General features: G+C 41.1%; 1 protein-coding gene across 3 annotated transcripts; it reads right to left on the bottom strand.

Annotated features, from left to right (window-relative positions):
• Positions 1-3,307: 3,307 nt before the first annotated feature.
• nrip1b (nuclear receptor interacting protein 1b) lies at positions 3,308-46,999 on the bottom strand. 3 transcript variants are annotated; one of them, XM_087808295.1, is made up of 4 exons: positions 46,753-46,999; positions 39,617-39,699; positions 16,645-16,721; positions 3,308-9,324 (listed from the first exon to the last, which is right to left on the bottom strand). In XM_087808295.1, exon 4 carries the CDS (start codon positions 8,879-8,881, stop codon positions 5,276-5,278), a length of 3,606 nt encoding a protein of 1,201 aa, XP_087664421.1. In that variant the 5' UTR covers positions 8,882-9,324; positions 16,645-16,721; positions 39,617-39,699; positions 46,753-46,999; the 3' UTR covers positions 3,308-5,275. The 3 variants fall into 3 exon arrangements, with proteins under 3 accessions (XP_087664421.1, XP_087664419.1, XP_087664420.1); XM_087808293.1 differs by lacking the exon at positions 39,617-39,699; XM_087808294.1 differs by lacking the exon at positions 46,753-46,999 and having other exon boundaries at positions 39,617-39,805.
• Between the last annotated feature and the right edge of the window lie 16,886 nt (positions 47,000-63,885).

The raw sequence follows: 63,885 nt of genomic DNA, 5'->3' as shown, positions 1-63,885 counted from the left end.
TTTCCAGGAAGTCTGATTTTTTTTTTTTTGTAGGATCAATATATCTTCATAATCACATGTGAGTTTGTCCTCCTTCTTTAAACACTGTAATGCAATAAAAAGGGAAATAAATGTAAGTGAGTAACAGTTATTTGTAAAGTGTCTTTCTAGACCAGGGTCACGAAGCACTTGAACAATCAAAAGCAATACACAGTTAAAATACATACAAATTTACTTTTTATTTTTATTGTCATTATTGGTGGAAAGTTGAACCAATTTGGAATTTATTCAGGTTCATATGTGCAACGTTAAAGATGAAAAAATAACATCTTAAACACATATAAGAATACAGTTTATATTGATAATCCCAATTACTTGTCTTATCTTCAACATTAGAATCTTTATAAGTTACCATATCAACATGAGCATTGATCTATAAGAACAATTTTAACTTTTCATTTGCAGCATTGCATTAAAAGAACAAACAGATTTTGTCGTTACATGTTTCAGTTTTGATTTATTTAAATAATAGTATTTTAATCATTATTTAATCTACAAATTCCTGTGTTTACATGTACATACGCTCCTAGGAATACAGTTTTTAGGCATAACACGGGTGCTGAGGTGTAATAAAATTGGCCCAGGATTCTGTTGAACTTTCTTCTGTGAGTTCAGTCACTTCGATGATACAGCAAACGTCTTTTGTTGAACACATGCAGCAGTTTCAAGACTGTTATCTCTCCTTCTATCGCTATTAGTCATTACCAAACATAGCTGCGAAGCTCTGTCACCCTGAAAAGCGTGTTGTGCAACTGTTTCTGAGTCACGTCTGCCGAGCCGATCTCGCGTCTCGGCCTCCGAGCGGGAGGTCAAGAAATCAAAGAGCGGCTCAAACAGACAAACATGCGATTGTCGACTTCTACACCTTGACCTCCGCTTAAACTTGTGACTCCCTCCTTCATGTTTGGCGCTGTTTCAGCAACTGGAGGAAGCCGGGAGGTTAGTGGCGGTTCAGGCTTGATAAGAATCTTGAAATGGAGAAGTTCACGGAGGGGAAAGGTTAGGAGGAGTTTACAGAGAACGCTCTCAGTCATGGGGAGGATTAAATAGAAAAGGGGAAGTCGGGGGCTGAGGAACCGCGTCTCTCTCGTGGACAAAAAGACGCCTGTTCCCTTCGCCGGGTCTCGTATTCAGACACGAGCGCCAACTCGTCTTCACCTTTAAGCGCTCGCACGCACCCTCGCGAGACGCATGTTTCGAAACCAAACATGGATGAAGAACGCGAACAGGTCTTCCATTTTGTGATGCAGGTCCGGATCCATCCGGCGCACATCTGGTGACCTCCACACGTCCTCCCTCCCTCGACTGTCTTTCCTGCCTTTGTTAAGATTCTGCACCACGCTGAGCAGCAGCACAACTTTTTGGGCAAATACAGGACATCCTCTCACCCTTCTTTAATAAAGACGGCACTCTCTGATAACACCAAGTGCTGCTTGACTCCGATGTCCTTTCAGATAATAATAATAATCTTTACTTTGGAATATCTGAGGGTCACAGCGTCCACAAAGGATCTCACGATACGATCTGTCAACGTGACTGAAAAATATATGGCGTCAGACTTCCTTTGAATATTTGGAGGACACGGAGAGTGACTTCTAGAATCTTCTCCGAGCACAATGGAGCGTCCGCTGCTTTTAGGATGATCAAAACGTTTGCAAGAGGAAGTTGTTGCCAAGTTTATATGACAAGAGATGTTTTAATAGTATTTACAAACTTTTATCTCCGAAGTTTCTGTCCCAGATATGGTCGTCGTTACGGCTAATAGAGGCTCTGATTCATTTTTTTACTTCTCAGACACTTACTGTTCACGTGAGGCTTCGTTGTTGACCTGGAACGTCAGGAGGTGATTCATGATCCTTTCTTCCAGGTGGAGAAAGACCCAGAGCTACCGCTGCGTGGCTAAACTATTACGAGTGTGAGGTTTAACAATTTGTCCACATAACGGTCCAGTTCACACCGACAGGCCAAACCTGATTTTGAGGTCAAGAGTTCCGAGGATTGTTCGGCGTGTGAAGGAAGCTGCTTATAAGAGACAAGTTCCTTCGCTGGATAAATGTCCAGGTGAGGCAGGGTCAACAAGAAGCAGCGGTCAGGCTACAGACACCCGTCTACATGATGGTCACTCAGGTGTGTGACTTTACAGTTTATTCTTTTAAATTCACTTTCATTGTCAGCTACATTATGGATTCAAAGCAAAGCATGTTGCTTGATTTTTATCCAACATTGAAGGCAAGTTTAGTTTAACCCCAGTGTTATCTCTGGGTCAAGGTGACCTAGGTGTTTTTGGGTCACCTTGACCCAGATAACACTGGGGTTAAGACAACATGCCCTTAACCTACATAAACATCCAATTTCATATAAAATTATAAAAACCAAATCAATAAATCCAGTTAAGGTTCCAAAGGTTGTTTGATCAATATATATATATATATATATATATATATACATACATATGTATATATATATATATATATATATATATACACATATATATATAGTTAGATTTAAAGTTATTGTAATAGAAAACACAAGTTAATTTATTAACTCATGTATAGTAATCTCATAAACTCATACATATATATTAACACATCACACAAATATTTTATTTAAAGCACATGTACAGTCAAGTCTTCATCCTCTGAAAGCCTTTTTTTGTTTTAATGAGCACTCCTGTAGCTGTTTTAATTTTAAAAAAATTATACAAGCCTAATAGTCTGAGGTTACGCAATGTCTGGGGGGAAAAGGGACATGCATGTATATACATACTGTATATATATATATATATATATATATATATAAACCAAAATACAATGAAAAGATGACATTTATTACATACAAAAACAAGCATTTATTGTGAAAGTTAAATTATGCATTATTTAAAATGTATTTCCAGTGCTTAAAATATTTGTTTAAGGTCTGAGGTCTGATAAGTTTTACATTTGTATATGTGTTTGTATATACACGACACAAATAAATACAAAAAAATAAAAAATAAAAAAGTGGCCGGATTCAGCCTGTAAAGTTTTTGTATTGCAAGCATTTTCACGATGTTTAATTGATTCAATATCAAAGTGCACACCTAAAAAACACATTTATATCATTATGACTAGCAAATTGTTTTTTTGTGTTTTTTTTAAACAGGAGCGAATTTGATGTGTAAAAAGTTATTTGAGTCGATGTCAGAGTAAAACTTGCGTTTAACATATGAAGTGTCTTTTTTTGTTGTTGTTGTTGCGTACAAAGAGGCTGACGTGGACAACATGGGTCATGCATTTTAGTACTTTATTTTCAGATACCAGTGCAAATGAACACCAAAAAATAAAACATAAAAAAAATGAAATTATGTTTCAGGTCCTCACATGAAAAAAAGAAACATCTTCTTTTAATAGTTGCTGCTACAAATGTATTTCTTAGATGCACAATGCAGAGCTATGATTGTACGTCGATCCCCTCACTAAACCCCCCCCTCTAGCTCTCACACAGAGCTTTGTTAACCAGTAACAGAAAAAGAAAATCACAAAAATATTCAATGCACGTTTACTTTTCCACATTTGTCATGACCAACTTGCTCAACAGTCCGTGGTTAGTTAAGGGACCGCTCGTATTCCGGACCTTCTCTCTGAGATAAAAAGACCTATTTTAAGACTTGACATTTTGCCCCATCACCAGTAGGGATACACAGGTAGTTCCCATGCGTCTGCATGCAACAGGCAGCAGTGAGGAGAGTCAGACATTATTACACAACACAGCGCAGGATAGATTATCATTTACCACATAGAGACACATGCAAAGAACAAACCAACCGAAAAAAAGATGAGCATAACATCCTTTGCCTTTGTATGTACACATGTAAGCATATAATTCATATTTACATCAGGGCCATAAAAACTAGGGTCATATCTTTTTCTTCAACATTACAAAATAGTCATCTTTCATACTGAAAGTACTATTTACACAAATATATTCAACCGTTGTGAAAATGTATTCAGAACTGGAGATGTATTCAAAATATCACAAGACCGAGTTGATGATTCAGTTTGTAAAACCAACTGAAAAACAAGAGAAAATTAGGAGATAGATGTTGGACACACCCACGAAACTGTCTTGGCAATTACTCTGAGGGGGGATGGGGAGGGTGGGCGGGGGGCAGGTACAAACACAGCTGCTTGACTAACAACGACGTCCCTGTGGTCTTCGTTATCATGCGTTTCTTTTGACATTTATGAGTAGAGATTGCCACAAAAGTAAAATGTCAGTAAACCACAATAGCTCAGAAAGGATGGAAAATAAATCACAAACTCTCAATCAATCTCAATATATAACAATACTGACATTTTTTACTACATGCCGTTAAATTATTCTTGAAAAAGGACACTGAGGACTCGCCTTCAGTAGTGCAAACTCTGGGTGCTCGTTTATAAGAAACCAAGAGGGAAAGTCATGTGCTTCACACCTAAAATGTGTGTAAGGGAAAGCGGTGTGGGTTGAAGCTGGGTGGTGAGATTGTTTTTTTTTGTCTCTTAACTGTTGCTCTAGAAACCTGCTTACACACAGTTGCTGAGCGGTGAGCACCGCACACGCTCCGTTGACCCATCTGCTTCAAATTGCACAATCTGCAAATGCGTTACCCTGAAGTTGCACTGTTGAAAAATTGGTGGAGGATCTTTATTTAAATTCACTCCGTTTTTTGTGATCATTCAGACTCTGACTTCACGAGTAATATATTACAAAAACTCTCATGCCGTGGACCGACGATCCCCTCCGAGGCTAATATTGACAGCGCTCGATCTATCCCACGATGCCCCGACGGATACACGAATAAACGTGCACTGAACCCAGCGCTAACATTTTTTGGAGTTATCAATAATAGATGCAGCTCGAAATGTTCCTCGTAAATGTTTGATGGCAGGCGACTTCAGCAGGGAATAGTGATATGCTGTAATTCAATACAACAAATATGTGTTCAACAAAACAGAAACTGCAGATTACAAACTTTAAAAAAACAGGTGCATGACTCCACTGATGAAAAAGGTGTTTTTTTTCAGTTTCTTCAGAAGAAAGAATCAGCAAACCAGCTATTTAACATTGAGAAAGCATTTCAATTTGAGCCTCGTTTGTCTTCATTTTGCATTCTTTGTCTCTTTAAACAAATTTGGCAAGTCATTAGAAAAACAAACAAAGTGTCAGTTAGTCAAGATCTTCTTCGTTGTCCCCGTTAAGTTCGTAGGTACATCGTCTACTCCAATGACTGGCTCAGCCCCTGGTTCTCGTGGCTGTGCTTGTCGTTGTGGCTCGGCGTTTGTGGGATCGAGCGCAGGTTCTGTTCGTAGGCATGCATGTCACTGATTGGTTCTTCTTTAACTCTGACCACAGAATGAGTTCCTTCTTTTTGATCCTTAACCTCCTTCCTTAACTGAAGGCTTCCTTTCTGCAACATGTAGTAAAGGATGGGGTTGGAACGAGAAAGTCGTGGAGAGTCTGGGTTTGAGTCACACCCGTCCTCTTCTTCGTTTTCCTGGCCACTCCATCTTACGGGGCTCTCAGGCTCTTGCTTGACCAGAGTAGGGGTGTCTCTTTTTTGCGTGACTGGCCACGGTGCTGGATGGTGGCCCCAGGGGCTCCGGATTGGGCTGTCACTTGTAGGCGGGGTGGGCAGTGGTCTGAGATTACTTGTAAGCCCTGAGTTAATAGGACCAGAGGGGTGCCAGCTGGGCAAGTGGAGAAGGCTGTGATTATGTGCTGGCGGACTGTAAATACTGCCATTTGCTTTACCATTCGCCTGCTGAGGAGAAGGACTGGATGCCCCATGGGGAGACTGGGACATTTCCTTTAAGCAGTTGTCGGATAGGAGCAACTGTTTCAGTACATTGAAGCCCCTACTTTCTCTGGCAAGGGCTTTACTCTGGGAACTCCTTGACAGAGTTTCCTCCTCCTTCAGACACCTTTGCTGATCAAGTTCATGTCTTGCAGGGGGTGAGAAAATGTTTGAGTCACCACTCTCAGGTGCTCCCCCAGACTTAGTAAGAGACTCAGTCCAATCTGAGTAAAGGCGTCTCTTTTTAGGGCTGGGACTTGGATATTCAGTCTGTTCTTCTTTCACTCTTCTGGGCTGTGACTCAACCTGTAGGGCAGCACTGGTGTAATAGGTAGCAGTCTGTTGCTTTAGCAGCTGACTAAGGAGGCCATATTTTGCAATGACCTCTGCAGGCCGTGGTTCTGTTTTGAACTCTTGCTGAGCATCTGACCGTGGGCTATTTTTCCCAAGGCTATTAGGTCTTTTCCTGTTACCGAAATCCTCAGCAAAGACGGGTGTTGGACCCACTTCATCTACTTCCTCCATTTTGGGCTTTAGATCAAAAGATGGACCATTTACTCTATCACAGTTGGTTGCACTCAGACTTCTTTCATTTCTCTCAAAGGACCCAACTGCCATCTCTACACTCCTTCTTCCTTCATCACTTTTTCTTTCCTTGCATCTACCCACAGATGACGTTGAACCTGTACCTAAGAGAAGCTGCAGTACAGTGCGCCTTTCTAAAAGATTTTCTATCTGTGGGGAAGGAGGAAAAACTTCCTTTCTGTTGAAAGGTGTTCCACTACCTGATGGTCCTTCAGAGAGGGGAGTGCCAGTGGTCCTGTTTATGGGAGCATTAAGCCTTTCTAAGAGAGCAAGGGGTCTGTCAGTTTCAGTCTCCTGGCTCAGCCCTTTGGTAGATTGTATGGGTGGGGAGGGGGATGCAATGCCACACTGAGCCAGGTTCTGTAACAGTTTACTTGCACTGAAAGCTGGCTCTGTTGCTTTTTCAGCAGAAAAGCTTTTAGACTTGCACAAATCTAGTGGACTTGACTGGACATGAGGAGAGGAATATGGGTAAGGTGATAGGGCCCCACCAACATCGCGACTTTGCGTGTAAAGAGACTGAGCAGGGGGTACTGACCTATCAACAGGGCTTTTTATTCTAGATTCTTCCCAGGGCCCAAGTCCCTTTGCCTGGCCTTGTGATTCTAAGCCAGAATTCAAATCAAGGGGAAAATCTTTCTTATCTGCATTTCTGTTAATTATATCATTATTTCTACGTTCAAGAAGAAGTTGCATCAAGGTCACCTTAGAGTGAGATTTCAAATCTGGATTTATTTCAAGTTCTTTGTCTGATTCAATTGATCCAGAAGGATCGGGTTTCCACTTTTTTAAGAAGCTTTCTGTAAGCTTGTCTAGGGAAGCAGTCGCTGTAGTGACAGAACAGGGGCCAGTAGATACTGGTGAGAATGATGTAGCAGGGTATGGCGCAGTTGCATGAGGAGACTGAATACCCACAGCGGAGGTTGTGTACATTGCTGTGGAAGAAGAGAGATTTGGGGATGAATAGGAGGAAGGGGAGAATGACGATGAAGGCGTTGTAGTGTTTGGCCTTGTGTTTTGGGTAATAGCTCGATTTCTCATGGAGAGATCAATTGGAGAACAGCAGGAATAAGAGCTATCAACATCACTGCTGTCCTTGGTTAGACTTTTCTCTTGCGTTGAACATTCACTATCTGATGCAACAGAAGAGGCACCACTTTGAAGTGGAATACCACAGTTGTCTTCCAGGTGTCCATTTTTTGTTAGCTGCTTTTGGTTGTGGTTGTTGAGTAGGAGCAATAGCAAGCTGCTGCATGTCTGAGGGGGCCGGGTGGGACGCGTGTCAAAGCCTCTCTTTTCTTTCAAGGGCTGGTTTTGAATGTGGTTGGCTGTATGTGGTGGCATTGGCGGGGTATTTCGGTTGTGACTTTGTGGGAGAGAAGGACTGCGAGGACTAGACTGTGTCGCCTGGGGGAGTGTTGTTATTATTGTGGTTGGGTTATTCATTATATTTTGAGTTGTTAAAGCGCTGTGTGCATCTGTATCCACAGGTAGGGTGCCTCCTGCACTAGAGGGCTTATTCTCTGGGCCAAGTTGCTGGTTTGCCATGGCAGCCAATCTTTCACTGGCAGATCTGCCAGACAGTTGAGCTTTGAGAGCGTGTTCTCTGGAATATTGCTGAAGATGAGCTTCACTTGACAATAGAAGAGCAAGCTGACTGCAGGCAACACTTGGTTTTGGGGAAGGTGCTGGACTTGACCGGATTTTAACCATATTCGCCACCGCCTTTAAACGCTCCGCACAGGAAACTGACTCAGAAGCTGAAGGTGCAGGAGGTGTAGCACTGTGTGCAGATCGAGGAGACTCTGGTGTTCTATCCTGATTTTGTCCTCTACGACTGTAAGGTGTATTGCTGTGATTTTGAAGTTTGCTTTTTCTCATTAGGCCTTTTAAACGACTTGAGGCTGTTCCATACACAGGAAGTGGCTCCTTGTCCACAGATGGTGCCTTTGGTGGAGATGGACACTCATTTGGGGGCTTAACTGTGTTCTGGGACAAAGCCACGCTTTGAAGCCTTGAGCTGAACGACTGCAGCAGAGAAGCCAAAAGAGTGCTCTCACCACCTGGTGGAGAGCCTTCTAGGGAGCCATTTTGTAGTCCTCGTACTTGACCGTTCATCTCTGATGGCGGGGTACCAATCCGCTGATTTCCTTGGTTGTTCCAAGCCTCAGAGCGCAGTAGACGGGCTTTTTTCAGGTGCTGCGAAGCCCCATGAGTCGGCCCATTGGTTCCAGCCTTTGGTGCAGCCGGGCCATGACTGGGCAGTTGGAAAGACCTGCCCACCTTCTCAGCCTGCTCTTGATTGCTATGAGCAGCTTCAGACCTCCTACTTGCCGCGGCCCCAGGCCCGGCTACCACTGGATGCATCAGTAAACCTTCCAGATAAGTTAAAACAGCTGAATCCTTGTGTGTCTCAGGGCCAGGCTCCTCCCCATGAGTCATGTTCAATACTAGGATCTCCTCGTATGGTACAACACTGCTACAGAGAAACAGATATCCACTAGGTCATCTGGCTGACAGTGGCATGTACTTCTTAAATACCAAAGTAAAGGGAGCCAGACGCACAGTGTGAGGTTTGTAGTGTGATGGACACACTTCTTTCTCGGATATGGGCACAGTCAGCAGTGTGGTGAATCACCAACTATGTTTGGAGGCATTCTGGGACAGGTGAGCCTCCCAGGCATCATTGTATGCCTTTAAACAGAAGAAGATCCCAGAGGGCCCAGCTTGAGGCTTATGTGCGCAGCAAGTGAGGAGTCAGCGGGATTTCACCACAAAGATGTTTACACATTCCGTGGCACTGGATGTTTGGGATGTCTGTCCTAAGGCCTGGCTATGTTTCCGTCAGTGGCGCCTTTCAGCTTTGCAGATCTCACATCGGGGACCTATAGAGGAGAGCGTGAGACAAGGGGATGGGGGAAGAGAAAGGAGAGAAAAACAGTGTGAGAAGCAGGGATTTGCACGGCACAATATTACATTCATCTCTTCACCTTGTCTGCCATCTCTGTTACTTAGCAACATTTCAGATTGACTGCACACAGCTCCTTCTCCACTCTGCACTCTCCCCTTAGCCACCGAACAGACGACAAATGTAGATTAGGTCTGATTGGATCCAAATTGAAAATTCAAGCCTAGTACCTTGAAAACATTCAGGTCTTGAGCTATAAGCCCTTCACAGCATTGTCTTTCAGAAGTGAAGGGCCTTGTGAGAGCTGTGAATAATTTCTTATACGGCTTGTCATTTCAGTGGATTATCCCCCCCAACCCACTACCTCCTTCTCTTTATGCACTTAAGCAGCATCTCACACGATGTGAACCTCAGTGCACACAAGCAGGAACCTCCTGACCACTTACTTTAATGCAGACAAGAAACCAGCTATGCTTAGATTATGAACGGCATGACAAAAGATATACTGAATATACTAAAAGATGAAACGTTATAGTGGTACACATGAACGGCAGAGAATTTTATGAACACTAAAACGACAAACCTGAATGTACCAACACACATTTAAACATAAGATATGATGGAGTATTTTAACATATATCAGTTAGAATAAAAATGCTAATTTTTCCATTATGGTAATAAAAATTGATAAATTAAATTCAAATTTATGTTTTTTATGTTGATAATGTAACGTTCCTTGACACCAATTTATACGTCTGTACATTTAGAAAAAGCTGATCCTTTCATCCAACACTCTCATAGGAACGTCACAAAAAAGTGAGTATTGTGCCAGTTGCCATGACAGCGGAGTCAGCGGTGATGCCCTGAGAGACCTTTGCTCTGAACCCTGTCAGCGTGGTTTCCGTGGATACAAGACAACTCAGACAGTCCTGGCTGAAGCACATAAAGGTTAATTAATACAGAGATTCCTCTTCACCCCAACTGTTGTCCATGTCCTTGCTCGGTGCTGTCCTCACCTCTGCTGGCTGTCGAGTGGACCAACACAGGGGGTCACACAACAGGACAGCAGCTTTTAGTGATGATGAAAGGCCCTGGCAATCTATGTGGCCCGCAGTCTAAATACTTAACCAAGTCTTACAGAGAGCCAAAAAAAAACAAAGGCTGGTAGCCTTTTATGAGGCCATAATCCATTTTCGTGGCATTAGGCGTCCTTGACATTGAGGTCAACAGGCCTGACCTTTAAACCGCACCTTGAAAATGAGCCGGGATTAGAAGATGGATTAAGGTTGACCAGTCTGTGAAAACAATATGTTCAGTGACTTTAAAAACGTGTTCTGGCCAAAGGTCCGGTGGTTGACCTGAATGTTAGTCATATGACAATGACGGCTAAAAATGGCCCTTCATCATCAATTTCAGATCAAGGACACGTATAAACAGTTGACCCAGATCCGAAAACAACAAAGGCCGACTTGGTCACACACGGCCATCTGACGTCTGCCGTCATGCTAATCTTAGATGCTGTGGATTAGGGCTACTTTCCCGCCAGTGATCTTAAACTCTTTTGAAAAGGACGTCCTTGAACAGCATGTTTGATCTGCACGGTAAACACGTACACATATTTACCTTAACAACACTAATAATCCGCCCGGGAATCAGTTAGAAAACACTTGACCTTTGGCGGCTTTTGGAATTAGAGATGACCTTGGGATGTATTTGCCGACGGAGGCATCATAACAGGGAAATGCATTTATGAACTCGGGTCCTTTGGTGCTTTTGTTTGACACCAAAAGACGGAGACTGTGACAAAAAGCCAAACAGCAAGGTTAAAAGAAATATGTCCTCTTCCCTGACACGGCTCTGAGCTAATAAATGACCTCAAGATTGGAAGAGCTGTCCTCTATGCTGATCGCCTAAAGGGTACAGGGCGGCTCTGTTGCTCCTTCCAATGCTGTGATGTGTGCATTACTATTACATTATCTTCCCTGGTGTATACATTGGAAATGACCTTACACATCTGTTAACATGTCATCTCATTGGTAGCGGCACCCAAAAAGCCTGACCTTCACCCCTCTCCCTCTCCCTCCCCCACCATGGAACACAGGAGCACCAATGAGCTGCTTTAAGGTTTCTGTGGTGATTATCCATTATCCTTGACAATGTCAGCCAATGACAGAGCCAGCAACACTGAGTTTTACCCCTTAAGTCAGACGTGGACTGAGGGAGAGGCAGAGTGACAGGAAGAGATGGGAACTACACCAGGGTTTGAGGCTTGTTTGTCTCACTTCTCTCGGATCCAAAACCACAACAACTAAAAAGGGGTCATCTCATATTTCATTTTATACACACACACACACATAATTTCATGCAAAAACAGCCAAGTCTGATTTCTCACATTATTTATGTTTTGTTTTTTTACTAAAACTGATATGATGGAGAAGATTACATTGAAACAAATGGAGAATAAATTAAAAATGATTTAATATTTATGACATTTCTTTTGACAATGACGTAGAAAAGCATACTTTAAAAACACCTGTGAGTGTTGGATATCTCAATACTATTAAAAAAAAAAAAGAAAAGGGTTTAAATCTTGTGTCCCCTCAGGGTCAAGGTGACCCTGTGGACGAAAACAACTGTGTTTGAGGTGTCCCGTGTGTTCCCTCTAAGTCAAGGTGACCCGGTGACTGTGAAATGCACAATGACCCGCCTGGTGTTCAGAGATACATATGAAGTAGTTTGGTGCTCCTGTACTTTATGTGGACGGCAAATAAACTGGGGTGTAGGCAGAAAATAGTGACGGGAGGGTTTTGAAAGTTAAATCCCCATTAAGCCATTATGTTACTGTCCAGAGCAGATGTCTTGCTTTAGACAACAATTATTTATCACATCATGACCTTGACTGCCAAATACAAAACATACATAAAGTTAAGAGAGGAAGACTTTATCCCAAACAAAACCTTTATAAATGACCTGAAGTGATGTCAAAGGTAATCCATTCCAGCCCCTGAAAATGTATGAGACCAAACAAAAGAACTAAAAAAGGGTAAGAGTCAGTTAAAGTCACGGTCATTCATGTCGCCCAGGCTTTTCCACTTGATGCAACAGCTGGTGTCCATGCAAAGCTCTGAGCGTTAATAAAAAGTGACAATGCTGCCCAAGCGGTGTGTATTACTAATGTCTGACACCAGCCTGGCAGATGTGTTCTCCCGGCATTTAAGGGGAGTCAAGGTTAAAAGAATTTAAAAAGGAGAGGCGATGCCTAAACACTATTATATCATGTAATCTGCAGCCCATCCCGGAGGCACAAACTCAACAGGGTAGCTCACTTACACATGCGGCCTGACCGCTATTTGTAGATTTAATACGGCCTGACATTATTAAACAAGACATAACATAAGCAACCTGAACAAACGCAGTTGCACCGACCTCCCCGCAAGTGGCCGAAAGTTGCCTAAAAAGCCCACATTCACCTTCAGAATGGTTAAAATGCGTACGAGCAGCAGGAGAGACGGAATAAGAAAAGGTTTCACAGATAAGTCGATCAGGACGAAAGCAGAGCTGAAATGCAATACACAGATATGCAAACGCCCACACAATGAGAACTAGGGCACTGTGACCCACTTCTTAGGATGCATTGACCAAACAAGTCATGCTCAGCACACACGCCCGCATGTGTGGACACAGAAACCGGTGGATGTAGCCCACATAAAGGAAATGTGAGACACGAAAAGTCAGCCTTCTTGTGTTTGGTAGCGCAATCCATCCATTGGGAAAAAACATCCTACTCACCGCACTTAGCAGCGAAGGAACAGCATGTGATGACGGAGTCTTCAGAATCAGATCAAATGGGAGCTGATTTTTTGAATTTCTTGGCCTGGAATAAGTTACGTGGGAGTGGATTTTAACTTTATCTGCGCTTGTCAGCACTAAGAGTTCTCTGGGTTATCAGAGGGTATAGATGTAGTTCATGCACTTGAATTAGGCTTCTTAAGAGACAAGAGAGAGACTGCATTATATTTACTCTTCACATAGATTCCAAAAAGCAGCCAGATTGTGTTATAATTTTAATATGTTCTGCACACCAGGTGTGTTTATTGGTCTTTATTCATTATCATGTAAAATAAACTGAGAAAATCTGCTCAGGATTGTTGTCCATCTACCAAATAGATAGCAGAAACAGAACGCAAGGTCCACATTCAACCAATAATATTATAAAATGTGGCCGGTATAAAGTTTCATGGTATAATTTAACAATGTATAGGATTAATCCCACAGTGTACTACAACCCTTTAGAAAAAAAAAATACAGACTAAACAACAACTAAGCAGGGATGGATATCGCCGTTACCAGTGCCAAACCAGCACTTTTCTAACGGTACCTGAAGCGGTGCAACAAGGTACTTTTTTTATTGATATTGTTTTTTATTTTTATTTATTTATACGATTTTAACGCAAATTTATAGAATGGAGTCTAGATTTCAACATACCACTCCTCATTACATGTAAGATCTGGTCCCATAGTCATCGTCATGCTCATTCATTTTCTACTGCTTTATCCCTTACCTGGGAGACTGGAGCTTATCCCAGTATCATAGGGCAAGAGGCAGGGGCCACCTAGACAGGACGCCAGTCGCAGGGCCATCCTCATGCTACCATGTTTGATAGTAAATCAGTGTAAATGTGACTAATCAGTAATTCTAACATATAGCAGGTAGAAGACCATCAGATGTTTACATGTAACTGTTGACTGGTACATTTTTAAATATCTAATAGTAAGTCGACAGAGTTAGCATTTTAGCTCGCGGACAAGCAAACCCTAGCGGATGATGAGGTTGTAGTCTTAACTAATGTAGCTAGATCGGCTCTTCTTTTACCTAACAGGCACAAGTCCGTATGGATGCGCTTACAAAAATATTTGTGTCCATAGTAAATATTTGTGTGCCATTTAGGAGACCCACCCAAGGGCCATTTCCTGAGTGGCCGTGAATTAGAGCATCAATTAAACACACACACATTCCTTCTTAATGAGCCGTGGCTGCCATTAATCTATACCTGATTCATTTCTAATGGGCTCGGAGGTAATCTTCTGCTGCCATCGCCTGCCCAAAACGTGCCTCATTTCCATCCCGCAACAACACATACTGTCAATTTGTAAACACAGAAATAGGAACAGCTGATTGCCCCGCGGCCAACATGCCAGCAGCACGACTCCGTTCTAAGCAGCCTGCAGTGGCCATGTCCAAGGGAAATGGGCCACTTTGCGTTTGAGATCAAATGTCCTACTGTCAGGCAGCTCTGGAAGCTGGATGAAACCAGCTAAAAACCTTGGCCTTAATGAATCATTTCCATAATATCCTTGGCATCAACCCTAAAAGGACCATCGCCGTGAGTCAGCAAGATGCTTGCCTGGGTTAAAAGAGTATTGCTTTTCCCCCTCTGAGTCATTTGGAATGATTTGGAGTAATATAGTGCTTGACAGATTTCCTAATGTCTAAAAGGAAGAGGACATATCTCCGCTGTGTCTTTCATGTTGCCCTCATTAATTTTATTTTCTCATTTCCAATCATCCCCAACGGCAGCTCTGATGGTATCAAAGTTAGAAATCACTCTCAGTAATCGTAAAAGAAAATGAAGCAGAACCACAAAGCAATGTTAGCACCGCAGGTTAATATATTTTGAACTGCCACGATTTTAGACTTTAGTTTTAATATGATATTTATCTGGAGCAATTTTCCACTTCTCCGTGACGAGTGCAGAGGCAAGGTGGGTTAAATCACGTTTGAACATATTAAAAACACTAGCGTGAAACAATCATACGAGTTGCATGGTGAGAAGAAAAGCAACTTCAGGCCACATTTGACAAATGATGGTGATTAGTAGAAATCTCAACTCCTAATAGGAGTTGCTGAAAGTGTAAGCTCAAGGAATTGCCTCTAATGTGCCATCTTGGCCTGCTGTGTTAGTCAAATCTAATTCATCCAAGAAATAAATCATGCACAGTTTTTAACTGGAGTTTACGCCGCATAAATTGCTACACTAGAATTTTATTGTATATTGTAAACAAAAGCAACAATTGGGTCTGAACATTGTTGTTTTAGAAGTTTCTGTAGTAGTTGTTTACAGACTTTTTGGTTTGTTTGAGGAAATTAGTAAAAAATCATCTTGATCACCTACTTTAATTGGGATTGAAGAAGACAGAAACGAAGATATTAAGACATTTTTTTAACCACAAAACTGGAAAATCTCTTAGAAAACATCCTATTTTTATCACATTTGTGCGTCGTTTAACACAAAACCTCCATCGAGTCCTAATACGAGTCGGCAGATAAAGTGGCCTGCTACAATTAAGCAGTATCGATAGGTGCACTACACCACCAGGACACTGTCTCTACAAATGTGACACAACATAATTAATCTCTCACATTATTTGGTTACATTTAACCAAATTACAATTATGTGTAACCTTTTCAGAGGAACGCTGGAGCTGCATCAATCCAGCTGGCAGGGCACAGCCGACTACATGCCAACGAACAGGAGACTTCAATAAGATTAGTCTGATCCGGACGCCCGACCCAGTACTCATGGAGCAGCCACCGTCAAACCCCCAACAACTGCCACGCGCATTCACATCTTGTCAGCCTGAATCTGCTATTCCGACGATGGGTTTGTCTTCCATTAGACCCAACGACAATAAGTGTTGCGTCTAATCACCCCAAAGTCTTTTCTCCGCCCTGTTAAGACTTGGAAAAGACCCAGGAGTGGGCTTCAGACAAAAGTGCTATTGAAGTTAATGTTACAAGCTCCATCGGATTTCTTGTCGGGCAAAACAAAAGTGAGCATGTTTTTGTACGGGAGATTAGCATGCGTCGCCCGCGATCATAGCGAACAATTAACAAAGAAACACATCAGTTTCATCTAAACTATGCTAATTGAAGATTACTGCAATTTAAGCGACGTTCGCTGCGATCGTTGGCACTGCATACAACATTGCATTGCAAGGTGGAACTGTGACTGCTTAAGATTTAAACATTTAAAGAGATAACACCCACTTTACTGGAACCACAGTGGTCAAGTTGTCATGTACTGGTCAACAGTGCCAACCTGGCTTACTTACACCTTAAGGGAGTCACAGGGGCTGAAGAAAAATCCAAAAAAATAAAGCTAATATTTAAATGGGCTTAAAAAAAAAAAAAAATACACAACTTCATTTACTATTCAGATCTGAATATTTAAAATAAAAAAATAAACAAAAAAAACGTTTAGTTTCTACGAATGAATTCATGAAAGTAATCTCTCACCATCAAATGTCCGGACTCCTCGTCAAAACGCGTCACAGGAATGGATTCTTCTTTATACTTCACAAAGTTGGAGCATTCTGGAAAACAGAAAATGGAACGATACGTTAAAAATGTAGAATTCGATTTCAATGTCCTCTTGATGCAATTATACGCATGTATATTTAAGAGTTGTTGATCCGGGAGGTTGAAAAACATCATGTCTGCTGCCAAAAAGCTCATAATCTCTCTGATCTCCAGGACTGAGCCGCCGATATGTGTAAATTCCATCAAAACTTTGTCAGCTTAACTGTCTCTTTACGTTTAAGCCTCCACCTAAAACTCCCGACTATACTCTGGCCCAGACTACAGCAGAGATGTTGTCGGACTGAGCCAACTCTGATCTGGAAGGAATTATTATTGAGCTGCAGGCCTCACATAATAATATTTTTTTGTGTTTATTCTTCCGACTGTGGACTGTGTTGCGGGAGTATTGTCATTTGAAATGTGAAAGAAACAACATATTGAAGGCTAATGAAGCCATTTGGCTTTTATATACATTTTATTACATACTTCATTGAGCGTTGAATATCTTTAATTTAAGACAATATAGAGGTAACAAAGATTAAAATGGAATTTATATTAAGTGGATTAAAAAAAACTCTAAATTAAATTAAATGTTTGGATACATTTTATATAACAAAATGCTTTAAATATGCTAAAACAAAATTGCTTAGCTTAGCCTACAGGGCTAACAAGTATAGCCAATAATGCACTACTGGTTTAATAAAAGTCTGCCAGATAAGATATAATATAAATATGGGCGAACACAAAAAACATTCAGCAATCCATGTCGCACAGCTATGCCTCGAGCATTAATAAAAAATAGATTAAGAGATATAAATAAACATATTGAATTGAGAAATACAAGTTTGGGAAGCAATATTCATGTTGGAGCAATAACAAGCCAGGCTCCTCCAAATATAAATCTAATAAAGTGTCACCGTCTTTTCAACTGTGTACTTTTAAAACAGGTGAAGATAAGACTAATCAGCTTTCTGTGGCCACATTCCTCAGAGAAAAAAAAAAAGTCTTGATTTAGGCCTGGCCACCGACAGGCGGTGAATATTAAAATGTGCGAGGACTATTGACGACACGGTGCACGTAACCGCCGCACCGAAGTGATGGCTGTAATTGACTGAATTGAAATCTCATCCATGCGGTGACAGGTTTGAGGAAAATCTTTGTCTAACTATGCATTGGATATTAAACGTAGGCCTTTATATAACCGACAGTCAATCTTACCAGAGCGTCAGACATCGCTGAGCTACGGCGTCACTTCAACCATTTCTGACATCTCGACAGTCAACCTTTAAAACTCTCCTCTGCCGGTTAACAGTCGCGTATCGATCATTTGTGTTTTCACTCCCGAATAAAGACTTCATTTATCCGCCATCTTCTCGCTGTCCATCATTCAGCGCTTTAAATTCAGCTCTTATTTCCTCAGAGTTTCTTTTTATAATTAGTTGTTCTTGAGAGAACAGCTTTGCATCATGGGAAATATGATTCAAGTTTTTTATATTTTTGTGTTCTCTGAGAATACGCCAATTATTGACACCACCTTAAATAGTTCTCTTGTGTATAGTGCAGACTAAACAGTCACCAGAGAGACAAGGAATCTTCACACACTAGCAAGGAATACTAGCCGAGTAGCACCGAGAGAATCTCAGGTCTTTCGAAAATCCATTCGAGTCAACATCAGTTCTCATATCTTAATTATTAATAGAGTGTACCCAACACCTCTACATAACATTCTTAAGGGGTTTTTCTCACTACGGACCCTGCCCCGTCAAAGTCCGTTTGCTCAAGTGTCCGAGCAAAATTAACTAGACTTCGGCCCCGGACTTTGACTCGTCAGTAAGGGTGTATCTTGTCCCACAATACTCCGGCAGATGAACTCAAAGGGTGTGATATTTTGCAAGAAGCAAATTATCTCAAGGTGGAGGAAATTACGTAACTGGCAAAAAATAGTATGTGGAAAATACATAGGTTGTCAGGTAAACACAGAAGATTACAGCTGCTCCGAGTACTGAATGTGTACCAGTTGCCTGGAGTTGACATCGCTCTACGTAGATTCACTCTGACGGAAAAACAATTTATTAGCAAAGGTGATTTAATCTGACTGCAAGATCGGTATGTGCAACTTTCTGTTCATGCAACAGTTGAGCCCGATTGCTACATCAATTGGTAATACATCAAGTTCGTCTTTTTGTTGATTTTAATGTAGTTAAAAAAAAAGGACCTGCTGTACTTTGGCTTTCTCCATGGTCTATTACAGAGTCTGCATTTTTGTAGTAGAATTCATTTCAAACTACAGCACTAACACTACAAAAAAAGGATTCAATTCATCGGAAGCAGATACTATATGCAGTACCTGCCCTGCTGCCGTCAATTAAGAGTTAGCAACTACCAACAAAAGAAACAACCCGCCGTTCAAAGGAAAAAACAGTAGGTATGTTGGCCCGAAAACTTGTTTCGTGGTCCAGATCTCTTTGTGTCTGGTACGTGCAACATTGCTGCCATTTTTCGGGGTGCTCAGACTGCCCCGCCCACCCCAAGTAGGAAGCAGGGTAAGTATGAACATGGAGTAGGGCTGAGTGTAAAAGCGCTTTTAGTCACACAACCTTTGCCACAATTCTCTAGTCTAAATCCACATTTGCAAAGTATCTGGATGTTTCCACTAGAGATAATCCATGACAAACGGGTTCTACTGCAAGTCTCTTCCTGATCAAAGACCACCCCGCTGTCAACGAAGCATTTCTCAGATCAACTCTGCTGCCTACATTTGAATTGGGGGGGTGCTGATACACATCCGCCAGAGCTCCAAGTCTAGAGGTAAGATATTACCGAGGCATGCAGAAAAAACCTCCAGGGATAAACATATAAAGTGGATCTCACGGGGGTGAAAAAAGTAAAATCCACTCTAAGCCAACTGCCACCACGCTGATTTTTGCTGTGGTTGTGAGGCGAGAGGAGACACCCATCACGCTCTCGTACCTTGTCATCCTTAGCTGTGGAGGCTGATACAGGTAAAGTGCAGTAATCAATTTGCTCTACTGGCAGCGCCGCTTCTTCGGAATACTAATCAGGCGACCGCCCTCCCCTTCCTCACGGCTTCCATCTCGCCTCCGACGACTCCGCCCCCTCTGCCTTTCTCCTTCCTTGTTCACCTTTCTCATGACTTGACACCCCCCCCCCCCACCCCGCCCCACCGTGCCCCAGACCTGACCAAATGTTAAAGGAGGGCGGGCTGTCTTCTGCACAGATAACTGCTGCCACTAATCAAGCCTACGTGCACCAGGGCGTGGGATTAAAGAAGCTTGCACAGCTTGACTCTGGAGCACACACACACACACACACACACATACACACACACACACGTTGAAGTTGAAAATATAAGATGCACAGAAGCAAAAACAACATTGATGTGTGGAAGAACAACGTGAAAAAGAACACACCCCGAGACGATCTAAATTTACTCCGTCAGTCAAAAAGAGGGGGTTCTCTGTGGCGAGCCACCCATCTGTATCTCTCAGAACACATGTCACGCAGGGAAGCCGCGATGGTTGCGCGAGAAAAGAGGAACAAACCCGACAAGAATTGACAGGACCTTAATTCCTGTTCGTTTTTCATTTGGAGGGATGGCTCACAAAGGGGAAGGGGTGCGGGGCGGGGGGGGTCTACACCATATCAAACACGGCAAAGTTGCCTGGAGGCTGTAACACAGTGTCCTCGGTGCTACTCCACGCAAACACACACAAAAGCAAGGGAAGTGTGACCGACAGACAGCGAGACACACACACACACACACACGACGCCAGCCTATGCATCAGCAGGGATATTTCATTATGTACATAACGAGTGCCATTAATCGCTCTTAACAAGAGGACACAACCTCACCTTGGCAGTCTCACACACACAGCAGGAAGGTAGTGTGTGTGTGTGTGTGTGTGTGTGTGTGTGTGTGTGTGTGTGTGTGTGTGTGTGTGTGTGGATCTATAGTACAAACCCAAATTAAAATTCAACACACTCAAGGATTTGCCGCCTCCTTTTGACCGACACTGTGGCCCGGGGGGTGTGTGTGCGCGCAGGCATGCCAGCAGCCATATCGAGGCGGAGTGTGTGATAGACACATAAAACAAGTGGGAAGAAGAGAGAAGGAAAGAGGAGGGGATGAAATACATTTATAAATAAAAGCAGGGGGGAAATGCCGCAGTGGCGGTTGCCAGCAGGGGCTTGTGCCCTTGACTTTATGACATGGGCCAAGGGGAGCGAGGTGGGGGGGAGCAACACTGTCATGTGACACTTGTCATTTTCCTGATCACCCTCCTGTCTGCCCCACCACCTGGCAGCCCCCCACCTCCCCAAACCCCCATTCCAATATTGCGCCCACCTTTGAGCGACCTCATCTTCCACTGACCTGATGCTACCCCCCCCCCCCCTCTTCCCCGACACCTATGCCCACAGCTGCTCCCCCTCTCTTTGGCTCCGCCCCTCTGCGGTCCTAGCACCCTGTCTGCCCCACCCCTCACGCTCACCCCCACCGCCCCCCCCACACAACCCCCTTCCTCCCCCCGCGGCTGTGCAGCAAGGTCAGGCGGGTCACTGTGTCCTCATCTGTAATCCGCTGCCATTCGTCAGCAGCCCCGGCCCGGGCTGGAGGAGAGAGAGGAGAGGCAGGCGCTTTGGACGAGGGGAGAATGCCCAATTAGGCAGCTGTCACACACACACACACACACACACACCGACACACACACACACACACCGACACACACACATTTACACACAAACACTCACAGCAGAGAAAGCAAGCGAGGAGGATGCAGAATCAGCCTACTGTCCACAGACAGAGGGGGGACTGAGGGTCAACACCAGTACTTTTAGATGGGACTCTCTGCCTTTTTCTTTTTTTTTTTTCGGTGTGTCTATATTTCCAGGGTCAAGTACAGTTTAAAACATGTATGACTGTCACCCAGGGCCGGTCAACAGGAGGTGACTTTTTAGATCAGAGACTTGGAAAAATAGCGGTCGAAGAGCATCCGTCTTGATGACATCTGTGCACACCTGTCCGGACCTTCCCTTGTAAACCATTGTATGACCATTGACCATTACATAACTGCTCAAAGGTACCATTTCAGAGCCCGATATTGTTGTTACAAATACCCGTCATCAAATTCCCTGCCACAAATATTGTCATTTTTGACAAATGACATATTCAAAACCAATGTTTTTGACTGATTTCTTTCACTATGGTTAAGAAAAAATGGTCAGACTGTGAATGATTCCTTTTGTTTTTGCTGAAAAAACCGAACACTAACAATCACACCATCTTAGAGAAATGAAATCTCCAGATTCGTGGAGTGGCCCTCGACTGCCTTTAGACCAGGGACCCCCAACCTTTTTTTTTTTGCAGCATGACCCGGTTAAATGTGGGCATTTTATTCACGGACCGACCCGAATATAAAAACATGTTTTTCCAATAGTTTAGAGGATTCTTCTTTGAGCGTGTCAAGATGTGTCAAGAGTCTCAGGCTAATAACATCTTTTACCAACTTTCAGAGAGCAATATTCAATGAAAAATAAATAATAAAAATATATTTTTCTTTCTCTGTGGCCCGGTAACAAATGCCTCACTCACACTTATATTTCGGTATAATGTCGGATCAACCCGCACTACCCTTGTTACGATCTGCATGTTGACGTAACAACGTTATGTTGCTAAATAATGCGATTAGTGGGAGGAAAGCAGTGATCAAGAAGATACGGATCAGTTTTCCTCCACATAGCAATGGGAAGAAGTGAGGATTGAGTATCTTCTAATCAGCTGCCACAAGATTTTAAAAAAATGATCAGACGGAACCGGCGTGACGTCGCCCCTCGGGGCCATTAAAGCAAATCCGGAGGCCGAACCGGACCCCGTCTCCGGCCACAGATCGGAGGGAGAGCGCCAGACTGAAAAATCTTTACAGACCTAAACCAGCAGCAGATATCAAATGGGTGACAAATATCCCATAATTGGATCATTCATCACCAGAGAACACATCTGTTTTGAGTAATGGGAAAACTAATCAGCAAAAATGATACAGAGACGACTCCATGCCAGGCACAGAGGAGATTTATGCCGGAGCAATCTACGAGTCAAGCCTGTACCTATTGATTGTTTAGTCTAAATGCTTTTTCATTTAATCAGAAGAAAGAGTGGAAATGGTTCAGTGCCAGCTTGGCCATGAACAGGTGTGATAGAGGGTCCCGGGGCAGAGGGCATTGAAGGATTTAGGGGGCGGGGGTGGGGGGGATTTTTTTATTCCACGCCTTTCTGCCTCGGCTAAAATGGCAAAGTTCACCAGGGTTCAGTGGCGCTTCAAATCCAGCTTTGAGTGGTTAGTGTTCAAAGGGATTGCGTCACAAGTACAAGAGACACTTATCCAGTAAATCCTGTCTGAGAAGAAAGTACAGTTCATATGGACTTAGACTGGGTGTCACATATATAAATGTCTTCTAACCCCAGGAGAGAATTCCAGGCTGCCTCAGGTCTGATCTGTCGTTTAATGTCGGACACACAGGCAGCAGGATAATGTCGTTGAGATTGGACATAGACTAGCTTTTGAACCTGCAGTCTTCACACTGAGAATATAAATTTAAGAATTACCTTTTAATACCTCCAAGAGAGTCTCAGCCTTTATAATAATAATAATTATTTATAGATTTACTGATGATGTGGGAAGCTAATTATGGTATGGTATTTAGCAATGTATGAGAGTAAAATATAGGATCAATATTGTTACGCTTTTATTGAATGAACCATAAATAATTAAATGTATTTTACCATTAACATACAGTCAGTAACATAAATAGAAACCAATAGTTCACCTACACATTTTAGTGCCAAACTATTTCAAATAATTTTCAATGAATAATAACAAATAAACAGGAATATATAATTGATGTCTTATAATATAAATCTTTATTTTAAAAATGTATGATGATTGACTGAAACGATTAATACGACCCGATTTAGCTTAAACAATATGCACACATTTATAAGGAAATGTTTTAATTAAATAGTGTTTTACAGCTTAAAATACAACTGTATCAATGGTTTGTGTTTATATAAGTATAACAAACTAATATATACATATATATTTTATGTATAAATATATGTTTCACAATTTTTTATAAAAAGATTAGACTGTGCAATGAATTATGTGAGCAACTGTGACCTATTGTAGTGTTCAATTGTTTGTATCTTTGTTACCATATCAACTTTTTTAAATGTCATGGTAATGGATAAAAGGTCATTACTGTCTCTGATTAAGAAACGGTGTAATTGCTTCTTGAATGTGATGTTTAGAAAGCAGTTACAGAAATTACTTGAATAGGTGTGTATTTTGTAAAACTACAATACGAAAAAGACAAGCAATTAATGTAGATTTCAAATGGGACCCAAAAAACACACAGAAAAACCTAAACATGAATAAGCAAGTAAATAAATTAAGCTTTTCTCTTTAGTGTTAGATTACTTAAAAGAAGCTCAATTTACATTATATATATTCATCCATGTACAAAGCGTAATTGGGTCTTTATAAAAATGGTTTAAAAATGAGGGTTAAAATAATTAACGTAAGTAGGTAATTAAAAAAGAACCAAAGAATATAAAGATAATTGTAATATTCAGCAATGATGATTAAAGGGAAAGAACATGAGTATAATGTTTTTCACCAACGGAAGGTTAATATTACCCAAGTATGCATCATAAGTTAAGTGTCCAACAATATGGAAAAACGTTTCACACAGAATAAAATCAAGCATATATCGTATGATCTGTAATCTGGTGTTGACCTCACATTGTCCAGACAGGGCCGGTCAGACGGTCGTATGTGGCCCAGGGGCAGCACACTAAACAGATCTGTCCTGAAATGCTTCTTTGTGAACGGACCACACACTAAGTGGAGCGAGATGAGTTCTGAAGAGTTTGGTTTTAACTACATAAAAAAGAAACAAAGTTCATCGCTGTGTCCCGTAGAGAATACTAAAGTAACTCATCTGTACAAGTGCAAGACTCCACCCTCATCTCTGTGATTGTTATTATAATGACTCAGTGTTTCGTCGGCCAGTTCTTGCCTCACTCTTCCAGCACTGAAAGTACCTAAAGTGCTCCCAAAGTCTAAAGATTGTAATCTGTGATGTCATATTGATGCATGGCCTGAAGCTGCTCCATTAGCCAGACTGACTTTGTAAGCTCAAACAATGTCTCCCTGCACTTTTACATCGACGAGGAAATTTAGATGATAGTAAAGCTATTAGTTCTGTTCCAGAAAACAGTCTTATCGCCGTCCAAAAAACCCTCCACATTACATTCACCTTGTACCACCACATTCACCTTGTTGGTGCACGGCCATTGACGGGAAGGCTTTTTACAGTTCTGGCATTGGCCGATGACCCAAATGAGTTGTAAATGCATTTGATTAAGTTTAGACGTTCAGTGATATCTACATATTCATGAAGTTCAAGGTGGAACTGTAATAGATGTTGGAGAGGACAGAGGAGGTGAACCAGGGTTGCCTACCATTGTTATATTACAATAGAAACTAGACAGCCTACAATTTTCTTCACTAAATGACATCAAATGTAAAAAGTAGTAATTACAGAGAATGGCAGCTGAAATTCTGAGCAGAGACAAAGAGAAAAATAATATAAACTAAATTAGCTCAACTATGAATGCCCTTTTTTGTTCAGAAAAACAAAAAAATATGGAACCAGTGTGTATGTGATCAAACACGGCAGAGTTAACAAGGAAAAAAGTCCACACGGGCAGATAGTACAATAAAAAAGTACCTACAGATTGTCACCAGCTGTTATTTACATCATTAGGTATTTTATACTCTGCAATATCTTGTGTGAGGGAAAACTTTACAACTCTAAGATACTTCTGGTTGAACCTCGACTAGAATTCAAAGCCAACAACAATGATTTAAAGAGAGAAAGTTCAGCTGAACAACACAAATGTCCACCGGGTATGTTGGAGCAAGCGCTAATGAAACATTCTCCACGTTAGGAACACAATGTGATTATCATTCGAGACATGTTCAACACTTCAACGCACATACCTGCAGTGAGGAAGTCAATAAATCATGTCATGCTAGATTAATTTATTACCTCTGACACCGTGTTCGCTTACATTTTCCTTTATAAACAGCTTGACTAGTAATGGATTGTCACGACATTTTCAGAATTAAAAAATAGGATACAAAGATTCTTAAAATGTATATATAGATTAGTATATTAATAAAAAAACAACTGTATATGTTAACATGTTTCTTTTAGTCATCATGATTAATCTAAAAAAGTATACATTTAAAAAGATTTGTCCTTTTATACATTTAATGGTCACATATCTAGCAGCAGAATGTCTTTTAACAATTCAACACTATATGTGTTTATACTATGGTTCAGTAAACGGCCTGAAGCAAAAATAATGAAATCATTATTTAAAAAGTCCCTTCTGTACGAAGACAAAGGTAACTATTTATTCCTTAAACGCACTAATGGAGGAGCCACAACGGCTCAGTGTCTGTGTCCCAGTAAAGCAGCACAGTGTGACAGGGAATCTACATGAGCACAGACCCAGAACCCCCTCGGCCCCCCCAGCAGTTAAACAGAAGTCAGCCATTATGAATCATATCGTTAACACCTGTTTGTTTCCTAATTTGCCTGCGACATGTGTGAAACACCTGATGCTGAAATGCACAGTTTAAAATCCCAAAGGGCCTGTGAAGTGACACACTTAAATGTTCTTCGTGCTGCACCGCCGTGCAAATGTTTGGACTGTGGAACTAGCCATGATACTTCAGTGTTCAGAGATCGCTGAGGATGCAAACTTGCAAACAATTTAGTTTATTCTAAGAATGCCAGTGATAAGGCTTAAGTGTAGCTAACATATCGCTCTACTTTTTACCTGGAGTAATAGCTAACTTTTTATTACATTGTCAAAGGCAGCTGGTTAAAGGTAGGGTAGGATTTATTTTTATTGAAACACCTTTTACTATATTGCTTGAAATCTTCTTTCACAGCAAGTGAAGCACAGTGTTTGTTTTGGCATTAATAATTAAGTGTAATGTTATATTGTCTTTTTTGTTCATTTAATTATTCTTTAACATTTGTGTTATCTCTGGGTCAAGGTGAACGACCTCCAACACTGCATATGTATTTCTGGAAGCCAGGGAGGGCGTTGACCTTGACCCAGAGGCAACACAAGGGTTAACTATCAACTATAAATATATGTACAGAGCTCTTCCTGGGCTCAGACCTGCATTGTGTCTGAACTAAGCCTTATTTTTTTTATCATTTTTTTAACATTAAAAAATAGCATTTTTCATCAGGTCCATGTGAACTGTTTAAACAACAATCCAAAACTTCGATAAAAAACAGGAAATGACTGTTATTGTTTTGATTGTCTAAGCGCTTTGTGACCCTGGTCTCGAAAAGCGCTATATAAATAAATATTACTTACTTACGTTTAGGTACAATTAAAATGATAGTAATATACCGGTAAGTTGAGCCACTGTTTAAATGCAGATCATCACTTTCTTTGGTGACTGTGAGCAAGTGGTAATTGGCAAGAAAAATCCAAACTAACTTGAGATGAAAGTAAACTATGGCCGAACTCTTCTAATGCAAGTGTCATTAGCGGAGTGTTCTTTTAAATAACTCGCAGACATTCTTCTTCCTCCCCTGAAGGCTTATTACTGTGTCGCTCCCTTTTCCCCCCCGCCATACATACAGTATATAGAGGCTCCATGTGTATCCGGCAACTACAAAGCAGTTACCCGAGCTTTGCTGTGTGCACAGAGACAAAGACACACTCATTACTGGCCTTCAAACGCTCACACGAGGTGCCTGTAGACGCCACTGCTGAAAGTTATTTAAGGAGTTAATGCTCGATTTTTTTTCCCCTTACACGTCAATTCTGGGTGGTGTGTGACTACATGTGTGCGTCTGTGGTTGATGGCTTACTGCCCCCCCCTCGCCCCGCCGCCTCCTCCAGTTCCCCTTTCCTGTTCCTCTTTAATGTCACGGTGCTGGCTCATATGACCTTGAGCGGCGGCGTTGGCACGGCAAGAGCGAGCGCTGCCTCGCCTGCGGGCGCCCTTGAACTGGATCTGCAAGACAAAAAAAAAAAAAAAAAAAAAAAAAACCCTTCATGCAGCCTGATAGACATCTCAGCTCTCCTCCTACACTGGCCCTCCTCCTCCTCCACCTAACCTCCGTCTCTCTCTTTTATTCAATCTACGCCACCCCTTATCTGTTCCCCCTGGTGGGGAGAGATTTATCAGGATGCTGTATCTTTAACCTCTTTATCAGGCTAGGTTAGAAGCAGAATTTCAAAATGTCTGACTGGTCTGTGCAGATTTATTTAACCCCCCCCCCTCCCGACCCACCCCCCACGCATCTCCTTTTCCGCCTTCATGAACAAGAGCCGAACACATTCAGGAAGATGGATGGATGGTGGTGTCAAGAGAAGTCAGCTTTTATGGAACACACCTGTGAACTTCTCTGCCTCTCTAGGTGTTGTTTACATAGAAGGAAATTCCAGACTATTTTTCTAGCTCAGGAGTCAGAGCCACCAGCACACGGTGACCTGTAGCTGCGAAAACAAACATCCAAGGATGAGCGAGTCGCTCTCGAAACGGCCAATCGCGTCGCCTCCTCCGGAGAGGAGGGAGTGTCCTGTAGCCAGTGTTTTGACAGGTTGATGATGACCTGCTGGCTTCCAATGAAGACCTCTGGAAACTCCAGAGTAAACAAGCCGAGTCCAAAAGTCCAAAGTCTGGCTCCACACTGTCAAACTGCCCTTTCATGAGCTGATGGAAGTCTACTGTAAAAGCACAATAGAGCGCTTTTATCAGAGTGTAAATATTGCAGCACCCTCGCTGTGACTTCGACGCGGGTCGCCCAGGTTCAACAAGCACAGTAAATATTTGTAGTGCTCTCTTAAAACGTACATTTTCCAGGCTTTTAAAAGATGCAGTCGTTTCAGAGTAGAGTAAAATGTCAATGTGCGATGACACGTCAGCGGGCTAAGGTCAGCAGCTGCTATTACCGGGACGGAAAGGGGCATGATGGGAAAAAAAGGAAGAAAGAAAAATTAAACCCTTTTGAACCGCGGACACATATACTTATGCCCTGTGCCACAAAAATATTTGTACAGTTTGTGTTTGTGTAAGTTCAAATAAATGTTGTTACAGTATATCAAATAATGGAGTACAGCTGACACCACCCAACATACTTCTGTAGTACCACTACTGTATAGTTGCAAGTACAATGAGGAGCTGAGAGGACTAGTAAGATGTACATAACGTACGAAATAGAGTTCTAAACGTTTCGCAAATATTAAGTGCTAACAGCTTAAACAAACGTGTCAACACTATCCATGAGCTTCTTGCATGATTTATTGCTTGATAAAAACAAAGCTGTGTGTAGTAATGATAACAAAAAGCTCTAATAAAAACGTAATTATCTGCTGAGATCACCAGCAGAGATGAATCGGTAGCCGATTTTGGGCTAATTTAATTAAATTCTAGAGTACACAAGACTTGCACAAGAGTGTAGGCGGCAGTTTTTCTTCATTAAAATCCCATTATAAAAAAACAAAACAAATGACCAGCTAGCCTGGGCAACATGGAGGGTAAGTTGGGGGACGCTTGAATGCCAAAAAACATGGCTTAAAGTACTTTTTCAAGGAGGTACGAATCAAGATAATAGTGCAGTAGGGACGGACTAGAGTGAGCGACGCGACGTAGGCTCAGCCCTCCCACTCCATGCTTGACCTTTCCAAACTGTAATTTTATCACATGTCACGTGCAGGGCTTCCTGGAAACCATCTGCCAAAGACGCTCTCTATTACCAAACTAATAAACAACAGCAGCGGCTTAAGTGGGCCAGCACCGGTTCTTACTAGTTACCGTTGAGTGCGTCTCACCTTCCCTCGCAGAAGAAGAGGGTTGGACACGTACACACCTCCTCAGAGGCACGTTGTAGAGCGACACCGACAGTCTCCTCAATTAGCGTTAAGGGGCTTTTGCGTGGAGACACGAAGTTCTAGGGGCTAAGAATAACATGAGACAGGTCTGTTGAGGAGCCAGGGCACTAAGGAGAACCGCTGTGTGTACTAACCCGAGTGTCGCCCGCTAATCCAATCCCCCGACATGTTTAGCCCCACCCCGGGATATTATGGTGTGTTTGTTAGTGTGACACCTTGCTAATAAGGCTGTTTTCACACACACTGAAACCAATATGATTAACACGGACTGGGAATAAGCCAGAGACAAAATACTTGTGATTATACACACATCTTCTCTTCTCACGTCAACATCTTATGAAGTGAATGAATCTTGTTGTATTAAAAAAAAACAGACCAAACGTTGACTTTATCAATATTTTTTTTACAATTCATTCCTCATGTTTAATATAAAGAAAATAGAAATACAAGCGCAATTGCTAATATAAACAAACATCTTAATGCTGAAGTAAAGGTTAAAAAATCTATTCTGAATCATTTCAAATTATAAACTTTGAAATATTTTGTGAATTGTTTAATTTGTAATGTAATCGTTTAAAATACATCTGGTTGCATAACTTTGACTGTAATTTTCATTATCAGTTATTATTCTCTTAATATATATTTATTTATTTAATTGCCCACCACTGCTTCAGAGTAAATTACCTTTCTGTCAGTTTTTAGGTGATATTATGACAGCAAAATAGGATTCTGATGTTTTTCTGAAGCGTTCACACTTGTGTGTGTTGCAAAACTACGAAGCATACGGTCGATGCCTCTTAGTTGATGAGCCAAAACGCAGAATCTGTTATGAAGGCCCCACGGTGTCCTGGGAGATTCATTACAGGCAGATTTGTTCCACATAGTGAAATACAAGCGAGATTCACAGCTTGAAAGTTGCGTTGCTCCATAAGTGGACCCAAATGCGAGAATAAGCCACAATTTCAGTTCTTTGCTCTGGAGAACAGCCACAGCAATTATTTGTGTGTAGGAGATCAAACCAGGTGTTTATCCGGCTTTGTCGGCGTGACATGCCACCAAACACTAGCGAGAAGAAAATAGCAACGGCAGCAGGTGTGAAATCAATATATGAAATCTTTTTTATTCAGTAGAAAGAACATTTTTGATGAAGAATAATCCGCAAGAAGTCCTCGTCTCACGTCATGTTGGTCACCACAGTTATGAAACGGACTTATCAAAATCTGCCCCATTTATTTTTGGTCAGAAAAAAAAAAAAAAAACACTCTCTCAAGAGGGCTCATGTAAGCAAATTATCTATTCACGTCTGGCTCTGGCACAGATGATATGCAAGGAGGTCATTGCAGCTGAATAAGCATCTGCAGCGCTCATTTCTAAACCACAGTTGAACTTGGTACAGTAAATAACCTGACCTGAATGAAGTGGAGCAAATCTGAGAGGAAGTGGGCTATATTTAGTCGAGAGAAACCCGTGTGCTGCAGAAAGAGAAATGTGAAAAGATCCTTTACTTAAAAGCGTGTGTGGCAAAGGGCTTTGAGCTTGTCAAGTCTGACTGCAGTAATCAAACGCTATTACTGAAGACTGTACAGGGCAGAGGAGCAACTGAAAGAGGAGGCGGCAGTTCTTCAGAGACTCCTGCACTCCACTCTGGCTTCTATGTGTTTTTTATTTCAAGGGAGGACCGAGGGACTGGAGGAGAAACCTCAGTGCTCAGCTTGAGGCGTATAATCTATGGTTCATTTGCAGCTTTTCTCCACAGTATGACAAGCCGTTTACAAGACGTAGCCTTTGCTGCTGACCCAGTTCTGAGTGGCTGCGTCTAGCGACAAGGCCCTGCCTCCCCATCAGGCCCTGCTCCTCGTCTAACTGACGATAACACCGCCACCCTCTGCCTCCGTGTACTGTGGGAAAAAAAAATAGGTCGCCCTGACCCACTTTTCCTCTTTTTATTCCTCCCCTCCCTGAGATCGTGTGAGGAGTTCTACGGAGCGTGATCGAGAGAGACAGTAGCAGGGAGACAAAGGAAGTGAAGAAGTTTAAAAAGGCAAGATCAGAGAGGGATGACGGTCTTGGCCTTTGGAACAACAGTGACCCTATACTTGTTTGCAAAATCCCTCCCACGCTTTCACACAGCACAGCCACTGGAGGTTAAACAGCAATCTTACAACACCTTCCTTCTCTTTTAGGGCAGACGATATTCTGCAAGACTTGTGTGACAAATGAAAAAAATCCCCTACAAGCAGCACATTTTGATCGTGGCATATCAAGGTCAGCAGGAAGACAGTGGTTTTGAAAACGGCAAAATAGTCCAGGAGCGAAGACAATTGATCACAGTGTTGATCGCATTTGACGAACGATCCCTTTGTGTGCGGGAGGACAAAAGCATATATCAAACTGCTGCTTCTTCAAAGACATCAACATGCCTTTTCCATATACTGCTCTGAATATATGAATATGAAGCGTGGAATTATGTAAGTCAAACTCTAAATTGATCCTAGTTCATTAAAACAAGTTCATCTGAGAGGCGAAACAACTGAGAAAATTTGCTAATAAAAGAAATAATGTTTTTGTTTTTATGTTTTTTTCTTGTATCTTAAATAATTGTCAATTGAAATGACTACTAGTTTATTATGATGTGGATTGATTTTTAGGTTAATGTGAAAAGTTAGCCAAGCAGTTGTCGAAGTTAGCTCATTTTTAGGTAGGTTTGAACATGATTAAAAGTACTAGAAGTACCAAGTACTAAAAAAAAAAAACAGAAAATAAACCTAATTTCTTTCTTAATCACATATGGCAATAAAGTAACATTTTCTTATTTGTTCATTTCTCAAAAAAACCCCACTTATTATCAAGAGTCATTTCTTCTCTAAATATACATGTTTTATAAGATTATTTAATCTTGATAGCTGCTGCTCTAGTTTTGCGTCTTGGTATTCTCAACTTCTGATTCAGAGAAATAACAAGACATGCAAAAGGTCCTTCACCGTCGCGAGCATCCAGGGAAGGTATGACAAGACTCGGAGAAAAATGATGACCCCGTCCCGGCTTAGTAGATCATCTGGGACTCGATGAGCCCGGAGTTGCCCCAACGTCTGCTCGCACGACACTGGCTCTCTTTGAATTCCTGCGCCCGGGTCAGGACCGCTCATGATAGATCTCGGAACACGCATGGCCCTCTCATGCGAACCCTCACTCTCATTAAGCAGAGCCCCGCTCACGCACCGCATTTGTAATCCCTCCATACATTAACCGCCGCTCGTCTCGACTCCACTGTCAACAGCTGAAAGGTTAATTCATTTAGGAAACAAATCATTTGTTCCACGGCGCAGTCATGAAAGATTCTTCTGTCATGACATTTGGAGCCGGCGACTGTTCATTTGAATATTAATTCACCTGCTAAAAAACATCACTCGTCACTCACCGGCGTCTCTCGCCCAACCTTTGTTCGGCTTTTGTTTGAGAGCCATAAATGTCAGAGTGACGGACGTTTCATTATAAACTTTTAAATACCTTTCATTTGAAAGGAGCGGGGACTCGGAGGGTCAAGTGTACATTCTTGGTGATTATGCATTTTTTATTTATAGACCTTTATAGACCTGCTGTCGTTATTTGAAGAACGCTATAGCGTTAACATCCCTTTTATTTATTTTATTTATTGTAATATTGTTATTTTCTCTGAAGTAACATTAGCCCGTGACTCTTGAAACGTGAAGACGCTTGTTTTGGTCATATTTACTACAAAATGAACATTTTTATATTTAAAGGTCCATCCGTGAACATAATGCCGACATTAAACCAGTACGTGGTTATTCAGGACCGTACAGTGTTTTGCCCGTAAATTAAACAAATACAGTTATTTGCACAACACAATACTTTCAGTTGTACAAACATTTTTTTTAAATGTTATAAATTCTAGTTCATATTCTGCCAGTCATGACATGATCGTGGGTCATCATAGTCACATAAGAGCCCAAAAAAAATTAAAAAAAAATTATTCAGGGATATATTTTGTTGCATAAAACTCAAGAGGACTGACTCAGGAAAGAAACTCTGACGCAAAAGTTAAGGAGTTGAAAAAGGCAACTGGACATGTTAAGAAAACATTTAAACCTTGTGTTGACTCTGGGTCAAGGTGACCTTGTGGCCCATAACAACCATGTGTGAGGTAACCCTTGTGTTGCTTCTGGGTCAAGGTGAACGACCTCTCTGGCCGCCCGAAATATATATGCAGTCACTTCTGTTATCTGCTTGAAAAACGTCCAGAACACCGACTGTTAAAAGTCCACCTTTGAAAAAAAAGAAAAGAAGAAATATCGAGCGTGGAATTTACAATTCCTTACCCACACCAGGAGGATATATTGTACCGCCAGTGTTCCGCTTCTGTCTGAAAGGTTTAAACACTTTTAAAACCTGAGCATGACTTTTTTTTTTTAATATCACACTAACCTTTTACAAATCCACTGTCAAATTGTACTTTAGCGTGCCTTATGTTAGCACCCCGGCGTCGTCACACGGTTGGCCTGCATGAGGACATTAGTCCCACCAGATGCTAGCGACTACATGTGTTTGCGTGTGTACTCATTTGCATCTGCCACAGTTTGACACTCCGCTTTAAAAAAAAAAACCAGAGGAGGGTTGACCCGCTGCTAAACTCTCACCAGTCCAGTGCTAAGCCCCTGCGTGTTAATGGTGACCTAGTGCACACAGACATGTCGGTGCCTCTGAGAAGAGTCATGAAGCCCACTGCTCCACTTTCCCACTGCTGGCGGACCAGAAACATGGCAGAACTTACACGACTCATGTGAAGCAAACGTGAGCAAAGAGAGATAAATCAGCTGTGGGATGTGAAAGAAAGATGTTGGGGCCCTTTATTCAGCGGGGGTTGCACAGGGTTCGACTTCCAGTTATGAGGGTGGATGTAGGTCACGCCCTGCCTTCTAATAAGCACCAAGGTCAACTCTGAATGGAAGGAGAAGGTGGCTTAGCGGGGAAAAAAAAAAGCGGCCCCCGGATAAACCACATTCTTCTGTGCCAGCACCGACCACAGACGCGTAAACACAGTCGCACAGGTTTCCACTAAACCGCCGGAAATCACACATTATAAAAGCACTTTCAAGATGTTAACTGAAATGAGCGAGTCTTGATGCCGCGCTTTAACCAAACAAGGTGAGAGGAGAGGCGGACCGGAATCAGCATAGGATGTGAATAGCAAGAGGTTTGTAAGCGACAGGTTTTCTAATGCCGACAGGAAGGCTTTGCTGTTTGCTTTTAAAATGTCATCCGCTTTAATTCAGAAAGTCTACAAAGAATGGTGATGGTTGGGACAGGTGGGCAGAACAATTTGAAATACTCGCATCAGGGTTACAATAGCACAGCAGATCTCTCTCAACCTAAAATACAATTAATACAGTGTTTATTTAATTAATATTGATATTTCCCTGCAGATAAACTATCAAATATAATGGTTTAGAAAGAAAGAAATATCTTTGAGTTTCCTTATTGTTTATTTTTATATATGCATGTCTTTGTTTTTAAGTACCAGAAGTGTTTTTCAAAATGTACTATTTTTTTCATTTAAAATAATTTAGAAGAAAATCATTTATGTAATGCATACATATGCACATTCAAGATGTAAATCAAAGTAAAATGTTGAAAGTGTAAAAACTGTTTAACACATGAATACATATTTGACACAGATGTGAGACTAAATAAACTAATAAATAGCTAGGGAGATAAATTTATAAATATTCTTAAGGAATCAATGAAAGACTTCAGCTTCATTTTAATTGCAAGCAGATCTTGCATAAAAAAAAAAAAAACTTTAACAATGTAATCTTTTGTTTCGTTTTTTAAGTCCTAGTACCACTTTGTGAAAATATTCTAGTGTTATTGTTATACGTGACATTATCTCAGAATATGCATCTGCTCCACTAACACGACTCATTCCTCCTCTCTTTAGTAGGATTGTATCATTATTGTTCCGACAAGATTCTTCTAATCTCGTTTTATTAAGTACAGATGGAATATGACTTGAGGAGGCGAGTGGTGCCGACAACAAAGCAGACAATCTTCTAGTGTGTAGTATTTCTTGCTGTGAGAGAAAAGACACGATCAAATCAAGTTAACAATATATTATTGTTGATCAACCCATTATTTACTTTAATTACTGCTGATTAAAACACATTTGTTCTGACGGAGAAGACAAACGATCTTTGGTGACAGACAATACCAACATGAACTATTGATGATCAATTGATAAGATTATTGTATCTAATCTGCATTGACAAGGTGACCCGGGGCACCTCCCTGATGACCTCGCCAAGAAGAAGGAAAACAAAAGAAGAATGAGCGGCAGTTTTACCATGAGCCTCTTCTGAATGTCTAATTCTGATATTAAATCCCTTCACTCATGAACAAGACACTACGACTCTTTTTTTAAGTTAAGAACTGCTTTGATGTGACTTAATGAGGTCAAGTCAAGCTATAAAACTGATCATAAAAATCTTGTATTTGTATTAGTTTAATGTTTTATGACTTCATTTAAATTCAAATATTATTGAGTATTTCTATCCTTAAGAGCGTTTATATTAAACTGGTATGTTTTGTCCACAGTTCCTTTAAGATTTATTTTGAGTGTCTTTAAATTATGAATATAACATGAAATAATATTCAATCAAATGATAACTTTTGCCACTTTTTAATTATATCCTCTGGGATGTACTTTTTTTTCTATTGTACTCATCATTTTTCTTGGTTCATTTTTTTTTTTTGTTCGGCTTGATGGCCCCTCACAACAGTCTGGAACGTAATGCGGCCCCTAAGGAAATGCAATTGCCCATCACTGATCTAGAAGCTCCATTCGAATGTACGCGGGCAATCAAACTAAAGGAAATGTGTCTTAACCGCCCCAGAATGATCACCCCCGTGTCGACTCGCAAACAACAAAACCATTCCAGAGTGATCATATAGAGCTCGACAAGCGTTGATGGAGTTGCAACAAAATGAGCCCGCATCCTGCCATATGGCAAACATAGCCAGAGGGCTGAAATGTTAATGTAGTGGCTTAAAAAAATACTTCCAAGCAGGGACAGGAGAGAGACGGTGAGCCAGCGTGGTTCAAACAGCCGGGCAGCTGTGGGGAGTGAGAGAACACAACCGCAATAACACAAATCCCAACAGCCAGCTCGCTCTGGAAATGAATCACGGGGACGCGGAACGACCTTTCCCTGACACATGCTGGCATCGGTGATTGAGAATTGAGAAGATGACTAAACCTGGTCTGTCCGTCACCACCGTGCAAGCACAGCGGAAGCTAACAGGCCACCGTTCCCCCCCCCACGCATTCCAATGAGGGGAGGCCGGTGTTGGAGCCGTGTGCATCAATCGGACACAACCGCGACCCTGTGTGACGCTGGGATGCGATTAGCCAATTGAATGACGGTCAGTGCCCTTGCATGCATGCCCATGGCCTGTGACTCCGCCCCTCCTTCATCCTCTTAGACACACAAGGTCAGGGGAGAGGATCGGGGTGAAGGGTGTCACATGATTGGAGAGTTACTTAAAAAGCCTCCTCGGCAATCAGGTCAAGGTCACGCTCTAGCCCTGAAGCCGAAGAACAAGACAGAAGTCTGTGCACGAAAAAGAGGAGGGGCGACCGCAAACCGCTCTACATGTTCAGCAGTTCGGTCCTTGATAAGTTGAGAACATCAGCGATGGTTCTATTAACTGTATTAATTGTCCTGCTTAGTGGACACTTTCATCCAAAGTCACTTACACAATTATCGCTCTTGCACATCTCCTTCCGTTTCTACAGCTGGATATTTACTGGCGGAATCCAGGTTAATTGCCTTTGCTCAAGGGCAGAGGGTGAGCAGGGTATGAGCCAGCGTTCTTCTGGTCACCGGTCCATTCTCCCTAAGTAATAGGTCACACGGCCGCCTCAAGTCACCATCGCACTTTTCCTCTCAAAGCCTGGCTGGCGATCGGAGCCGCGGTCCCGAGCCGTGTGTTTTTGCTTGGCACGACGGCGGACGCGCTCAATGCACCGTCTCGCTAATGGGTTTGTGAAAAGGTTGCATATTCACAAAAGTTAATAGAGGTTTACACTTCCAGAGGACCACCGGCGGTTTAAAGGGAAAGCAGAGATTAGGTCAAACGTCCACGTGGATGGTGGGGAAAAAAAAGAGTCTTGAATAGCCTTTTTTTTTTTTAGATATAACAATTTATAAGTTGCTACACATCATAGATAGATAGATAAACTTTATTGATCCCTCTGGAGGTCTCCTTCGGGAAATTTTCATTTAGTCTACATTAGTTTTTAAGAGCACAAAGATGGTTAAAATGTTAGGAAATAGCTGCAGATCTATTCCAAAGCAGGGCTGCATGTAAAAACAAACATTTTAAAACAAAAACATTTTTCATTTTCAGATTCCAAACATCTACTCCTTGGCACTTGTTGATAAGTAGTCCCATGATGCACTGCAACAGTTGAAGCAATTCGGACTGGCTGTATTTGTTCCCATCATTTTGTCTCCTCATGTCTTTAAGTCATACTAACATAAATGGGCACAGTTTTAACTCAGAGTGTCATCAAGAAAAATGGAAGATTAAAAGGAAGCTAAAGAAAAAACATAATTTTTTTTTTAAGCATGTGTTAATTTAAGTGGGTTGACAACTACTGTACAGCCCTACTGTGTTATAAATGTAGAAAAAAGAAAGTTGAAACTTTGCAAGAGCTACTAGAATCATTAACCTCTAGAAGAACTATGAAACCATAACATAAAAATGAATAGAAATGTACTTTGTTTTTGTGTGAATCGAGCCACATTTCAAAGTATCCCTTTCTGACTCCAAACACTGGATACTATAGGATGCCATCAAAGGAAAGTCTGTTTAAGATGCATCCGTGAAATAAAAATGGAACACAATAGTTCTGCCAAGTGTCGAGAAAAAATAAATCCCTTTCATAGCCGACATGCTAACTGTACTTCCGTGGGCATAGTGTGACATTCTTCACCAGAAACCTGGATAATACGATCTGAACCCACTGAGCTCCAACTCTCCACGGCCACCCGCACAGGTCTCTTGTTGCCAAGCAACAACACAGCTCATCACTAGAAGCCAAAAAGTTACACAATTACATTACAGGCCAAATGGGGATTTGGTGAGTGCAGGGCATACAACAAACCCTCTGCAGCTAAAACTAACTTTTGTGGAAAGCAAAGAGAACGCTGGGAAATACCGCTTCTAAGGAAGGCAGCGTGACACAATAACCCAAATATGGCAGCAGAACGGTGGACTGTGACCTCCGGATCGGCGTTTAGCGAGTGGGAGGTTCTCAGGTACAAAGCCTGGACTGAGCTTACCCCGGACTTTGCCCCGTTCACAAGGAAATAAGTCTACGCATTTTCTCCTTGTCACGCCGCGCCATATATCCATCACTCATTCATAAATTCTGAAAAACTCCCTCTTTACTTAATTGCTTGGCAAAATGTAATTCCAAACGAAACCTTTTAAAAGACATAATTAAGTTGCAGCGATCTCCCTCTCTTGCCCCCCCTTTCCTTGTGTCAGAGGACCGGGGGGACATGTGCCGTGAGCCGCACAGCACCGTGTCAGGGAAGTCATATAGCCATGTTTAAAGCAGAGAGTTACGTAAAGCCTCCCCCTCTGCACGGGCTTACTGCACCAGACACTGCGTCCTTGCCTGGGCTGTTCAAGGTTCCCAAAAGGACGCGCCGCTAAGAAGTTGGGAAGGACGGGGCCCTGTGATAGAGTGCAAAAGCAGAGTGGGGGGCGGCGAGGGAGTGGAGCAGCTTCCTGTGACAGCCTTGGACTTTGAATTCAGCGCCAGACAGGCTCATGCATCAATCCCTCAACTTACAAAGACAAGCCACTAACCTTGACGAGGCCAGGGACTCTTCAGGAATGAGTGGCATTTTCACTTAGCCCCCAGCTTCTCCCCTGCTCTCCTGCCACATAACCTGGTTAAAATAAGACACAGTTGAATAACAGCCGACCTCGGAGTCTGGACTTTGTGACCTATTGTTCTGGCCTTCAAACCTGGGAGTTCTGAGAGCACCCGTGGAACATGCAGGGATGCAAAAGACCAAAGAGTGGGAACGTTTGACGTAACATTAATCCCCAGAAGAGGGCCCGTCATGTGACACATTGACTATGATTAAAAGTTGTCATCGTGAGCGGGAAACTCTACTTCAAACACTAAATGCAGTACAAAGTGCAGGTGAACTAAGCCATCTGGGGTGACCAGCTGTATGTGTGGAACCTCTGACAACTCTGTGGCACTTCATTTTCAACTTTGTTTTACTTGAACTGTGCTTTCATTACAAAGCAAGTCACTCGGGCGTCAGTTTTGACCTTTTGGTGACTTATCTATTGTAAATTAACTTTTCATCCAACATTAAGCATAAGATAGATTTGATCAAAACAATCTACTCCTTTTTAATGACGCACACAGAGGAGAAAAAAAAAAAGAAAGGCAGTCTGTATGAGTCACCTTTTTTAAATGTTACAACAACTTGTTGGAAGTGCTTTTTATTTGCCATTAATTAAATAGAAAAACTGTCTGGAAACATGTGTGATGTAACCATCTTTGTGCATATTCTTATTCAAATACGTGAATGTATATTTTTTTATACAGTTGGTCTAGACGAGTGGTTTGATTAAAGACTTACAAAACTAAATAGCTACGGACTTTGAAGATTTAGTCATTAAATGTAGGCGGTACATACTGTAGTTTGATGTAGCAGTAAACAGGAACAATGCATTCTGTTGGATATGCATCAGTACATCTGACCAACAATGATAATGGATGATAATTTGTTGTTCTGATAAATGTCCTTCAACCAACTCCATCAATGGCTACTGATGTATTGACGGCCAATTAAGGAAACCTTAAGAGATATTGCTGCTGCATTAGACACAATAAATATGTTCTCCTCTCAGTGATGGATGCAGAGATGCTTCTCACCAAACAGTAAACAAGTACGTGACATCACTTTCTTTTTGTCTCCTCCATAGACGACCAAGCAGACACTCCATCACAAACAGGCTGCTGAATATCTACCAGCGTCTGTCCTCATTCCCTGTGCAACCCGCCCACTCACCGCCTGTGACATTGGCCTGCTTGTGGCAAAGACCCTCCCCTCCTCGAATCTGACTGCAGCAGCCTGGCAGCGATTTTTTCCGCCACAGACGTTGGAGAGATCTTCCTTCTACACCTCTACAGCACCCCTGGGGGGCCAGCAACTCCGCTACAAGAGCCGGACAAGTTTCTAAGAGGAAGGTTAGGAGGAGGCGATAGTCACTTCCACTCCACTGCTGTGAGCACACCAGCATGGACCTGGAAGAGTCAGCTCCTCTCATGTCACCCAGGAGGTCCGCCGCTCTAATCCCTCCTCGGAGTGCTCACCGACATCGCTCTTTACGTGAAGGCAGTGTCGTTTATTCTTACCTCTGCCAAATATAACCCGCAAAATTACAGCAACGTAGGGAATATTTAACTGCAATATATAGATAGTCACCCTTTCCTTTGAGGTTTGTCATCAGAAATGAAGGTGACTTTCATATTGAATTTGGAATAAATAGCTTTTAAATGTTAATTACATTAAGTCTTGGATGTGGACTAAATAAATACAGGTTTCAAAGTGCCTAAAAAAAAATTGTTATTGTTATCCTGTTAATGGTTTATCATAAAATAGAGACACACAAAGCAGTTTACTATGCTATGAGTTTTTCCTGCACTAAAAAATACTGTATATATGTCATTGTTTCAACAGTATTTCAATACATCGCATTGTTGCTCATGTATCGTAATACCTCAAATATAATGTATTTTCTTCGTCTCCAAAGATGGCGCTTGAGTCATGTGGTGGTGTCAGGACTGCAGACTGCTGAAACACTGGTCATGCATTTTAGATGAATAAAAGATAAATGAATGAAAGATAATCTGCTTTTTATTTTCATCTCAGTACAAAAGGTTGAATTATAAATACATTTCTATCTTCTAATCTTCTAATTAGTGAATACGAGTCGATTGTACCTCGTAACATTACATAAGTCCCTATAAAAAGGCCGATAAATGGAGTCGCATCATAAGAGAAATATCAGCCGACAGAAGAAGTGTGGGCGTGGTGTGTTTGTAAGGAGCAGATCTTGGTGATATGTGGTCCATCTGTTTTAAAATGAGTGCGATAATAGACGGAGAACAGAGGTTAGTTTTCTAGTCTCCACTTAACGATCATGGTTAGATGTTCCTTCATAAAACAAGACAGATGCTGCATGTGTATTTACCTGATCAGCAACATCCTCTCTGCTCCCGTCCAATTTACCCAGCAATTTCTGCAAAGACTAAATAATTCACGGCAATTGCAATCAGCAGCGATCAATTGACGGGGATAATTGAGGGGCCTGTCATTGCTCCAAGGCCAAGGTGAAGCCGTGCAGGCGAGAGTTGGGGGTGAGGGTGAAGGGGGAGGTGGGAGAGGAGCCATTCAACAGATGAGCTCCGGCCGGTATAGCTCTTAGGGGTTGCAACAGAGGTATCCATCTTTCTTCCTCACATTTTGTCATCGCAGCCCCGCGCTCAGGAGCAATGGCTGTAAAAGCGCATTTAGCAGTTCCTGCCGTGTCATCAAAATGAGTCCCATTGACTTTGGTCGCCTTCTGTTCATGACAGAAGCACCAACAGGGGCTGAAGTGATTGTATCTGAATGAGACAATGCCGCTATAAAACCACAGCCCCCCGTCTTGTGAGCGGCGCCTGCTGGAGGAACATCAATAACAACACGCTCAAGAGACGTTATTTATGAAAACAACATGGACTCGTTAGAAGATAGCGCAGAGCCAACGCTAGGATCACACATTATGTTGCCTTGAGAGGGGGGTTTTTCTTCTGCTCCAACATGTCGCCCACATTATACTGCGAGAAAAGGCGGTCTATTCTAAGAACAGGCATGACCTGGTGCATTTTATCAAACAAAGACTTCTATGATTTTTTTTACTGCTAATACACAATAATTATATACGGTGACCATGAGCCTTAACATGATGAAACAAATAAATGATATAAAGAAAGGTTTTATGTTGCTAGTATGTTATTTGATTTTATATCATATATAATATATCTCTTACAAGAACTGCTTAGTTAGAGTATTTGCAAGAATCCGGCGGTGCAGGGGCAACAGTACGATATATTGCGATACTGTAGCTATAACAGTACATTTGTAGTATTCCCTGAATTTAATTGCAGAATTAACAGACCGCATGACAAGTCGTAACTGCTTTCATTTATTTTTAAGGACAAAATATGCCCAAAGATTTGCTTTAAAAGCTGCTGGAGTCGACTGTATCCTGTTGTCCTCAGTCATTGCCAATGATCCCTTAGCTGCGCAGGAGGTAAAGGTTTGCTGCCATCTAGCAGTCAGAAGTTTAATTGCAACACAAAAATGATCAAATGACACGAGTATTTACACGTCATTGTAAATAAATGTTATTAATATTTTATTTTAAACACACTTTATTTGAACTACAAACCATAAAAACAAAAAAGTATGAAAAAATGAAATAGGACTAAAATGAAAAAAGTATTGTTTTTTTTATCTATCGATACAGTGCTGATAAATATCAATACAGTATTGTAGAAAAAGAAATGTTGCAATATTTAAGTATCTGTATTTTTTAGTAGTTTTATTCTGACCTAAAATAAATGTGTTAAAGGGCTACATGTGGCCCCAGGGGGGCACATCTGAATTACAGCATGAATACAGAACGGGCTTTTTTCTTTCTAGAAAGAGTTTTTCGAATAAAGTAGTGGTCATTAAGACCATTTGTTGACAGAACCAGTGAATACAAGTCAATGATTGAGTGGCAGACATGAGTACAAAAGCATTAAGCAATTAAGTCTTTTGAAAGCAGACTAGGAATAGATCTGGTACATAGATTTGACAGCCTTTCTAGCTACACCCCTGCAGCACGATGGAGGCCTGCTGATAAACAAACAATAAAGAGAACTGTAAAGTGATTTGGCTTGATGTATGCTCCCCTTACAAGTATTACTGAGCCCAGACAATTAGAGAAATGCGCTTGCAGCCAAGAGGTCCCTAGTTTGATTCCTCATTGGGCTGACAAAGTAAAGGCCTCTAAGTAGATGAGAATTGCACTTCTATTCCTCAACATATGCTGTCAAAGTGCCCTTGAACAATGTTCGGTGGCCAACAACACAAGTGCTGGGCAGCTCCCAGGTCCATAATAAATCAAAAACTCTGCAGTAAATGCGTGACACTGGTTCTACTAGATCGCACATTAGTTTGTTCCTTCGTCGGGCATCTTTGCATTCGGGACGCGTGATGCCGTCCTGTCGCGTGGCTCGCTGTTATGAGAGACAGATTTACAAATAGTGGCATTTGAGCTGGCACAGTGGTCGTTGTTAGACAAGCTGTTAGATGAGATAAGTGCCCGGGCAGGTGATGCTTCATCGCCGGCATTATCCAGAGTGAAAACACACAGTGACGCCCTGATATTCCTCACACGTGACAAAATGTGGATTACACCAGAGCTGATCTGGATTTTACATTTCATTTCATATTGGTAGAACTGAGGCGTTTTTAAAAATGTTGACACAAACCTTAGTATTTAAGTAACTAGGCATCATACCAAGATTTAAATACCCAAATTTAAGAGATTATATTGCGTTATTGGGCGTGCCTGCTCTATAACTACTTGTTAATGACCAAGATAAACAAATAACTATGCATAGTTGGACAAGTAAATAAAGATTCTAACACACAAAAAATGCCCACCTATATTTTCTCTATGCATCAACCGACACCCAAACTTGTCCACTTGATATCAGCCTTTTTTGTGTTGTCAAATAAAAAGCCACGACACACCAGTAATCCAAGATTCTACTTCTTAATTCTTAAATTCCTTATTCAGCATGAGATTAAAGACTTTAATCATGACAGCTTCCACAAGTGCCCACCTAGCTCAAGCATATGGTTACTACAAAACCCCTTTAATCAGTGAATAAAAAGTCTTAAATAATGCCCGAACATCAGTTTTTTAATTAACTGAAATCCTTAAAGCAAGTTGTTACATTATTGTGGTATCAGAAGTTGTTCTTTTTCACCAACAAATATTTGTGCAGTGTAGCTTATCAGCCATGTTTGTTGAGAAGGTGTATGACTTTAAATGTAATTAATTCCAACATTGAGGGCGGACTGAGGGTACATTGTGCTTTGGAATCGATGTATTGATTTTAATACACAAAGTGTGCATAAATTGGCCCTTACTATAATGATATACATTAACTATGAAACCCATTCGTTAGACAAAGCTGCTGAACACACATGCACGTCAAAAAAACACACAGCCATAGCTGTCTTAGTTTGATGGAGGAAAAAGATTTGCTGCCACGAAAAAAAGGAAGCCAGAAGGAGAGTCCAGTCTTGTGACTGTTCAGCAGCTTTGCCATCATTTGCATTTGGCCATTTCAATGTCCTCTGGTTCTGTTGCAGGCTGCTGCACATCACTCAACAGCAGCTCCCTGGATAATAGCAGATTGTCCAGTCAAATCAGGCTTTTTCCAAAATAGAGGAGCCTTGGAGTGACAGCAGACTGACTTCACTAATCAAACACAGAGTGTAAATTTGAAAGTTGGGCTGGAAAATGTGAAGCTTTTTTTTTCAGTTATCTACGGCAACAGAGGACACGCAGGACTACCTTGAACATCTTGTGTGAGTTCAGGTCAAATAATTAAGCAGCTTAAGTGCTCAACAAAAGGAAGGCTAAAAGGCAGACCCCCAGACACAGACGGTATTTAGAAAGCTTTTTAAAAGTTTGGACTGTACTTTGCGTGACTTTAAACTCTTGGCTCAAGTTGGAAAAAGTTAAAGCCGCGACAAGAGAAAAAAAAAACATTTTATTACAACATCAAAAACAGGTTTATAGGTGTTTGGACCTGAACTAAGGGTGCACTCTGCTCTCTGTTTGCAACACACTGTAAAAACCTAACCGTTGACCTTGCACCTTGTCCTCTCACCTTAAGTCCAACGAGGCAACAGAGCCTTTAAGAATAAACTACGTACGGAATGGTGTTTATTTGGACAACAAGTAGATAAGAAAGAAGGAAGAAAATAACATTTTTAACGCCTTAACGTTGAAACTTATTGTCACTCACTTTGACTTTTTGTTAAAGAGAATAAAGGAGGAATAAAGTTTAATAAATAAAAGAGATTATTCATAAACTGATTTCAAAATAAAACTATTACCATCTAAAAGCTCACACTTAGACAAGAGTAACACATCTAGATACATTTTTGCTTTTTAAATGTATTGTGAATATGTTGTGTTTTTTGTCTGGATCATTTTAAGCGAATATCAAAGTATATTGAAGTAAACAGAAATTAAAAAACAATGAGGTCTACGAATCTTAAGTGCACTTGTGTACAACAACAAAAACAGTCTTAAAATAAACACAAATCCTGTTTTAACATTTCAATATATGATGCCTCATTTTTTTTTTTTTTTAAAGCTAGACAGAAATATCTCTATAACAACACGTCAATCCTAACCACAGGTCATTTTCCAAGGACAGTCAAGTAGATCCAGAGCCAGAGATTTTCCAGGACAGTGTAACTGTCAAGTGTTTCCCATTGGTGGTGCTAAAAGTACTTCAAAATAAGAGGCTCCCGTGTTGACCCACTGTGACAAAGAGGCAGGACGACGGTATTGTGCTTCACTTGTTGGCGACATCTTGACCAAGGCTCGGTCAGCAAGAACCTCTGACCCAAACGAAACCTCGTCTATAAGAGGAAGCAGACATGGTGTGTTTGTGACGCTGGTGTGTGTGTGTGTGTGTGTGTGTGTGTGTAGCGTTTCATTCATATGAGCCCCGCTGGCCTCCATTCAACACCACACCGCCCCCGAACTACCGCTAGAACCCTCGCGTGTTTCCTCGCCTTTTTTATCGCCCCTCGAACACGGGTGTGTGTGTGTGTGTGCGTGTGTGTGTGTACCTGCGGCGTCCAGCCCTGAGTCAGCCGGGGAGGCGCATCCTCGCTCGTCTCTCGACACAAGCAAATCCACTGAAAACGACTCGCATCTGCCTTGTCACCTCGAGCGGGAACCAAAAAAATGGCCGGTTCAGCGTCTCTGTCGCGGGGATGTTAGTCCAGAAAAGAAGCTCTTCTTTCTTTTTTTGTCGGCTTTAGGGTCGCCTGGCGAGCGGAGTCGAGGTGCGTGTTGTGCTCGCGTCTCGTCTGGCAGGATTGTTTATTCGTGGAGTCCCTCGCTGTGGAGCAGACACTCCTCCTCCCGCTGCTGTGCTGACACCACCCTTAAAGGAACACACACACACACACACGGATTTTTTCCTTCCATTCTCGTCAAAAAAAAGTAAATAACAACTTTTCACTCAATTGTCTGGACCGTTATTAGGAAAAAAAACGGTCCAACTTTTGGTCAAGAAAAAGTAATGAAAGATGGTACTTTTAAATAGAATTTTCTGTCTATCTTAAAATAAATACATGAATGTAAATATTACCTATATTACCTATATTTATCAGGTCAATGTGAAGCCATGTAAAGCAAGGGTGGGCCATTAAATGTCATTACAAAACATTAAATACTGTAAAAAAAAAATTGGAGCGAAGAGCCTAAAAATAAAAAAAAAACAAGCACAAATACCTATTAAGGTAAGGTATGGTAAGGTAAGGTAGAACTTTATTGATCCCTCAGGAGGTCTCCTTCGGGAAATTGTTCTTTTCCAATAGCCACAGCAAATACAGCAATTTTTCATTAAAAAAAATCAAAATAAAATAAGAACAAGAACAAAGAGAAATAAAGAGAAAGAACAAGCATTATTATTATTATTATTGAATAAGCATTAGAAGTACATGATAAACCTTACTATGCCAATAATATATTTTTAACCCCTTTTCCATTTCATCACCTTATACATCTAGTTAGCCATTTTTGCACTAAAAGGTGTAATCATTTTTATTTTTCTGCTTTCAGTAGTAGATACCGTATATATATGTCTTTAAATGCAACATATATTTTTCGTTTTGAAGACAGGAAATGTAATAATTTAAGTTAAAATTTTAGTGGAAATCTGTAGACCTAAATAATAAATCGGATCAAGTGTTTGTTTTTTCTCCTGGGTTTGTTGTCATCTCAAATATATAACATATTAAGGACACCGTGTACACCAGACATGCGGTCATATTACCTATATTACCTATATTTATCAGGTCAATGTGAAGCCATGTAAAGCAAGGGTGGGCCATTAAATATCATTACAAAACATTAACTACTGTAAAAAAAAAAAAAAAAGTGGAGGAAAGAGCCTAAAAAATCTTTTGCCCTTTCATAACCTAATACATCTAGTTAGCCATTTTTGCACTAAAAGGTAAGTAAGTAAGTAAGTAATTTTTATTTGTATAGGGCTTTTCCAGACCAGGGTCACAAAGTGCTTAAACAATCAGAACAATACTCAATAAAGTATATACTTTAAAGAAAGGTGAAATCATTTTTATTTTTCTGCTTTCAGTAGTAGACGTCGTTTGCGCTTGATGAATCTACTGACTCCTTCAAGAAACGTCTTAAGATGTTTTTATTTGTTCAGGCTTTTCCTGGATTTTCTTTTCTTTAAAGTATATACTTTATTGAGTATTGTTTTGATTGTTTAAGCGCTTTGTGACCCTGGTCTAGAAAAGCGCTATACAAATACATTTTATAAAATTACTTACTTACTTACTTACTTACTATGCCAACAAAATATTTTTTAACCCTTTTGCCCTTTCATCACCTAAAACATCTAGTTAGCCGTTTTTGCACTAAAAGGTTTAATCATTTTTTGTTTTCTGCTTTCAGTAGTAAACACCGTATAGATATGCCTTTTCAATGTTTTTTTTTCCGTTTTGAAGATAGGAAATGTAGTCATTTAAGTTAAAATGTTAATGTTAATCTGTAGACCTAAATAATAAATGGGTTCAAGTGTTTTTTTTTCTTCTGGGTGTGTTGTCATCTCAAATAATGTCATATTAAGGACACCGTGTACACCAGACATGCGGCCGCGCCATGATGTCATGGTGATCTGCCTGGAACATATAGAAAATGTTGCTGACTGTGACAGCTAACAATTGTATCTTGTGTTAAACCTTGTGTTGCCTCTGGGTCGAGGTGACCTTGTTTTCGATCACAAAGTCACCTTGACTCAGAGGCAACAAAGGGGATACCTAAGAACACGTTTGTTTTGGGACAAAATAAATAACTTATATATAATAACTATGTAACTAAACATCTCAATATTTACTAAAATTAATTTCCCTGGAAATTCATGTTAACCAAAAGGACAATGAAGAAAAAGGGACACAAGTCCTAAACAAAGAATCAGAAATGTTGCATTACGAGTCAATTCAACTATTAATACAAAATAAAATTGTTAGCTTTCACAGTTAGAAACATTTCCTCAAGTCTGATGTACAGGGTGTCCTTAAGAAGATGACATTATTTGAGTAAAAACACACACAGGGTAATACTCAATATGATTTGTTTTGGACATAAATGTTTGCTGTGAATGTCTTCTCCTGAGAGCAAAAAAAAAGAGAAAAGATGACACCTTTTAGAGCAAAAATAGCAAACTAGGTAATGAAATGGTGTCAAATAGTTTTTTGGGGGGACACCCTGTTAAAGAAGCGGAGGACACTGTGGTCCTGCTCCAAACCACATTTTACAAGCCAAACATTCTGTTCCCACACCGCTAGAAGAGTCCCTGCAGTGATGTGAAGAACATCAGGAAGAAGAAAAGACTATTTTCTGTAATCAATTTTGACTTATATACAAAGTATTCTTTTATTACAATTAAATATATATAACCCTCTGTATTGAATGAGTTATATTCAGTCATGAATGAAGGTATTAAAGACCAGAGCTCTCCTTTGTCTGTGAGAGTTTAAACAAAATTCTTTCATAACCAAGTTCCGCCCTCGTGTTCAAAGTAACTTTAGCCTTAATGTCAAGTTCCCTGTCACGACGACTGCAGCAAAAGAGATGAGTTGTTCCGCATACGAACAGTATCATTCCTCCATCCTAGCAGGACCACAGAAGGAAACGTAAAGTAAGTACCTGTACATATTGCTTGGATCTCATCTATTAGGACTCAATCATTCAGTTGTTCTTATCCTAAAATACACTTCTGGATCAAACATGGCTCGAGCCCAAATATGAAGTCATTTTACTACCGCTGTGACATTAGGACATTAGTGTCCACCTCGCACGAGTTGATTAATGAATCCTTGAAGGATTTACAAATTGTTTGTGTTGTCACAAATCATGCTTGTCTGTTCCACCTCTAAAAAAAACAAAAAAAAAACACCCACTCCCACTCTCACCACTAGAAACAATAGAACAAGGAGAGAGATTAAAAACATCTTAGAAGTCCTCTCACATCTAATCTCATGAAAAACAGCATTATAACGATTAACAATGAGGTTTATAAAAGAATATTTCAGTGAAATGAGCGACTTACAAAGAAGCGGCTCCACTAACCTTTTAGTCAGCATTTCTGAACAAATCACCGGGCCTCTCCTTGGACGCGCTCCAGAACCTAGAGTTAAAAGAATATATCTGCCACTGTTGTGGAGATTTACTGTCCACCCTGGCACACAGTGACCGAGTGGAGAAAATGAACAACATAAACGTCATAGAGGTGCCCTTGAACAAGGCACTGAGGCAGCTCCCAGGTGTGAACGTGTGTCACTAAAGTGTGAAGACGGGTTTGTCACAAACAGCAGATGTGCACTGGGAAACCTATACTTTGTCACTTCAAATATAACATCCACTTTTTTTTTTTTCTTCCCTGAGACGCACTCGAGAGGTGATGGCAAGTGTGGAGGAGTCTGGAAAATAATTCTTTTTATCATCCTCGGCTAATCTTTCATGTCATTTCTAGTGCTCTCTCAACCTGAATGGCCTTGAACTGAAGATCTCCCAGGACGACCGCAGGTTTTCACTAATTCAAGGACCGGTTCCCAACCTTCATCCCTTTAGAAGTTATCCTTCAGATGACTGTAGCTGAGATACAAGACGGTATTTCTCCTTCAGCGCGTAGATTAAACATACAATAATTCAACAGATTCTGAAGTCTAAACTGTTTTCCTAGATACTAAACAAACCGGCCCTAATACCAAGATGTCACTGCCAAACAACCTACCGAGTGAATGATCCAGAAGGTCCCTGCTTACACACACGCCCTTCATTTTCTGTCGCCTATTCCCGGATTTTGAGAGTAACAGGGGGTTTTGGAGCCCATCCCAGGAACACTGGGTGAAAAGTGAGGAACATCTTTTACATGGAGGCAGCTGTGATCAGTGGATCACACATCATCAAGAAAAGCACCAACACTTACCTCCACTTAATCACTCAGGGAACATCTCTGTATCAATGGTTGCATCACTTTCAAGACTCTATCCAGAACACTTAAAAAACAACTAAAACGTTCTTATGAAATGTACTTAATTATTCAATAACCTAAGTTAACTTTTAAAAATGTATTTATTAACTCTGATAATTAAAAACAAAAAATACAATACCTTTGTTCAAGGCCTCTATCTTCACTTGCAGACACTTAAAGTGTTCTTTACTCAAACTGTGCAACACTTTTTTTTAAGTACATTATAAAGGCCCTTTCAAAAATGAAAAAAAAAATAGATATCGTAGTTTAACATTTATTTCATGTTCTTAACTTTATCTTAAGTTAAACATGACTTGGTAAATTGTACATAAAACAACAAATATTGTTCTTGAAAAGGGTCAAATCAAATACTAATACTGAAGGCATACATAAAAAATAAAAAAACTTTTATTTTGTTTAGTCAACTATGGTAACCAAAAGCATAAGAATCAGAATTTATAACAAAAGCTAAACATACTATTTTACTTGAGTCTTGTAAATAAAATCATTATGTTTTTTGAATATTTAAATACAATGAAAACTAATAATATAAATAACAATAGAAACAATCCACTTATTTTCATTAAGGATTGTTACCCAATTTTTTTTAAATAGCATATATCACTTTATTTATAGTAAAGAAGGAAAATGAGACACGCTCAACAGACAACATGTAGGATTCTCGTCCAGGTCTAGTTCTTATATGGCTCAGCAGGAAGTACATAACAGAGTCATGCTCAACAAAATGAGCAACAGTAAATGCTTTTACAGCGAAGGGGAAGTTGTTGTATTTACGTATGTGTGTGTTGGGGCTAGTCCCGCCCTCCCTTCCTGTGTTATAACATCACGCTGTGTTATTGGCCACTTGTCCTCAGCCAGTTGGATCCCCGCGCCTCCTAACCTGCCGTAACCTCCTGGTGGTGTTTAAACACTAATTCACTTCACTGCCAGCGGTATAAACCCGGGCGGCACTCAACACGTCAGTCAGGTGGATTGGATAGTTCTCTTTTACAAGGCTGTTGTTCACAATAGGTGTTACCTGTGTTTTGCATTTTGAGTGCCGCAGCAGTTAAAAAGTCTGATCAAAGTCCAAACCAAAGTGTCGTCTGTAAAAAAAAAAAAGTCGATGTTTTATTGTTTGAGTTCATGACAACGGCTGCCGGCGTTTGATTTTCGCCGCACACTCGCGTTGGTAAATCAACTCTTTGGTTAGTCGAGCACGACTGGCTCAGCAATTTGGATGGCATCCCACCTTGTCACCTCTGAACTGGAACGACCCTCAGTGTTTGAACTTTGACCCCTCATGCCACATAAATGGAGATACAATATCCTCCCTTTCATTCCTTCTCCCCCAACCAGAGCACGTTGAACTTTGCCCTTCAAGCTTTTCTCAGAAATCTGGCTCCGGGAACTTTGTCCTTTGACCTGAAGTGTGGGGACAGATTGCAGTTTACGAAAAACGAATGACACTTTTTGGGAAAAAATAACATTTCAACCGGATTTTTTAAATGTGTGCGACTAAGTGGGCTGTGAGTTTGAAAAAATGAACGTCTGGGAACGTCTTCTAGAAACTCCAAAATATTATACACAAAAAAAATAATTTTGAAACTATTTTAAATGTATATAAACTTTAGATCAGGGGTCACCAACGTCGTGCCAGCTCCAGGTGACCCGCAGACACCTAAGGAGTCGCCAAATAATCTTTTTAATACAATAAACATCTTGTTTTGTTTGATTTTGTGATACGTTTCTTGTTGCCCCATTAGTTATAATTGAAGTGATTAGTGATTAGTTTATAGGAGGAATGTCATTCATCATAATATAATATAATATATGTTGTGCTCTTGCTCATCCTATTCTTTGGGCAGAAAGAAACTACCATCCTTACTTGGTTCAGGACACAACAACATGCTGGTTACGCAACTAGTAACATAACTTCCTGTTCCTTGCTGAGTTGTCTAGGGCAAAATATCCCACCCCCCCAGTGCATTTTCAATACCCAAGGGTATTCAATACTGCAAGACTTAAGTCAGAGGCCAAAGTCCGATAAGTTTACGTCTAAATTTCCCGCAGAGCTACACTAAAGAGTCTTTGAAAAGCTGATTTTTATCTTTTGAGATTAGATCTAAGTCTGTAAAGTAACAAGAGTAGGTTATGTTTCTGTATTTTAACCCACCTATCGCCCTTTATTTTCCCTGTACACCTCAGTTTCTTTGCATTGGGTGAAAACGGACCACGAAGAGTACAGGAGTCCCGCCCTGCCACTGCATATGTACAGTTTATCTGGTTGTTCACCTTCACCTAGAGGCAACACAAGGGATACCTCAAACACGTTTGTTTTCAGGCCACCTGGTCAACTTGAGTAAATAAAAAGCCTTTTTTAAACAACAAACTCCAGCTCTAAGTGTTTTAGTAATTGAAGTATTTTGTTGATCTTTAGTTTCACTGATGTTAGTGGCTCTGCTGTTGGCCATGTGATATAGATATATATATATATATAGATACGCCTGGGGAAAAATTTACATTTAAAAAAATTAAAAGATTTATTAACAGAGAAATAAAGGTAGGTGAAATCCAAACCTTGACACACGTTGATAAATAGTGAATATGAGTTTTTCGCACGGGAAAAAAACTACAGAGGAAATAAAAGATCCCAATGAAATACTTTTCTTTAAACAGTTGTGTCTCTCAGTTCAGTGCGGAAGAGAAAGGTCAAGTTTGTCTGATTATGGAAAAGAAACCATATGCCCTCTTTCATGTGGGAGTGGGAGAGCTATAAGCAGTGTTACTGTTTTTTTTATTGTAAATACAAGCCTTTCTGACACTGTTTGTAAATCCACAAGCAGACTCTGTTCTCTCAGCAGCAACAAAACAATAATAATTTCATCTCTGGCTCACCTTTCGGAGTTCACTCCGCGGTTAGTGGAGCAGATTATCAGCCAAATCTGTAGATGAGATATGTTGATTTGATTTCCTCCTCTATTGAGCAACAATGTAATCTGACCTTGGCCTCCTCTGAATTAGGTTTTATGCTTACTTCGACAGTTTTTTTTGTGTAACATTTCAAGGTAGGCAGAAAAATAAAAGGATTCAGGAAACTTATGAACGCGAGGTCAAAGGTCAGGTCTGTATCCTACCTCTCAGTGGAAACACCGGAGCGTTTAGATGCAGACGCCTGATTGTCTCAGAGGGAGGGAGCACAAGTGTCAGCGGACATTAACCCCTCAACCTTTTACCCTTTACCCCCCAAAACTCAACCTCGGTTGAGGTTTCGGAGGAGCTCTCAGGGGGAGGAGGCAGGTGCGAGCTGTGGTGGGAGGGCCCTCGGAAAGTCACACCATAATGTAACCTTTGAACTGGAATGAGCCTGGGATGGTTGTGACATTCCCCACGTATGCAACGGCAGAGAAACTTCTGCTTAAAACACATGAAGAAGCAAAACATGTGTCCCAAGAGAGGCTAGAACAACATTTGGCTTCACAGGACGGTGAAGCTAACAAAAGAGCCTCGTCATCAAGCTTGGAAATATAAATAAATAGTGTTAAAATAAAGTGCTGGTCAATATTATTCATTATTGCGCTGTATGGTATTTTTTAAATAATTGGGAAACAAACCTTAATGAAAATAATTGGATTGTTTCTATTGTTATTTGTACCTTTGTACCTCATTTTTTCTAAATATACCAAAAACATGATGATTTTATTCACAAGACTCAAGTAAAATACTGTTTAGCTTCTGTTATAAATTCTGATTCTCATGCTATTGGTTACCATAGTTGACTAAACAACATAAAAATAAAGTTTTTTCTTATTTATTGCCTTTTTAAAGCAAGCATGTGTCCTGAACTGACACCACAAGTCTAAAAACCGACAACTCTGAATTAGAGTTTTACTAACAACAACTAAATCATTAGGTGTCGTGTTATAAATACGGAGACACTCGATCCGGCAGTAAAAGACTTCGCGTTGAGTGTGAAAGGAGTCTTAAATAAACCAGTTGCCCTCGGGTCATGACGGCTCACGTTAGCATGAAGCAACCTTTGGTCGCTTATTGCCTTCTTTTATGTTTTGAGCCTCAAATATGTCTAATGTTAGGAAAATAAATCATCATTGAATAAAGAACTTTTTATTTTTAATGAAGACAGTATATTGAGGCCTGACTGGACTCAGAGACGTCTTGACCTTGTAGAGTCCCATGAAACCGCCTGAGGTCAAATAGGTTTAGTGCGACACCACAGGATATTGTTTGATGACACAAAGTTTTAAGAGAAAAAAAATCCAGTTATTAAAACACAATTCTACAGGAATTAGTCAAACTGATGAGACCCAGTCATGTTAAACCCGTAACATACTTCCATGATATCTATTATTATTTGAGAGCGAGTAAAAGCACTTTCACCCAAACCCTGTGATGTAACATCTTAAGTCGTAAAAGCCAAAGTTCAAATTTGCACTCTAGGTTAAATAAGGTCAGTGTCTGTCAATAATAAATGTTCATCTTGTTTGACAGCTTATTAACAGGCGTTGAGTTTATAATGTTTGGCAATGTATTAAAATTTTACATTTAATTATTTAAAAAAAATAAAAAAATAAAACCTGCACAAGCTCAAGAGGTTTGTTATGAGTGGATTATCCATTAACAAGAGAAACTGTCTTTATTGGTGCCACAAACTATGATCAGGGAAGAAGATTCTTGACCTCCGAGCAAAACAAACAGACAAGAGTGATTATGAGTGGATTATGGCCGACATGCTAAACAGCCATCTTTGTCGCCTCAGTAAATATTCAGCTTTTGTCCTTGAAGTGTGTCAGGGAGATGAAAGTGTGTGTGATCGACAAGACAGATAATTCCAGTGGAACGCAGAAAGAAGAGATACGTGAAAGTCACCGCTGTGCTTGTCAGTGAAGGTGTGTCGGACTTCTTACACATTATGATGACTCCATCTCTGCTGTTTAATCACATCCTCACTCACAACAGCGTGAATACCATTGTGTGTGTGTGTGTGTGTGTGTGTCAGATTGTGCGGGAGGTAAGCTTCATGGTACGTTTAACGAACACATCAGAAGTGACATCAACTTTAGAATGGCTGGACGGTTAAGGTAGAGGACCAGTAGCTAAATCTCCAGAAACTAGATGAAAGAAGTAACACAATAAAGCTGGAAAAGCTACTAATGGAAAGACATCGAGTGCAGTTTCACTAACATACATGAAAACCACTAAATTATTTTATGTCTATCGCTCCAAGTGCCTATCGATAGATTAAAATCTAGATGAAAACAGAGCAATTGGTTCACCTTCCTGAGAGCAGATCGTGGGGGCAGCAACCACACTAAACAGACGCCCACAGACGTTCCTTATCGAAACCTTTTACTGCTCTGGGAGAAATTCCAGGGGTTCAAAGGTCAACTGAGAGATGCATTTATTCGGAGGTATGATCGCACAATTCATAATAAATACTAACCAAAATAAATATGTGGCGCACTATCAAAAACATTTGAGTTTTTTCAAGTGTCAACACGCTATTCTCATAGTAACCTCAATTTAAAAACAATTAATTTTCTACTATAAAATGATTATTGATAATTTGGAGTCAACATTGGTTCTGCAGATGATGTAACATTAATTCCACCTTATTTATCCAACAAGTTAAAAACGATTAGACTCGAATGCTTTGGCTGTCACTGCACATGCTGCAATTTATTATAGACACAAATAGACTCCATGGGAATGAAGTGGGGGCTGAATTCGAAGAAAGGTTGAGTGAGGACGTCTGTCACTATCAATTGCGCCGTGTTTGTAAAAAGATATGTGTCTCGGACATATGGCGAATACATCTTCCTGTAGACACCAGGTATGTGTGAAATGTGTGCTCTGAGTCGACTGGAGCGAGGACTGCTTCCCTGGTGTCTGCAGCTGTTCGCATAATGTAAACCATGGATGCACTGGATTTTCGCTCATATTCACTCTTGCATTTAGCATTTAGCTCCGAGGAGCCAGGGTTGCTAACACCTTAGCTCCTGGGACTCTTTTAGAATAGTGGATTTTGTAATGCATCCTTTTGGGTCAATGTGACCTGGTGGCCTGAAAATAAACGTGTTAGTGGTATCCCTTATGTTGCCTCTGGGTCAAGGTGAACGACCTCCACCACTGCATATGTATTTCTTAAAGCCAGGGATCACCGGGTCATCTTGACCCAGTGGCCGAACAAGGGATAACCACACATTGTCAGCTGTGCCAACAGGCAGAGCTCTCAAATTACTATTTGATCTTCCTTCATCTGCTGTCGTCAACTCGGGGTCGTGACCAAAAGAACAAGCTACTGAAATGAATTTTCGCTCAGTGGTGGCTGGACTCTCAAGAGTTTCGGGATCCCGGTAATCCTGGAGAGGATTAAAGTAGAACCTCTGCATCAAGAGAAGCTGAGGTCTCTTGGGCATCTTGTCAGGATGCCGTCTTGACACCTCTCTGGTGATACGTTCCCAGCATATCTAAAGCCCTCTTTAAACAGCAACACTATAGTCATCCGGGGTTCCTGTCGGTTTCAGATTTTACTGCCTAAATCTTCTGTAAATGGTTTTCATGTTATTGGTTTTAGTTAAATATATTGAACCTGCACTCGAGTCTTGAGAAACTACAGAAAGGGCACAAAAGTAAATGGACAAAATCTAGTATTGTCTTTGTGGTTGCTTCTAAAATTCTCCTGTGAGTGATAGTTTACCAAAAAATTCAAATTTTACCAATTTTCTACTTACCCTCATTTCGACTAAGGGTTGGTTATTTTCAGAATAATTTTGTATTTAATGTTGGCAGGAAGTTCTCAGTCTCAGTCGAGGTGCAGCCTGAATTCTCTCCTCATTGAAACACATAGTGTCAGGATTTAGTCTGGCCTAGCATCTAGCTAAATTAGCATGGACATACATTTTTGGCTATCACTCTAAAAAGGAACAGATTACTCTGAAAATAATCCCAAACCTTAGTCGTCTTGAGGGTGAGTAGAAAGTGAGTTAAGCTTGAATTTTGGGTGAACTAACCCTTGATCTTGTAGCCATATCTGTGATTCCGATAACTTTTAATTAGACAGTTTATCGCCATATTTCAATGGTTCTTAAGGACAGAAGAAGGCTCCTAAGAAGGGTTCGACTAAGAAGGAGCGCTAAGGTATGGGTGTTTTTTTTCTTTGTATGAAGCTCTAAGTCGGCTTTGTTGAATTACATCTGTAACCGTGCTATCTGTGAAATGCCACAGGATTGTGGATGTCCTTAAACCGTCAAGATGTTTTCTCATTTCATTCTAAAACTCCTACACCTGCATCAACCGCGTATAATGATCGGTTCAGTAAAAGTTGAGGCTTTCTTTCCAGTTTCATATGCATACATGTTGATTTAAAGCAGTGTTACCATTAAAAAGGCGAGTTTAATGTTGTTTTATGGATGAATTAGATGTTAGATGTTAGATGTGTGTGGAAAATTTAAACATGTAATTCAATATAAACTTATATTGAGTATTGTTTTATTGTTTGGAAAAGTGGAAAATGTAAATGTCCCTGCATTTGGTCGCTAATAAGGCTGTTAAGAAGCTCAATCAGCTTAATCTTAAATTACTTTTCAGTTAAAGATCTTCTTAAGCTAAAAGAAAACTCTTCCTTCTTTCATAGCGTTCTTAAGAGCACTACATAAAAGATTGTAGCACTTAAACGTTTCAGAACGAATCAGGGAGACCCGGCAATTGTCTCTCTCACTCTCTAATATATAAGAGTGTACCTTAAACACCAAAACCGAAGCCCGTCTCACACTCAAATGACACCACAGAATAGGGTGCTAAATAATAACTTTGTGACTTCACTACCTATATGAAACATAAGCAGTTATTTGTACATGCACTGTCAGGAAAGCAACATTATATTTAACCGAGGTCATTCTGGGATGATGAGAAATGTCTTGTGGGGTTCTGCTAAGACAGATGATATGGCCACGCAGTCAAGGTATGGCGGTGTTATTTAGTGCAGCAGCATCGTCTTGAGTTTCTTGCTCTGCACAGGGATATCACCAGGTCGGCCTCACAATGAAGATGGTGTCTGCTTTCCCATTCAACGGTTCCTTCTGTCTGCTTCTGGCACCGGGATGAATAGTCCGAGAACTAATGGGTTAAAAACAACACCATCTGCCTGAAGGTGTTTAGTTAAGGAGTGATGCTGCATTCAAGTCAATCAATAGTTTGGATGACACAAAAACACACAAGTTGAGAGGTGAGAGAAGAACTGGGCTCCCAGGAGGATGACCCACTTACCCACATTGTTCATTTCATCATTCTACTTTTTAAGCGATCAATTGTAGGTCTGCTGACAGCGATGGGAATGTTTACATCTCCCTACGCCTGTCCTCATATCTAGTGCTTAACCCGTACCCACTTGCTCTGAAACGGGAAAAAAAAAATCAAGAGGAATTTTGGAGTTGTTTTTGGATAGCTGTCAAAAGCATGGGAAAACAGGTCACTGCATAAGTGAGGCAGCCTAGTGCTGTTTGTGTGTGCGCACCGAACACGGCGGACGAGCGAGAGAGAGAGAGCTCACACGTGTGAATAGAAGAGCAGGCAAGACTAGGCCGGCTCCTGAGTGGGTGAGTTGCCTCATGTCCTCCTGAACAAGCGCTGGCCCTGCATCTTGTTGACCTAGTTGGTGCTCTTTGACTAATCCCTGGTGATTCTGTCGGGTGGTCTGGGAGGAGCGCTTCTCCAGTTTCCGCTGTATTTGAATATCAGATGGCAAAGGCGGGGCGTCAGAATTGTCAAGGGATTTGCCTTGAAGGCCTGCCAATGCATCACGCAATGTTTTTGTAGTGTCCCGCACCTCCCTCTCGCCTTTTTCTCCACCGGTGTCATCCGAGGTCGTCCTCTTTAATCCACGTGTCACACCTAAAAGACCAACATGTTCGGAAGACGACTCTGAAATGGCCTACGTTCCCTGAGTGAATCAAGTGATCATGGGTGGGGATGTCCGGGATTCCCTCACGCATCTTTGGAGTCATGACCCAGCAATATATGAGACATTTAATTTTAGCAATCGTCACTCATGAAAATGTCTGGCTCTCTCCACCGATTATTACAGTCGAACCACATCATTTTGTGACAACTTTGTCAGGATTTGAATCATCTTAAGACTAAAAAAACTATTTAAATCTTTCTTTATATACATTATAATGATCATTTGTTTAATTTGAATCTCTGTCTTCCCATCGGTCTACATTCTTGCGTCTGTCTTCTCAGGTCGGTCGAGGGTATCACATGACTATTGACTCTATTCAGCCATCAATGCCGCTCTATCAGCTTACACACGCAACACAAGTTTGGCCACTGACACACACATCTGACATGCTGTCTTCTTGTATGAGGTTTTATGTTTGGGTGATCCAATTACTCTTTCACCTTGTGGTTTATGGCTCCTCTAACCCGCTCATTCACTCACTATGGGCCATTTGCAAGCATAATGAGTCACAGATATGCTGTTGAAGCACACACACTGCCAGATTTTTTGTAAAACACGTGCAAAATGGTGTTCAGCTGGAGGGGGGAAAATGGGCGAAATGACCGCTGGTGGAAGGAGAGACGCTGGTGTTCTGTGTGACTTCATATCAAACTAAACCAGATAATTAAAAAACTGCCGCAGAGTTTTTAATGAATGACCTTTTCATTTATCACGCTGCAAACTCAGTCTAAGATAATCGTCATCATTCCAAACACTGCTTCAATTTTTCAAGATAAAGTTGATGATTTATCATAACAAAACAAATTTGCCTCCTTCTCCGCGAATCAATGAGACAATTTATCACAAAGCCAAAGCATCTTCACTTGTATTATTACTTTTTTTTTTTAGTTGAGCGATGGTTTAATAAAGAAAGATGTGTTTATTTTGTTATTTTAAGGGGTTTTAAATCATTTCCTTCCAAAAACACTTCATATATTCCTTTTGGAATTTTTTTCTGTTGGATTTAAGAAACTCAAACGTTGACAACCATTTTATTTTGGGACTTAAGCTGGAAACAGAAATAAGAAATTTGATTCTGTCAGAATAATCTATTTTGATTCGTGGTTAAACAAGCTGTTAAATTATTATTCCTTATTTGCAAAGTGATTTTAGTTCATTAAATATCAAGGTGAGCGTGTGCAACATCCCCTCTGTAAATGAATGAGGTGCTTTGTTACAAGTCTCTTCCTCGGATTAGGTGCACCTGGCCTAGTGTGACCTGATGTTTATGTTCTAGCCTATGTCAAGTGTAACTTAAGGTCGGCCAATAGTATCTTGTTTTGGAAATAGACCGGATACACTTTACTTGTGTAACTCGTTTCCTCCCTGAACAATCTTTTAGTCAGCGTGGCCGCAATTTGCGGCAGAAAAAAAATACAATTGCCTGTCCTGAAGATGAGGCCGATGAGGCCGATGTTCTTTAAGTGGCCAACAAAATGGTTGATCTTCAAACTCCAATGAGACCAGATCATTGATACCAGCAAGTACACCTCCCCCATGTGACCACATTTACCTACTTACACTACTTTTTTATGTTTCCCATCAAGAAGTGTGAAATGTTGGGACATTGGACTTATTTTCAGGATCCTTTATCAACACATAAATGTACGGCTGGATGAATATTTGCTTTTACATGTGTACAGCTGTAGAGTGGTGACTAATCCGTAGTCAAAGCTGCTGTGTTTATGTTGGTTTTACACTGGACCGACTGCTTTGTTTGACTGAGGCTTTAGTGGGAGGACACAGCGGGGGTTGAGCTAAAGAGTCAAATATCAGGGACAGAGCCACCTTACTGTCCCCGCCACAAACACACAAACAAGGGCACACAGGGATGAGGGAGGAGGTTGAAAAAAGGCTGTCCCTGGGCCCTCGTCCTTCTTCCAGCCTTCCACCAGCCGTCGTTCCCACGGGGCCGTTAACATCCTATTGACCCTGCTCACTCATTATCAGATCAGCATGGAACATGCTGGGGCACTTTAACCCGCACACAACACACACACTCAAACTACAGATTACTTTGCTCTCAGATCAGTATTTTAGCTCACAGTCATAGCAATCCAACCCCCAGTTCCACAGCAGGGCACTAAACTAACTCCAGCTATCAGCGCGGCGTCCACTGGTGCGTCTCCTCCGCAGATGCCGCTCGCAGCTCCCGTGGGACGGCCTCGCCTTCCCAGCATCCCCCCGATGATTGTCAGCGAACGTGTTGACATAAATGTAGTGTGGCCGCTAATGAGCTGCCAAACCAACAACCACCATCAGCTCCTCAAGACGCGTCAACGTCTGCTTTTTCTTCATCTAACAATAGATTAAAGAGTAGTTTTGGAGGATTCTCTTCATGTCGGTGGCACATTATCGGCGCGCGAGACAAGACATTAGGATGCAGCGTGGACATGTGCGGCGTGTGACGGCCCCTTAGAGCAATTGAAATTCATGACAGGTCTGAGGCGGTGTGATACTCTTGTAGGCACAAAGCCTGCACGTCTAATGTTTATTGATAGCAAAGCCTACATAGGCTGTTATAATTTCAAGGTAGTATAGCGAGGCTTAGTTTCAATGTCTACATGTGTGTGTGTGTGTGTGTGGACAGGCTGCGTGTTTGTTTGCGTCACACCAAAAACAGATTAGCGAAAACACTGAGGTAAAATAAGCAGCCTGACCTTGCTCTGAAACTGAAAGGCAATCCTCTGAATGATCCGCGGGTCAGTAGCTTTGTCCTTCAGACAGTTAAAGTCTATCCTTCTCATCCCCTCCCTCCAACCCCCACCTGTCTCACTCTTCTCACCCTTCATTCCTCTTCCTTCTACACGGCTTGCATTCACATGAGACCCTTCATTTCCTGCACCTAATGTGACACTTTTATTCTCATCAGCGCCTCATCTACTCTAAACTATCTCAACGTATACACAGGCAGATGTGCGCGCAGAAAAACACCATTCAGCACTCTTGATGTGGATGTCATCTTTTCATGTCGGGTCTTTTGAACGCGGCTGTTTGTGTTATTTCAAGACATGATTGTTCGCCGTGACAAGCCTTGATGGCGCTGATGCGTCTGATCCGCCGCTGCGCCTCAAAGGCAGATGAGCGAGATGCGAAGGCAGCCGCGGATACCGGCAGTCGTATTAAAGACTTCCCCCACAAAACTCTTTGAGCTGTGAAGTGTTTGACGCTTTAATAAGAGTCTTGCCAAAGTGGGTTGCCAGGTGAGTGTTGGCAGACCCCTCCCCCCCGATTCCTTCATGAATAGCGCTAAAAGATTTGCAGCTTTCGCTTGGAATTGCGAGCGTGTCAGCGAGTTCCAGCTGTCAGTTATGCAATGACTAATTACGGCAAGAAAGTGTGGCTCGTTGTGTTACTTTAGAAAGAGTGTGAATTTGTGCGACGGCCAACTTCCGAACTTTAATTTAAAGGAAGGCATATAGAGTAGGTTGTCAATCCAACCATAAATAAAAATGTAATATTAGATAACTATAGTGGTATTAAAGAGACAGTTCACCCGAAATGTAAACGCTCATTTTCTACTCACCCTAATATCGACTAAGGATTTTAGAGTTATAGGCAAAAATGTATTTCCATTTTAACATAGTGACTGGACAAAAAAATTATAATAATAATAGTCTATATTTTTAGCGGACGTTGCAAGGCTAGCTTCTAGACTAGCCAAGGGAGCCAAAG

The sequence above is a fragment of the Callionymus lyra genome, chromosome 14 (assembly GCF_982586985.1).
Source record: "Callionymus lyra chromosome 14, fCalLyr1.hap1.1, whole genome shotgun sequence".
Taxonomy (NCBI): Eukaryota; Metazoa; Chordata; class Actinopteri; order Syngnathiformes; family Callionymidae; genus Callionymus; species Callionymus lyra.
This window is presented reverse-complemented; position numbering and strand designations above follow the sequence as displayed.

Bases quoted from the DNA above. Each gene is read 5' to 3' on its own strand.
- nrip1b (XM_087808295.1), bottom strand. From the start codon at position 8,881: ATGACTCATGGGGAGGAGCCTGGCCCTGAGACACACAAGGATTCAGCT.